Below are 71,574 nucleotides of genomic sequence, written 5' to 3'. Positions count from 1 at the left end.
CCAACTCTCTGGTCGTCAGTTGAGACATCAGGGATTTTAGTTCCCTCAAATCCGCCTTAAGGCCAGCCACCTCATCTGCCAGGTTCTCCTCCCTTGGCGCCCTCAGCATGGCCTCTCCCACGGCTTGGTCCCAAGCCGTTACTCTGCCTGCTCTGCGGCATTTCTTCTCGTCCTCTGGGAGTGGGAACCACAGATCCTCCGGCATCCCGACTCCCTCGCCCCTTTGTTTGGGCTTGGCTCCCCACTGCTCACCGGCCTCTGGAGATTTCTCTCAATCTGAGATCTCTCCTGAAGCAGCTGGCATCCTTTCCAGTGGCGGGGATTCCTTGGACGTCATGAAGATGGGAGTTTCGACAAACTGTGAGACTTCGGAAATACTCTGACCCAAAAATCCACAACAACCTTCAGATAGTACAGCAAAGTTTATTGGATGACTTGGGATTAAGTATTCTAGCCACGTCTTTGTCGAAACTGAGGGTCCCCAATAGAGTCAGAACTTTAAAATCCCCCAAACCCTCCCCTTTGAGTCGATACCCTACTCTCCTGCCTTTGATGTAGAATTCCTCCCTTTGATCTGTAGGAAGGAGGGAGGGGGGGGGGGGGTTTGAGCATTTGGTTCTTGTCTCTTCTACCAAGTAGAGATCTAAAGCTGTATACCGATTGGGTTTCAGATTCTCAACAACCCCTCATAAACTGCCCGACTGCCAGGCCCTATGTGAGCATGCCCTACGTGACCATGCGGCTTAGTCCCCATGGCGGCATCCCCCCTTATTCTTCACGTTACTATCTATCTATCAATCTATCTATATCCATCTATCCATCCCTCTATCTGTCTGTCTGCCTGTCTGTCTATCTGTCTGTCTGTTTACCTATCTATCGCTATCTATCTATCTATCTATCTATCTATCTGGCAGCATACACCCTGAATGCTATCTATCTATCTATCTGGCAGCATACACCCTGAATGCTATCTATCTATCTATCTATCTATCTATCTATCTATCTATCATCTATCATCTATCTATCCATCTATCTATCTATCTATCTATCTATCTGACAGAATACACCCTGAAGGCTATCTATCTATCTATCTATCTATCCATCTATCTCTCTCTCTATCTATCTGACAGAATACACCCTGAAGGCTTGACTGAAGGTGGATTCTGACACAGGGCTCAATCTATCAAATGTGGTGGACTTTGGGAAAGACATACAACTTTGGAAGTTGATTTAATTTGAAATTAAGAAAGTTGTAAATATATCTTTTAAATTCTCACCTGAAACTTTTTGCTTAATATAATAGTATAATCCATAGGAAAAAAACATGGTTTATTATTATTTTATATGTTGTCATCTGCAAGAATAGTGTTTGCTCAGAGACGGGAAACTAAAGAAATACCTTCAAAAGAAGATTGGATATTTAAGCTTCTGGACATGATGGAAATGGACAAACTCTCAAGAGGAATTAGAAAGGAGCCGTCAAATTTATATAAAGGAGACTGGAATAATATATTTGAATATCTCCAGAAGCATGTTTTACTGTTTTACAATTTAAATGAGGACTGCAAGAGAAAATAAATGATTTGGAAGGATAAGTATAAGTAGAACAATATATATTTACTTTTTACTTATTAACAGATAATTCAAAAATGAATGTGAGAGCTCTGGTGCCACAACGAACTACAAATCCCAGGATTCCACAGGATGGAGCCAGGAGAGTTAAAGCGGTTTCGAACTGGATTATTTCTGCAGTGCAGATACAGCCTGAGTCGGTTGTAAAAGGGCAGAAGCACCCAAGTCTTGTTTTTACCTTCCTAATAATGGGTTTCCTTTAAAAGAAATAAGGTTTGCTTTTCTGTCTAATCCTTATTTTTGTTGTTCTTGTTTGTTTCTATGGTAATAATATGAGATGGTCTGGACTGCCTCCTTCCTTCTTCCCTGAAAATCTCTCTCTTTCCTGTCTGTCTCCTTCTCCCTCTAAAACTCTGATCCTCTCTTCTCACTCACTCTTCAGCGCACAGAGCTAAATAGAGAAGTAGAAGCTCCGCCTCTTCTTGAGGCTGGCCAATGGGGCAGAGCAGCTAGAAGACCCCGCCCCCTGCCCAAGATTCACATTTTGTGTTCCAGCGTCCATTTTGTGCTGCTTGCGACTGTTGGGAACAATGTTCCAGAACCTTCTCTGAGCCTCAGTTGAACAGAGGCTTCTCTCTCTCTCCTGAGGCTCCAGAGTCAGAAGGAGGCCAGGTTCCTTGGGCCAAAAGGGAGGAAGTGTGTCTCTTTTGTGTCTCTTTTCTGAGAGGGTTTTCTTATTACAAAGCTCTGCTCCTTCTGGGGAACATGGGTTTTAAAAGGATCAGAAATGGGAGGATAGTTTTAATACAAACCTTCTTCCTTCTTCTTCTTCTTCACAAACATTGGGCTTTGGCTTCTAAGAGGAGGCTTGTCCCCCCCAAAAAGCCAAAAGTAGCTCCTTTGGGAGGTTTTCAAAGTCTCCCCAGTTTCCTTATTAATAGATTTTTATGCATGAAGGAAGTTGACAAACCAGACCATCTCATATGACCAAGAATAAAACAAACAAATATGGAAACAAACAAACAACAACAAAAATAAGGATTAGAGAGAAAAACAAAGTGCTTAGTTTTTGAAAGTAAAACCATTATAAGGGGGGGAAAACCAGACTTTGGTGCTTCGACCCTTTTACATCCAGCTCAGGCTGTATCTGCACTGCAGAAATATTCCAGTTTGAAACAGCTTTAACTCTCCTGGCTCCATCCTGTGGAATCCTGGGATTTGTAGTTTGTTGCGGCACCAGAGATCCAGAGCCACTCCAAGGCAAGGCTCTCCAGGGCTCTCTTGGCCCTCCTTTGCTTGCAAATACAGTGGGCCCCTGGTATACGCGGGGGATACTTTCCAGACCCCCCCGCATATACTAAAATCTGCGTATGCTCAAGTCCACGCGTGCCGACATTGGGAACAAAAGTCCCTCTCCTGGGAAAAGACAAGGCCACAATCTTTTTTCCTGGTCATCTAGATTTCTTGTGTGATGGGATTATTTGTTTAGCAATGAAAGCTCTTCCCTGGAGGTCTTCCCAATCTGCTTTACTACACTGACAGAAGTCTATGGCAGCGTCACCCAATAATCAGATCTATTTATTTATTTATTTATTTGATTTTTAGTATTTCTGGAGGTCAAGTTCTTTTTGGAGGCAGAGAACACTCCAGGGCCCTCTTCCCTTCCCTGGCAATAGAAATAGGAAGACCACATATTCAGCCATTAGGAATGGCTTCCTTTCATGGTGGCTCCAAACCAGGAGCCTCACTGCATCAAAATGGAGGACCAACCCTGTCTCAAAGCCATGGGTTCAATGCTCTTTTAGGAACAGAAGAAGTCCTCCTGAGGACACTCTGAGGGCTGCCATTGGCTGGAGTCCCAGTCCCTCCCACCATCCCTGGCTCTGATTGGCTGGAAGCCCAGTCCCTCCCACCATCCCTGGCTCTGATTGGCTGGAAGCCCAGTCCCTCCCACCATCCCTGGCTCTGATTGGCTGGAAGCCCAGTCCCTCCCACCATCCCTGGCTCTGATTGGCTGGAAGCCCAGTCCCTCCCACCATCCCTGGCTCTGATTGGCTGGAAGCCCAGTCCCTCCCACATCCCACAGAGAATGACATCACTGCTACGGAAGGCTCTCTTGACCAATCAGAGAGAAAGATAAAGGTTCTTCTGGAAGCTTCCGTGAGAAGGAGATATAAGGCCTGAGAGACCAAGAGACAGTTGGGGGAATTGTGTCGGTTGGAGATCGAGAGAGAGAGTTAAAGAGTGGATCTTGGAAGTTAGTCTCAGAATTGGACATTAGGTCTATTTCTTTAATAGCTTGTATGAACTGAACATTATATACTTACAAATATTGTAACTGCAAGGTTCTTAATATCTTGTAGGACTTATATTTTAGTTATATTTTGTTATTTATAATGAATACCTCCTTGGAGTATCTACTACTCAACGCTCCTTTTACACGTGTTTTGGCTCGGTTGATGCTTGGGAAGATCAGTAAAGAAGGAGAAATAAGGTTCCTTAACTGGTCCCAGTGTAGGTTAAGGGAAACCCTTTTATACAGTGCTACCTCGGGTTACAAATTTAATTCGTTCCGCGGCGCCGTTCGTAACCCGATACATTTCGCAACCCGAAAAGGCGCTGGAAAGCCACTGGAAAGCCGCTAGCCGCGCTTCCGATTTGAATTTCGCGCCGAAACGCGCCGAAATGATTTTCGTAACCCGAAAAATCTTTCGTTACCCGGAACAGTTTTTTTAAATCTAACTTTTTCGTACCCCGGAAATTTCTTAACGCGGTCAATTCGTATCCCGGGGTACCACTGTAATTCACTGGATGATGGCAGCGGGAATTAAGGATTTTAAGGGTCTGCTGGGCTAAGAGCCATAATGTCTAAATGTCTAATTAACAATTTGTAAGCCACTCTGATAGCCTTTTGGCTCAAGAGAGGGGTATATTATTATTATTATTATTATTATTATTATTACAGGGCTGCAGTTTGGCTGCTTGGACCACCGGAGATCATCATAGAGAGTCAGCTGGAAAAGTCCATCTCACTTCAGAAAATAAAGGTACTTGAGGAGTTTGCACTCTACGTCTTTCTGTAATAATAGCTACAAAACTGATGATAGCATTTGGGACATTTAGTCTTTTAAAAGCAAATAATATAGATTTAAATGGGGCTTTAAAACCGCTTTCCATCTGCCAGCTTTGCGCTGTTTGGGGGGAAAAGAGAAAGTGTTGGGAGGGAGGGACTGCCAACAGAATTAGGAGATGCATTGCAGGATATGGACAATTTCAGGCCAAGTAAGGTCCCAGACACACAGCAGCAATAGTCCAGTTTGAGAGTGCTTTAACTGCCCTGGCCCAGTGCTAGGGAATCCTGGGAATTGGAGTTTATTATGGCACCAGAGGTCTCTGAAAGAGAAGGCTCAATGTTTCACAAAACTACATCTCCCACAATACTGAGCCAGGGCAGTTAAGTCGGTCTCAGATTGGATTATTGCTGCAGTGTGTATTGGACTTAGGTGAGCCTTGGCAAGTCACACTCTCTCAGCCTCAGAGGATGGCAATGGCAACCCCTTTCTGAAGAAACCAGCCAAGGAAACCCCATGACAAGCTTGCCATAAATTGGAAATGACTTGAAGACACAAATGAAGAACAGAGAAAAGTCTGCAATTATTTCCCAGGTTGTACATGAGAATGGGAGACAGTGTGGTGCAGTGGTTTGAGCAGGGGTAGGCAATCTACGGCCTGCAGGCCAGATGCGGCCCGACAAGGCCTTGGGACCGGCCCCAGCCTGGTCCTGCCGCCGATTGCCGCTGGGGCCTTTGGGGGGCAATTGTCGATAGAAACATGCATTTATATTAACATTTTTTGAAAAACCAGCAAATTTTTTGCGTGTTCTCCATTTTTATAAAAAGTGTCCTCCATTTGAACATTTTGTCCTACATTTGGTGTGGTTTATTTATATATTTATTTTTTAAAATTTTAAAATTATTTATTTTTTGGCTTCAGTCCCCCCCCCCCCCCCCGGTTGTCTGAGGGACAGAAACCTGGCCCCCGGCTCAAAAAGGTTGCCTGCCCCTGGGTTTTAGTGTTGGGTTATAACTCTGGAGGCCAGGGTCCAGTGCCCCACTCCACCATGAAACCAGCTGGATGCCCTTGGGCAAGAAGTCACACTCTCTCTGCCTCAGAGAAGGCAATGGCAAACCTCCTCTGAACAACTCTTGCCAAGGAAACCCCAGGAGAGGCTCCCCAGAAGTCGACAATGACTTGGTGCCACACCATAAAAAACTACAAAGCCTCAAGAAAGAGCCAGGGTGGTTTAGTGGCTGGAGCATTGGACTATGACCCTGGAGATCAGGGTTCGAATGCCCTCTTGGCCACGGAAACCCACTGAGTGACCCTAGGCAAGTAGTCACACTCTCTCAGCCTCAGAGGGAGGCATTGCAAAACCACTTCTGAACAATTCTTGCCAAGAAAAGCCTGAGAAGGACTTCCCTTAGGGTTGCCATAATGTCTAAATGTCTAATTTACAATTTGTAAGACACTCTGAAAGCCTTTTAGCTGAATAGAGGGGTATAAAACATTATTATTATTATTATTATTATTATTAAAAGCATGCAAAAGACTTCTCTTAGGTTTGCCATAAATGAGAAACAACTTGGAGGCACACAACGACAACAAGAGGAGTAACACCACTAACAGGGCTTAATCACCCTCACAAGCCAGCTAGGGAGAAAGAAAGAAAGAAAGAAAGAAAGAAAGAAAGAGAGAGAGAGAGAAAGAAAGAAAGAAAGAAAGAAAGAAAGAAAGAAAGATGGATGTTGCCAATGTTTCTGGTCAAGAAGACTTGGGAGTTGTAGTCCTCAGTTTAGGGTTGCCATTTCACGGTGGTGGGCGGGACTTTCCCGCCCCCTGGGGGGCGTGCCCGGTCCCGCCCCGCCCCCATTCCCGGGTGGCTGCCCAACTCTGGGCTCCCAGGGCTGCTGCCTGCCTTCTATAGAGTGCTGCCTATGCAGTTTGTCTGGAGCAGCAGCAGCAGGAGGACTGAAACCAGCAGGGGCGGGGTCTGCTGCACTGCCCTGCCTCTATTGGCCAGCCCTCTGCTTCCTTATTTGGGCAACATCCAAGCAGGGAGGAATTTGCATTCAGGCAAGCTGCTTCCCCTCTTTCTCTTTCTCTTTCCCCTCCTTCTCTTCTTCTTGTTATTCCATTTTTTTCTCCTCCTCCTCTTCCTCCTCTCCTTTTTCTTCCTTTCTTCCCCCTCCTCATTTTCTTTTTCTCTTTCTTCCTCTCTCTAAGCCCCCCTCCTCTTCTTCTCAGGAGTCCAGGGCTTCTCAAGGCTTTGCCCCCATTAGAAAAGAAAAAAGGCTTTGGATCTGTCCCATAAATCCCTCCTAAGTTGAGACATACCTGGGAAAAAGAGGGGGCAAGGGGTTTGGGGGGATTGGAGGGGGCAAGGAACAGGAGTAAGGGGGGAATTCCTAAGAAGGCTTGGGAGTGGGAAATGTAGTTTGCAGTGGCACAAGGGACTGCCTGTGATCTTGCAAATGCTATGCTTGATTGGGAGTGGGAAATGTAGTTTGCAGTGGCACAAGGGACTGCCTGTGATCTTGCAAATGCTATGCCTGCTTGGGAGTGGGAAATGTAGTTTTCAGTGGCACAAGGGACTGCCTGTGATCTTGCAAATGCTATGGCTGCTTGGGAGTGGGAAATGTAGTTTACAGTGGCACAAGGGACTGCCTGTGATCTTGCAAATGCTATGGCTGCTTGGGAGTGGGAAATGTAGTTTGCAGTGGCACAAGGGACTGCCTGTGATCTTGCAAATGCTATGGCTGCTTTGGAGTGGGAAATGTAGTTTTCAGTGGCACAAGGGACTGCCTGTGATCTTGCAAATGCTATGGCTGCTTGGGAGTGGGAAATGTAGTTTTCAGTGGCACAAGGGACTGCCTGTGATCTTGCAAATGCTATGGCTGCTTGGGAGTGGGAAATGTAGTTTGCAGTGGCACAAGGGACTGCCTGTGATCTTGCAAATGCTATGGCTGCTTGGGAGTGGGAAATGTAGTTTGCAGTGGCACAAGGGACTGCCTGTGATCTTGCAAATGCTATGGCTGCTTGGGAGTGGGAAATGTAGTTTGCAGTGGCACAAGGGACTGCCTGTGATCTTGCAAATGCTATGGCTGCTTGGGAGTGGGAAATGTAGTTTACAGTGGCACAAGGGACTGCCTGTGATCTTGCAAATGCTATGGCTGCTTGGGAGTGGGAAATGTAGTTTTCAGTGGCACAAGGGACTGCCTGTGATCTTGCAAATGCTATGGCTGCTTGGGAGTGGGAAATGTAGTTTACAGTGGCACAAGGGACTGCCTGTGATCTTGCAAATGCTATGCCTGCTTTGGAGTGGGAAATGTAGTTTTCAGTGGCACAAGGGACTGCCTGTGATCTTGCAAATGCTATGGCTGCTTGGGAGTGGGAAATGTAGTTTTCAGTGGCACAAGGAACTGCCTGTGATCTTGCAAATGCTATGGCTGCTTGGGAGTGGGAAATGTAGTTTGCAGTGGCACAAGGGACTGCCTGTGATCTTGCAAATGCTATGCCTGCTTGGGAGTGGGAAATGTAGTTTTCAGTGGCACAAGGGACTGCCTGTGATCTTGCAAATGCTATGCCTGCTTGGAAGTGGGAAATGTAGTTTGCAGTGGCACAAGGGACTGCCTGTGATCTTGCAAATGCTATGGCTGCTTGGGAGTGGGAAATGTAGTTTTCAGTGGCACAAGGGACTGCCTGTGATCTTGCAAATGCTATGGCTGCTTGGGAGTGGGAAATGTAGTTTGCAGTGGCACAAGGGACTGCCTGTGATCTTGCAAATGCTATGCCTGCTTTGGAGTGGGAAATGTAGTTTTCAGTGGCACAAGGGACTGCCTGTGATCTTGCAAATGCTATGGCTGCTTGGGAGTGGGAAATGTAGTTTTCAGTGGCACAAGGAACTGCCTGTGATCTTGCAAATGCTATGGCTGCTTGGGAGTGGGAAATGTAGTTTGCAGTGGCACAAGGGACTGCCTGTGATCTTGCAAATGCTATGCCTGCTTGGGAGTGGGAAATGTAGTTTTCAGTGGCACAAGGGACTGCCTGTGATCTTGCAAATGCTATGCCTGCTTGGAAGTGGGAAATGTAGTTTGCAGTGGCACAAGGGACTGCCTGTGATCTTGCAAATGCTATGGCTGCTTGGGAGTGGGAAATGTAGTTTTCAGTGGCACAAGGGACTGCCTGTGATCTTGCAAATGCTATGGCTGCTTGGGAGTGGGAAATGTAGTTTGCAGTGGCACAAGGGACTGCCTGTGATCTTGCAAATGCTATGCCTGCTTGGGAGTGGGAAATGTAGTTTTCAGTGGCACAAGGGACTGCCTGTGATCTTGCAAATGCTATGCCTGCTTGGGAGTGGGAAATGTAGTTTGCAGTGGCACAAGGGACTGCCTGTGATCTTGCAAATGCTATGCCTGCTTGGGAGTGGGAAATGTAGTTTTCAGTGGCACAAGGGACTGCCTGTGATCTTGCAAATGCTATGGCTGCTTGGGAGTGGGAAATGTAGTTTGCAGTGGCACAAGGGACTGCCTGTGATCTTGCAAATGCTATGCCTGCTTGGGAGTGGGAAATGTAGTTTTCAGTGGCACAAGGGACTGCCTGTGATCTTGCAAATGCTATGCCTGCTTGGAAGTGGGAAATGTAGTTTGCAGTGGCACAAGGGACTGCCTGTGATCTTGCAAATGCTATGGCTGCTTGGGAGTGGGAAATGTAGTTTTCAGTGGCACAAGGGACTGCCTGTGATCTTGCAAATGCTATGGCTGCTTGGGAGTGGGAAATGTAGTTTGCAGTGGCACAAGGGACTGCCTGTGATCTTGCAAATGCTATGCCTGCTTGGGAGTGGGAAATGTAGTTTTCAGTGGCACAAGGGACTGCCTGTGATCTTGCAAATGCTATGCCTGCTTGGAAGTGGGAAATGTTCTTGTAGAATTTGGGGGGGGGGGGTTGTTTGGCCAGAAAGAGAAGTACATTTCAACCTTCTGTCTAGGAATAATGCCAAAATGTCCTCCATTTTGAGCATGCTTAAGAAACATGCATTTATATTCACATTTAAAAAAATATATCAATTTTTTTCATGTGTCCTCCATTTTTTAAAAAACATGTCCTACATTTGAAAATGTGGCCCTACATTTGTCCTACATTTGTCCCGGTTTGGAGGTCCTGCCTTATGGCAACCCTACCTCAGTTCAGAGAGATTGGAGGGGCCTTACTGCAGGGCAGGACCCCTCATCTTTCTGGCCATGTGGATGCTGGGAGATCCAGTCCAGGAAATACACATTAAATCACATTGGCAAGAAAAAAGGCCACTACTGCCTTTCAGATCCAGTTTGCCTCAAATCTTTTATGAGGCCAAAAAACCCTTTGTTAGGAAGCGAACCCCAAATATCTCAGGAAGGCTCTCTATTTCCCAAGACCCCCTCCCTCCAGGGCCTCCTTCCTCTCTTCCCCTCAGTCTCTTTCTCTCCCCTGAAGGCCTCAAACTGACAACTGCCAAGCTCTAAGGAAGAGGCAGCCATTTTGTGTTCTGGCAACCATTTTGTGTTCCAGTGGCCATTTTGTGTTCTGGTGGCCATTTTGTGCTGCTTGTGACTGTGGGGAATAATGTTCCAGTTCCAGAACCTTCTCTGAGGCCTCAATTGAACAGAGGTATCTGTTTCTCTCCTGAGGATCCAGAGTGAGAAGGAGGCCAGGCTCCTTGGGCCAAAAGGAAGGAAGTGTGTCGCTTTGTGCCTCTGGCCCTCCATTTTGGGGTGAAGGAAGGAAGGAAGGAAAGAAAGAAGGAAAGAAGGAAGGGGTCTGAGGGGGCCCTTTCATCCTCCATTTTGGGTTCCCTGAAGGCGTCAAACTATCAACTGCCAAGCGCTGAGGCAGAGGCGGCCATTTTGTGTCCTGGCAACCATTTTGTGTTCCGGTGGCCATTTTGTGCTGCTTGTGACTGTGGGAAATAATGTTCTGGAACCTTCTCTGAGGCCTCAGTTGAACAGAGGTATCTCTTTCTCTCTTGAGGCTCCAGCGAGAGAAGGAAGCCAGGCTAAGTGTGTCCATTTGTGCCTCTTGCCTTCCATTTTGGGCCGAAGGGAGGGAGGGAGGGAGGGAGGGGACTGTGGGGGTTTGAGGAAGTGGAGGCAGGGACTCAGGGCCAGTGGGGAGGCTGGGCTTTGGGGGCTGGGAGAGAGAGGTGGGGAAAGAGACCCTCCCTTTGGGCCCTAGATGGAGAGGGTCCACCAGTGCTTGCCTCCCTCTTTGGGAAAGGAGACCCCCCCCCTCAGCCCCCTGGACTCACTCCTGCCACTCATTCCTAGAATGGCTGGGACTCATAGGAGTTTCCTAGGCATTGTCACCTTCTGCCCTCCATGGCCATTGGCACTGACCTTTCCCCATTGCCTTCCCTCCCTCAGCCCTGTGGACCTTCTCCTCCTTCGCACTCAGAGCAACCCTTCTCTACGGCTGAGGAGACGGCCTCTGACCCAGGGAAGCTCCGGCCATAAAGGACTGCAGAAGAGGCATTTCTGGGGCTGCAGGAATCGGGGTCTTTGTACTGAAGGTAGGCCTTTATTCCTGGAGCTGAAAGAGGACCTTTGTTCAAATGCTTCAGTCCAGGATTGTATGGAAGGGCTGCAGCTGAGAGACTGAGCCCAGGCTTTGCAGGCACTGAGTCCCAAATTCAGTCTCTGGCAGCACTGTCTTCCCAGAAGGTGGAAGTGAGATTTCCAGACCCAGACACACAGTGCACCAGTGAGTCCTTTGTATGGGGACTGTGTGTGTACATGTTGTTTACTAGAGCTTTGTGAGGTGTTTGTTTCACTGGGTTTATAAAATGAATTTACATAGGTCTTCATTTCCCCAAAATGAGCATAATCCAGGATGCAATCTTCACTCCTAAACCTATACATTTATAGATTTTTGTTGTATAAGTGCAACATATTCAGCAGTGTGCTTCTTTTTAAAAAATATACAAGGAAAAGTGAAGAAATTGTGATTTTGACAATAGATCTATTCAGAAACAATGCATAGAAATGTACATGCCTCAATTTCTGCGTGGCTTTAGCAAGCAGAGGGAGGAGGTGCATACTTCATGCAACTGCTATGACTGACACACACAAACACACAAATTTTGTAATTGTCAATTTTTAAACCGCTTTGATCTTTTTGGAAAGGTGGTATATACATAAATTTATTATTATTATTATTATTATTATTATTAACACAGCAGTTAAGCTCAGAGATTTTTCTCATTTGTAAAAATGAAATGATTATTTTCACCAGTGTCTCAATGAAAAGGGGGACGTAATGAGGGGAGGCCGTGGATCAGATCCATAAAGTAATACAGGTAATATAGTAATACAGGGGCTGGAATTTCTCCACCTGGGATATAAATCATAGAATCTTAGAGGGCGACTAAAATGGTGAAGGGTCTGGAAACCATGCCTTATGAGGAATGACTTAGAGAGGTGAGGATGTTTAGCCTGGAGAAGAGAAGGTTAAGAGGTGATATGATAGATCTGTTTAAATTTTTGAAGGGATGTCATATAGAGGAGGGAGCAAGCTTGTTTTCTGCTGCTCCAGAGACTAGAACCCGGAACAATGGATGCAAGCTCCAGGGAAAGAGATTCCACCTGAACATTAGGAGAAACTTCCTGACAGTAAGGGCTGTTCGACAATGGAACAGACTCCTTTTTCAGAGTGCAGTTGAGTCTCCTTCCTTGGTCTTCAAGCAGAGGCTGGATGGCCATCTGTCGGGGATGCTTTGATTGAGAGTTCCTGCATGGCAGAATGGGGTTTCACTGGATGGCCCTTGGGGTCTCTTCAAACTCTACGATTCTATGATTCTATGTGGCTAGAACAGGACATTCCCAAGCCAACATGGCCAGTCAATAGTGTGGAAAATAGGCAGTCTCCACGTGGGCAAAGGCACTCTCAGGATTGTGACTTCTCTGCATGCAGAAGGCTGCCATGGGAATTGGGGAGGAGGGCTGGAAGGGGGGTAAATAGAGAAGAGAGAGCTCCTTTCCTGCCCTGTCTGACCGGGGCCTCCCTGGGGGATGGACGGCAACTGGTTTGGCCACTGGGAGAATGAGGGGCCATCAGGCCAGACAGCCTGACCCAGCAGAACCCTCCATGCTCCAGTGTTGCTCCAGATGGAATCAGGCTACAACTGGCCATTCACTGACCCAGGTATTACCATAGAGTTGTGGAAGCCATAACGCATGACCATTCCATGCCTGGTGAGAGTGTTTGGTGGGAGGTATTGGAGATGAATCCAGCTGTGTTTCTGTAGCCAGAAGCAAAACGAAGACATTTTCCTCTGAGGGCCACTGAGGAACTCTGCAGGTTTCAGCAGATGATAAACTCATTTCACATCTAGCTATGGGGACATAACCAGGGCCCTTTCCAATTTCCCATCCCCTGATCCCCAGCTAATCTAACAAGGTATGGAGTAACTGTTGTGTAGGGGAGCTGCTGTGAGTCTGTGCTAGGACCAAGGGGCTTTGTTTGGTGCAGAGGGAGGAAGGGATGCCCACCTCTCAATTGGCCCAAAGGAGGCATATGTCACCTGCGTATGTCACCAGCAGGATGCCGATCTTTGTGACTTTGAGTGCTGAAGGGTTTCTTTCCAAACCAAGCCTAACCCTGGTCTCTTTTCTCAGGAACTTCATCTTGCCCCCCTTGTACACTGCTTTGCGGTATCTTTTGCTGGAAGTGACCAAAGCGCAGGCCCACCAGGAACCCCCTGCCTACCTGATGGCTGACAGAGAGGCCAAGCGGAGGGAGTTGAGCTCCAAGAAGAAGAGGCTGCCGAGGTGCAACAACTCTTTGGTAAATTGCCATCCTGACTATTAGTTTCATCTGGGTCACTGCTGGCCTGGCTCATGAAAGCAAGCGGAGAACAACTGTCCCAGTTTGGCAGAGGGAGTCCTGCTTAATCCTCTGTCACCTCATTTTTTCAGGGGCTTTGAAAATGACCCATTTCTCTCTCCTGCTCCCACTTTCCCTCTTCTCCTCAGTTCACTTCAGTTGCTGCAAAATGTGTTCCAAGTTCAAAAGACGTGTGCAGCTCATCAACTCAAAAGAGGGAGAGGGGAGGAGAGAAAGGGGCAGGGTCTTGCCAGGAGTCGGAAGCAAAAGCAAACTGCTGTGCCCTTCCTTGCTTGTGCGATCTTCATCATTAACAACTCTGGCCATCTTCAACCCCTTCTGGTGTTGCTTGTCCACATATGTCTTGCTTTCCCCATCTGTGAAATGCTGAGGGATATGGAAGAATTTCTCTGAACCTAAATTGGGGATGGGCCCAGTGTCCCTCAAGCCCAGAGTACTCCCCAGAACTGTTTTTGAAATTAGGAGATATATGGCTAAATTCACTACAATTGCTTGGTGACTAAATGTACTTTACATGTTGGGCTAATCAGTATCCCAGTCAATCAATAATATCTCAGAAATGGTCTAAATTATATTGTTTATTATATTTTATATTATATTGAAAGAATTCGAGACCAACTGGATCTCAAAGACTGTAGCTTTTTCTTGCTTGCAGAATTTAAAGTTTATTTCCTGGACTGAATTCTGAAGTGTTGAAATAATATTTTCAATGCACCATGTGCTTTCCTCCCCTTTTGCTTACTTACTCTCTGGATAAGGCTATTTTCTATTGCAGGTGACCTTTGCGGATGTAGCAGTATATTTCACCGAGGAGGAATGGAAACTGTTGACAAAGAAGCAGAAACTTATGTACAGTTCTGTGATGATGGAGAATTATGAGAATGTGGCCTTTGTGGGTAAGGAACCTGAATCCATTGCCCTTCCTGTGAAGACTGAGGGCCCTTTCATCATTCACTGTCAGAGTGCTTTGTTTCCACTTTAGAATTATAGAATCAAATCAACTTCCTGACAGTAAGGGCTGTTTGATAGTGGAACACAATCCTTCCTCGGAGTGTAGAGGACTCTCCCTTCTTGGAGGTCTTTAAACAGAGACTGGATCACCATCTTTCGGGGATGCTTTGATTGAGAGTTCCTGAATGGCAAGGGGTTGGACTGAATGACCCTTGTGGCCTCTTCCAACTCTGCGATTCTATGATTCTATGATCAGTTATGAGTAATATCTATGAAGGGAAGAAAGGGAGACACAAAACCTGCTTTTTCTCTAATGTTTCTTTTCCATCCTGAGCTTGCTTAGCTCCATGGTTGATTCCAGAGGCCCTTTGTTACCCAAAATGCTGGAGTCTGGGGAGGACACCCGCAAGTGCTATGCTTTTAGGGGAATTTGGTACATAGCTCAATAGATCGAGATAGTTTTACTGGGGCAACAGTGACCTCTGGATCCCGCCCAGCTCTAGCAGGTCCTGAATCAAACAGTACGTCAGAGGCATTTGAAATAGGTTTTTGTGTTTTATTTAGGGGATACACAAAGAAGTATTAAAGCTCTATGTTCTTTCTATTATAATAAGGGAGGCCAATACATTCCAGCAGCTCTCCAAGTCTTTGTTATTAATATCTTAGCACAACTATTATACGGTTCTGAGATTTGTACTTTCAGTAGCTTTACAACCTTCGAGGCAGTTCAAGCAAAAATTTTAAGAACAATTTTACGTGCCCCAAATTGTGTTTCGAATCCCATTCTCCGTCTAGAAACAGGGATGCTATCTGTTGAGGCGCGTGTATGGATATGCAAATTAAATATATGGCTCAAAATGTTTTTTGTTCCGATCGGTTTAGTGCCATTAATTCTAACAGACTCCTTTTTGTTTCCCTGGAAGGAGACGCTGACCTTGAAACTCTTATCTCTTGGACTCTCACTATCTGAAATAACTGTACTAGGCTATGATAAAGCAAAATCTGTTATTTCTCAACACATCAAGGATATTGATTTCCAGACTCATATAAGCCAACTAACTTTACATCCTGTTAGGGAATCCAGTAGACCTGGCAAATATGCGAAATATTTTGAGAGTTTGAATGTCCCGAAATTCAGAAGAGCTTTCATGTCAGCAAGGTTTAACATCTTACCATCAGCAGTCCTGGAGGGCAGATTTAAAAAGATCCCTTACGAACACAGATACTGTCCTTGTGGCTCGGAGGAAATCGAAAATATTAATCATGTTCTCTTTGGCTGTTCTTTGTATACGGAAATACGTGCTTTATATATAACACCAATTGTGTTGCAGTTTCCAGGCAGACAAGAGAAATTTTATACTAATTTTCTACTTGCAGATCAGAAGGAAGTTATAACGCAAGCAGTTGCACAATTCTTTGCAGCTGCCATTGCAAATCGTTAACAGTTTGTTAAACAGATGTAATATGTTATAATCTCAAAATCTGTATAGATGGCTTGATTTAACGGTAAGATTTGTAAAGGAGGAGGTATGGCCGTATTTTACCATACCATCAAACTAACCTAGTTGGGGACTAAAGTCTAATGAAGTTACCCCAATCAGTTGCATCTGAATAATGGCACTTTGTAGTTTAGCTCTTGCTTGGACAGGGGATATGACTGTGGTTTTGAACTAATATGTCTTGAATGTGGTACTCTATTACACAATATGATAGAGATGTTTGTGAGGTGATGGCAGCCTACTCGTTGTCTGTTTACCTGATCGTGCAGCCCTATCCTTACTTTTTAGCCTTACTGTTTATAAACTATCATTTGGTTATACTCTCCAATCTGCCTGTACATGAACCTATGTTGTGTTTTAAATTGGAATTTTGTAATTGTGCTGGCCAAATGGCTGTAATAAAGTTATATTATTTATTTAGGGGGAAAGCAAAATACACAGACACACATACTATATATATATAAGTGTTCATGCGCACACACAAGATCTAGGTAGCAAAGGTGGGAGTAGTGAATAGATGTAAGGCTTTGTTAAAGGTATTTATTACCTATCCAGAGCTTTATTCCAATTGTTGGAATGGGGAGAGGTCAGTAGTTCCTGCGACAATTGGGGTTGGTGAGTGCATTGAGGTGCTTAGCCAAGAAAACAAACAGAGTGTCTGTAACTGGATTGACACTGAAGCACAGCAAGTTGGGCCTGATATTTATACTGAAATTGGTGCTTAGGGCAGAAACTGAGGGTTCGGAAAGGTTTATAGCTCTTTAGAATATTTCCTGTGAGGGGAAAGCATGGCATGAACACGAATTGAATGCAGTGTGTGTTTGATGCAAATACCTCAGACAAAGACCACACTGCCTCTCAGGTCCTTGTTGGCTCTGAATTTCGATTGCGTTCACAATCCAATGTACACTACAATCTGAGGGTGACGCTCCCAGATGCAGCTCAACAATAACATGGCAGAGTATGGAAGCAAATATCTAGATATAGGTATTGGCAATACACAGACCACTTTCCACACTTAAAAATAAGTCACAGACACAGTAGATTTCATTCAAGTCCTTGGAGGTTCTTTGTCTTGAGTTACAAAATAATACAAATGAATAAATGAATAATTTATTACGGCACATGGCCAACTTAAAAAAAAAAGAAGAAGTAAAAACAAGTATTACAAAGAATCACAATAAGTAAACTGCATCCTAGCAATAAGGGTAAAATCAGTTCATAAAATGAAATCCTAAACCTTGCAAGTAAAAATTGTCCCAAATAACTTTAAGAAATATAGACTTAAAACAGTAGACTGACTCTATGTCATAATTATTTCAAGATAGAATTATAGAATAATAAAGTTGAAAGAGACCGCAAGAGTCTAACCCCCTGCCATGCAGGAAATCCAAATCAAAGCATGCCCAGCAGATGGCCATCCAGCCTCTGCTTGAACACCTCCAAGGAGGGAGACTCCCCTACACTCCAGGGGAGTTTGTTCCACTGTCGAACAGCCCTTACTCTCAGGAAGTTCTTCCTAATGGTGAGTTGGAATCTCTTTTCCTGTAGCTTGCATCCATTGTTCCGGGTCCCTGTCTCTGGAGCAGCAGAAAACAAGCTTGCTCCCTCCTCAACATGACATCCCTTCAAATATTTAAACAGGGCTATCATTTCACCACTTAACCTTCTCTTCTCTAGGCTAAACATCCCCAGCTCCCTAAGTCATTCCTCGTAGGGCATGGCTTCCAGAACCTTCACCATTTTAGTCGCTGTCCTTTGGACATGCTCTAGTTTCTCCACATCCTTTTTAAACTGTGGTGCCCAGAACTGGACACAATAGTCCAGGTCGGTCCTGACCGAAGCAGAATAGAGTGTCACTATTACTTCCCTTGATCTAGACACTATACTTTTATTGATGCAGCCTAAAATTGCATTGGCCTTTTTAGCTGCTGCGTCACACTGTTGACTCATTTTCAACTTGTGGTCTATTTGGATTCCTAGATCTCTTTCACTCATAATTTCATTCAGCCAGGTGTCTCCCATCCTATATCTGTGCATTTCATTTTTCTGCCCTAAGTGCAATACCTTACATTTCTCCATGTTGAATTTCATTTTATTAGCTTTGGCCCAGCTTTCTAGTCTATTCAGGTCATCTTGAATTTTCATCTTCTCCTCTGAAGTATTAGCTACTCCTCCTAATTTGGAGTCATCTGCAAATTTGATAAGTATGCTCCCAATTTTGTCATCCAAGTCCTTGATAAAGATGTTGAATAGTGCTGGGCCCTGGACAGAACCCCACTGGACACCCCACTAGTCACTTCTCTCCAGGATGAAAAGGAGCCATTGTTGAGCACCCTTTGGGTTCGGCCGGTCAACCAATTACAAATCCATGTAACAGTTGCCTTGTCTAGCCCACATTTTACAAGCTTGTTTGCAAGAATGTCATGGGAAACCTTGTCAAAGGTCTTACTGAAATCTAGATATACTATATCCACAGCATTCCCTTCATCTACCAAGCTGGTAATTTTATCAAAAAAAGAGATCAGGTTTGTCTGGCATGACTTCTTTCTCTGAAACCTGTGTTGACTTTTTGTGGTTATGGCATTGCTTTCTAGATGTTCACAGACTCTCTGTTTAATGATCTGCTCTAGAATCTTTCCTGGTATTGATGTCAGACTAACTGGACGGTATTTCATGGTTGTTTCTGCATCAGTTTCAAAAAATTTCTGTGAAAAATAATCACAGCTGCACAATATCTGGCAACTTCAACAGTTACCTGCTCCTAATAATGCAAATATTTGCAAGCTCTCCTCTCCAACTTCCATCAACTTCACCATCTCTTGTTCACACACCAATCCAATCCACACCGATTCGCATGTGAGCTGTATACTGTATTGGCTGTGAGTCATCTCCTGGAACCAAACAGCATGAAGTGACCTCTGCAGTTGGTTTGCATCATGCCTTGGGCTCCAACTCTGTACTTTATGGCAGTCTCACAGGATATGATGCCACCTGTCAATCAAAGTATTTTTGCACATTTTTAATGGAACATTTTTTCACCAGTCCTTTCACTATCTGCTTCCACTGATTCCCTCAAGGCAGTCCCCATCCAGTCTCTTCTTTGCTAGCTGCTATAAGTAAGGATACAATCGTTCCATGGATTTAGGTTATCTGCAACAGGATCATGCTCGGGTCACTCACACCAACTTTATTAATTTACTGTCAAATAGGGAAGGGTAAATGGGGGCTAAATCTGGGGGTAACACCCTCCTCTCTTAACTCTGATTTTCATTTATCTGTCATTGTCCTTCTTTACAGAAAAACTTGTGAGTCAAGAGAGAGTCCACACAGCAGAGAAGCCATTCAAATGCCAGCATTGTGGGAAAAGTTTTTCTACGAAGTCACACTTAGTGACACATCTGAGAGTCCACACAGGAGAGAAGCCATTCAAATGTCAGCATTGTAGGAAAGGTTTTTATTTGAAGTCAATCCTAGTGACACATCAGAGAGTCCACACAGGAGAGAAGCCATACAAATGCCAGCATTGTGGGAAATGTTATTCTCAGAGGTCAAACCTAGTGAGACACAAGAGCATCCACACAGGAGAGAAGCCATACAAATGCCAGCATTGTGGGAAAGGTTTTTCTTGGAAGTCACATCTTTTGGAACATCACAGGATCCACACAGGAGAGAAGGCATACAAATGCCAGTATTGTGGGAAATGTTTTTCTGGGAATTCAGACCTACTGAAACATCAGAGAGTCCACACAGGAGAGAAGCCACACAAATCCCAGTAGTGAATTAACATTATTTTTCTCAATAATGAATACAAAAAATATATTTTCAACCCAGTGGTGCTAAGAAAAGGCCCTTGTGATTTTGTTTGTAAGCTTTGTGTGTCGATATGTCTGTTTGTGTTCTAAAGTTGTATTTTGTTATTTTAAGGTTTTAATTGCTAATAGTATAGATAATTACTTTGGGATGTAAATTTGGCTGGAGATTGTGGGTCATGGTATAGGTTAGTTAGTTCGGGGGCTGGGATTTGTTATAGATGTGTAGAATAGTTATGGGAATGATAAACTTTTGCAATGTGTGGGATGTTGGCTGAAGAAAGTTGGGGGCAGGTATTGACAGAAAGGGCTAGTTTGTGGGAATGGCAATGGTGGCCTTATTATCTGTGGGGCAGAGACTGTGGGAATTGGAGGTGGGGGCTACGTTTTGAAGAGGGTGGTGTTTTAGGTTTTGACGTTTTAATGTATTGTTTGGATTGGAGTGGGCAGTTCTGGCTTAAACACTGGATTTCTGTGTGTTCTCAATAAAGTTCTTTGCTGTTTCAACACACTGGACTCTTTGATGCAAAGAAGTTCTGAATCTGCCCAAAACTGACCCTTTCTTCTCTCCTCAGTCCTCAGCTCCATTCCCAGCCATAAGAACAGCAGAGGCAAACACACACAGTCACACACACACATACAGGATACACAGAGAGAGCCTTCCTTTCCTGCCTTTCCCTCCTGAGTCCAGCTCTGCACCTTGGGCTCCATTGTGGTTTCCTCAAAGGAAGGTAGGAAGGGGAGGCCGCTGAACCCCCAGAGCATACCTTCCTTTCCCGCAAAGGCTCCCAGCGGAATAAGCAGCAGCAGCATCTAGGCCCTGGCAATCCCTGCGCATGCTGAGAAGTGGCATCGAGGGTGATGTTGAGGTCTGCCAGGACTAAAAGCCTAGGCGAATCCAGCAGCAGCTCAAAGACCAGTTGTGTCAGATCCGCTAGGGAGTCTGTTAAGGAACAGGGCGGACAGTAAACCCACAGAATCCCCAGACTTTCCCTAGTCTTTAAGCTGAGGTACGTACATTTGATGTGGTCCATCATACGGATAGGTATCCTGGGAAAAGCAAGATTGTCTTTATGGACCAAAGGCACTCCCCTTACCTGCTCACTGAGGGAGAACCCAGCTGGTAAGGCCTGATCCCAGGTGGCTGAGCTATCATCATCCAGCCAGGTCTCCGTGAAACAAGACAGGTCAGCCTCTTGGTCCAGTAGGAGATCACGGACTATGTGTGTTTTATTTTTGACTGACCTGGCATTACACAAGAGCAGGGAAAGGTTCTGTGGCTGGTTTGGTATGCTCTCCAGCCCTTTGGGGAAAGCAGGGTGAATGGAAGGGGAGAGAGATATCCTAATTGCAGCCCATCTTGCAACACAAAAGGCAGTACTTTGGAAAAGGAATAGCTTTTATTGAAGAAGAAGATACATGTAATAGAAGTCACTTTTTTGTCAGGAATTAAAGAAGATATAAACATATCCCTTTTACAACCATATGAATCCACCCCATTCCATTTACCAATCAAGCTAATTAATTGGATATCCCTTTCCCGCACAGTGTTCTCCCGCCCTTTTCTGCGCAGGGTCCTCCCATCCGGGATTCTGGCAGCTTTCCTAAAAGCAATTAAGCTCTCATGTGCCTTTTCTCAACCACTGCACCTGTGGCCTTGGACCACAGAACTCAGCCACACAACGGTTTAATTAATATTATGGCTTAACTATATATATATAGTTAATATATATATCCCCATCAATCCCAATCTAGTATGATACCATGTGAAAAGATAATAAGCATAAACCTGTAACAACATAATGCAATATAAAATACCAATAACTCTCTAGGTTCCCCCTCCTTTTACAGAGACAGTCTTTTAAACGCAAGCCTCTGTTAGAAGGATGATTCCCATACATTCCAATCCTAGCAAAGAAGCACATTCTTTAGCCATGATCTCCCTACCTCTTTCTAGCATCTTCTATTAAAGCACATATTAAAACATATTATTTTAACCCACCATAAATCCCATCTATCTTAACTCTAATCTAAACCTAAACCTATAACCTTTATGGCATGAATCCCAAATGAATAAATGCATGAATAAAGGTATTCGTGACATATTGTGATTTCAGGCTGGTGCTCCTTACCTGAATGAGACTTGCCCATTGCAACCTGAGGCTGATGCTTCTTGCCTGAAACATTGAGACTGGCCCATTGTGACTTCAGTCTGATGCTCCTTGGATGAAGGACTGAGACAGTACTATTGTGACTTCAGGGTGGTGCTATTTACCTGAAGGATTGGGACTGGCCCATTATGTGTCAGAAACAGTGTATAAGGGTTCTGTCATAAAGAGTAAAATATTAGGGTTTGGTTATTAAAGTAGGAGTTATAGTTGTAGTTCATAGTAGGTAGTGTAGAGTGATGTGTTGTAAAAAGCATGTAGTGGGAAATGTTAGGAAGACAGAGTGGCTTTTACATGGCCTCAGAGGGAGCGATCAGGCAGACCCAGCAACATCAGGGACTGCCTGAAGGACGAGACTTCTCCCTCCTTTAATTGTCACCTTGCATCTGTATTGTATTCAATTTTTACTGTACACCGCTATGATCATTGCGGAATAGCGGTCTATAAATAAAACCTATTATTATTATTAAGGAGGGCATTTGGAGAGGGGCTGGGGTTACAGCTGGAGGCTGGTTAACAAGGAGGAGTCAAGCTGGCTTCGGAACAATGCTCTTCAAGGTGAGGCTGTCTGGGAGAAGGGAAGGGAAGTATACACAACCTTGGCTTGGGGAGGGGTTGAACAAGGTCCTTTGGATTTCAGACTTTGCAAAAACATGTTAATGGATGTTTCTGCCTGGATTCATCAATAAAGCTGCTCTTGTTTCAAATGGGTTTTATTTTTTGAGCACAGGACTAACTCCAGATCTCGCAGTTAGCAAAGTCTCACTTTTTTACCTCCAATGGAGACCCAGGAACAAGAAGAGTTCTTGGGGAACCCGGTGGTTCTGGAGATCCCGGTGGTGGAGGAGCAGGTGCCTTCTTCAGAGGAACTAGGGCCAAGCCCAAGGCTGGGAAACCTCCTGAAGCTCACACCACCCCACCCAGGCCACCACTGGAGGATTTGGGTTTCCGGCCCCAGACTGGGGAAAGGAAGGCCGTCGGGGGGCAGAGTTATAGCCTGGGACCTGGCAGTGGGGGAGTCGCTTGATAGCTGCCCCAGGAGAGAAGAACCCCAGGTAGAAGTTTATTGAATGGAGGAAGACAGAAAGGAAATAAAGGACTGTATGAAGGGGATGGTGTCCAAGTTAAAGATGTGAGACAAATGTGTGAATTCTGACTTAAACCCAAAACTGAAGAACCAAAGAACCAAGGAATGGTGTTTTAAGACAAGCTAAAGAACTAAACAAGATGGTTCCACGGAGAGCATTGATGTGAAGGAGGGATTTGGCATCTGAGACGAGGAAAGGCTGAGGAATTTGGAAGCTGAAGCGGGGAGATGTTCAGGTGTGTCGAACTATGACCGGAAAGGTTCTTTTTCTCCTGAGTCGCAATAAAGAGGAACTGACAGGACAATAGACTAATTTGAACAGAACGACCTGCCTTTGAACAGCGTGGACTGTTTGAACAGCTGTCTCCTCCCGAAAAGAAGAAGTTGAGTAATGGGCTGCAATATTGCAAGAATTTAGCAGCCAAAAGCCAGAGAGAAGAAAAGTATAAGGATCCTTGGCTTTCACCCTAATTTTGTTGGCACAAACCGCACGACGACAATGTCATCCCCAGCCTTTGAGAACAACTGATCAATGTCTGGCGGAAGGAAAGTGTGTGTGAGTATTGTATGAATGTGTGAGTGAATGAAAGAGCTCTTGATAATCAATGTTTGTATTATTTTTTGTGATTTAATAAATTTTTGCATGTAAAGTGTTTAAACCCAAATTTGGTGTCTCACTATCTGTGTTAGCCCTGCTCTGAATAAGTCAACAGAAAGAGAAATTTTCATTACACGCTCTCAGGTTAAACAGGTTGCCCTTACAAACTTGGGCATAACAAAGATGTGGAGGAGGAAGATGTCAGAGATGAACTGAGGGCAGCTGATGCTCCTTGCCTGAAGCATTGAGACTGTCCCATTGTGACTTCAGTCTGATGCTTCTTGCTTGAAGCACTGAGACTGTCCCGTTGTGACTTCAGTCTGATGCTCTTTGCCTGAAGCTTTGAGACTGTCCCATTGCGGTTTCCAAATCCTTCACCATTTTAGTCGCCCTCCTTTGGACTGGACACAATATTCCAGGTGGGGCCTGACCAGACCAGAATAGAGTGGCACTATTACTTCCCTTGATCTAGACACTATACCTCTATTGATGCAGCCTTTAATCGCATTGGCCTTTTTAGCTGCTGCATCACACTGTTGAGTCATGTTCAACTTGTGTCTACTTGATTCTTATATCCCTTTCACACGTAGTTTCATTCATCCAGGTGTCCCCCATCCTATATCTGTGCATTTCATTTTTCCGCCCTTAATGCAGTACCTTACATTTCTCTGTGTTGAATTTCATTTTGTTAGCTTTGGACCAGCTTTCTAGTCTATTCAGGTCATTTTGAATTTTGATCCTGTCCTCTGGGGTATTAGCTACTCATCTTAATTTGGTGTCATCTGCAAATTTGATAAGTATGGCCCCAATTCTGTCCTCCAAGTCATTGATAAAGATGTTGAATAGCACTGGGCCCCGGACAGAGCGCCACTGGACACCCCACTGGTCACTTCAGGATGAAAAGGAGTCATTCTTGAGCACCCTTTCAGTTTGGCCGGTCAACCAATTATAAATCCATGTAACAGTTACCTTGTCTAGCTTGTTTCATGTTTTTGTTTTATATTCTTTTTTTTAATTTTATTTTTATTTGGTTTTTCTTTTCTTTACATCCTTATTTTCAGTAATCATCAATAAAAGATCATACATATCGTCTGTACCTTCCCTTATCCCTTTCCCTTCCCTCCCTTTTCCCCCTTAAACCCCCCCACCCTCTTACCCTTCCCCTCCTTCCCCTCCCCCCTGTACACATCCTAGTACATTCCAACCTATATAGTCCTTTATAGATTACATATTACTCTTTCAATTTTCCTTTACAATCATCATCCTTCCTTTACATATATCTATATACAAGTCATTTCTTTCGCTCTTTACCTCTTTACTTCCTAATCTTCCTTTTCTTTTCTTTTCCTCTCCTTTATTTTCCTTTTACTAGTTTTCTTTTCTTCTTTCCACATAATGTATTACTATGTTCCATTCATCTTTATCCTTATCCTCTTCCTCTTTCCTTTTAACCTTTTAGACAATCTGTCTGAATCTCTCATATCTAACAATTTATTCGTCCATTCTTTTAATGTAGGGGTCTGTGTAGATCTCCATTTTTGGGCGTATAACAACCTTGCTGCTGTCACCATGTATAACACAATTTTCCAATATGTTCTTTCAGTCTCTCTTCCTATCACGCCTGTCATATTTAACAAAAATAACTCCAGGTTTTTTGGGAAATTCCTTTCCCACATTTCTTTCATTGCTTCATATATTTCCCCCCAAAACTGCTTTGCTTTGTTACAGACCCACCACATGTGGTAAAACATTCCTTCTGTTTTTCCACACTTCCAACACATTTTGTTTACCTTTTTGTACATTTTGGATAGCTTAACCGGTGTCAAATACCAAAAATAAAACATTTTAAAGAAATTTTCTTTCAGGTGCTGTGCCATGGTGAACTTATAGGTTTTCCTCCATGACAACTCCCAGTTTTCTAAGAATATATTTTGTTGTATTATTTGACTCCACTTTGTCATGTTTTCTTTAATCACTTCCTGTTCCAAATCTCTTTTTAGTAGTTCCCTATAATATTTTGTTATCTTTTTCTTTTTCTGTTTTTCTAATATTATTATGTCCAATTCATTGTTTTTTTCTCTATTCCTTCTTGCTTCATGTCTTTCTTAAATCTTTCTTCTAATTGTTTATATGCAAACCATTCTATTTCTATATTTTCTTGTTCTAATTTTTCTCTAGATTTAAGTTTTAATACCGCTTTTTCCCCTTCTTCCACAATATGCTCATATGTTATCCATTTTTCTTGTACTTTTCTAAATTGTTTTATATTCTGTTTAATTTGGTTAATTGCTATTAGTGAATTTCCAAGAGTGGCCACCAGATGGCGCACCAGGATAGAAGTTGGTGAGAAGCCAAAGGAGGCTGCAGTGCCCTGAGGATCCACAAGAGGGCGGTGTTGTATTAGGAATGTTCTTTTGTTTAAATACATTTTTATTAAATTAAAAAACATATATACATACATGCATATTCACTGCATACAAAGTCAAACATAAAACATTCTTAATTACTTACTTAACATTGACATTCTTACCTACCAACTTACAATTACACACACTTAGAAAATTAGTTCTATAATTCTTTCTTCTTCTTTCTCCGCTCTCCTCGCATCCAAATCTAATTTCTGAGACATCCCAATCATTCTTCTACCTATCATTCTGACATTCACACGACTTCCATTTCCTCCTTCTGCTGTTTGTACAAATAATAACAAATAGTGACTTTCTTTCCTTTATAATCCTGTTGTAACTACACTCGATTTCATAATATTAAAACAAAAACAAAAACAGGTAAAGCTAATGAGGTCATCCAAACTTAATCTGTTATTATTGCGGCTTCACGGATTAAACACTTTCTCTCAGCAATCTTTTACTCTCTACAATGTTTCTACTAATTATTACATTCCCTTCGATATACTATATTTACTACCTTCTCCTTAAAAGCTAATTTGCACAATGTTCCATCCCATCATTAATTGTCATTAAATGTCCAGATCTTCTTTAGATACGCCGTTACAGGTGCCCAAGTATCATCTACTGAGTTTGTCGTTTTCCCTCTTAAAATTTGAGTAAGCTTATCCATCTCTATTGCTTCATAGAGGTTACTTAACCAATCTTCTTTGTCAGGAATCTCCTCATTCTTCCATTTCTGTGCCAGCGAGATCCTAGCTGTGGTAACTGCATAAAACAGAGTTTTACCAAAAACTTTTTCCAGGGTTTCATCAATCACATTTAGTAGATACATTTCAGGTTTCCTCTGCAATGGTGTTCCTAATATTTCCAATAATGTATCATTGACGATATCCCAATATTTCCCCACCTTCATACAGGACCACCAAGAATGGAAGAAAGTGCCAGGATCCCTTTTACGCTTCCAACATAAATTACAACTTTTAAAATACGTTTTTGAGATTTTTTCTGGTATTCAGATACCAGCGGTAATAAAGTTTGTAACAGTTTTCTCTGATTCGCTGAGATACTGTCTGCTTTTTAACATTCTGCCATACTTTTTCCCAGTTTACTAAATCTAGATTGTGTCCGATGTTTTGTGCCCATTTTACGATCACTTCTTTAATGGTTTCAGTCTCCATACTTTCTCTCAGTAAGATGTTATAAAGTTTCCCAATCAATCCTTTTTTCCCTGCGATAATAATCTTAAATATTTCAAGTCCTTCGTTTTTCCCCACAAAGCCCATACTCTTTTTATCCCATTGAAATCTCTCAAAAATCTGCCTGTAGGGGAACCAGCCAATCCTAAATCCTTCCAACTCTAACTCTTCTCGGGTTTTTAACTTCACTCCTCCAGCGTGAGATTTTAATAATATCTTATATGTGAGCCAATTTTCATTCTGGATGGTCTCCCTCCTCTGTAACGATTCCCTGGGAGAAACCCAGTCGGGCAGTTTTTGAACCCAGCGCTTTTTATATCTTTTCCGGACATCCAGTAGAGACCTTCTAATACAGTGATTATTAACATCGGGGTTAACTTTCTCTTTATCATATATAAGGTAAGCGTGCCATCCGAATTGGAGGCTCGCCCCCTCAATCACCAAAAGGTTGGCATTCTCCAATGTAATCCACTCCCTCAACCATGACAAACAACATGAATCGTAATATAATTCTAAATTTGGTATCGCTAATCCACTTCTTAGTTTAGTGTCCTGTAAAATTTTTAGTCTAGATCTAGGTTTTTTCTCTTGCCAAATAAAAGATGAAATTTCTTTATGCCAATTTTTAAATGTTTTTTCCTTTATCGAGATTGGAATCATTTGAAAATAAAATATCAACCTTGGTAATATTGAGAGTTTTATTGCCTCCATCCTGCCAAAAAATGATAACTTGGTTCTACTCCATCTTCTCATATCTTTCTTAATTGTTTCCCATATTATCTTGTAATTTTTATCAAATAAGTTTATGTTGCTATTGGTCAAATTTATTCCCAGGTATTTAGCTGTTTTTTGAATCTGTATGCCCGTCTGGGGATATGTCTGTTTAAGTTTTAAAGTTATATTTTGTTAAGTGTTGGTTTTAATTGCTATTAGTATATTTCTTTGCTTTAGTTTATAAATTTGGCTGGGGATTATGGGCTGTGGAATAGGTTAGCTAGATAGAGGGGTGGGATTTGTTGCAGCTGGCTAGAATAGTTAAGGGAATGATAGCTTTTGGAATTCGTGGGATGTTGGATGAAGAAAGTTGGCAGTGAGTATTAACATAAAGAGGGCTAGTTTCTGGGCATGGCAAAGGGGGCTTTTTTACCTATGAGGCGTAGACTGTGGGAATTGGAGGTGGGGGCTAGGTTTGGAAGAGGTTGGAGTTTTTGGTTTTAGGGATCTTTGGCTTTGGGAGGGCAGCTCTGATTTAAAAGCTGAATTTCTCACTATGTGTTCTTAATAAAGTTCTTTGCTGTTTCAACACACTGGACTCATTGATGGACAGAAGTTGTGAATTTGCACAAAATTGACACTTTCTTTTCTCCTCAGTCCTCAGCTCCATTCCCAGCCATAAGAACAGAGGCAAACAGACAAACACACACACAAACACACACTCACACTCAGAGAAACAGAACTATATGTACAAAGCAGAGCCTTCCCAGCCTTTCTCTCCTGAGTCCAGCTCCGCTGGTTGGGCTCCATTCTGGAAGGAAGGAAAGAAGGACAGAAGGAAGGAAGGAAGGAAAGAAGGGCGTACTCCTTCCCTTCTTCCAAAGGCTGAGAGTGGAATAAGCAGCAGCAGCAAGGGCCTTGCGATCCCTGCGCATACTCAGGAGGGGCCTTTGGTTGCTAATGTGCATGCAGAGTTTCAGCCTCTGAAGCCATTGCTGCCTTCACAGCCTGCTCTGAGGGAGGGAAGTGGAGGAGAGCCCTTGCTCTTTTGAAGGATTGGCTGGAGGGTCTTCTGGGGGGGGGGGTGGAGGGTTGTAAGAAGGAATGAAACCCCGATTTCCCCCCAAAGAAAGGCAGGGGACCTGCCAGTCCGCCTCTCCCTCTTTCCTTCCCTGCTCCCTCCTTCGGAAGGTCCTTGGGGCCCAGGTACTTGGGAGGTTATTATGAGAAAAGAGGGCAGGGGGGACCCTTGGAGAGAGGCATGGCCATGGAGGGGAGGGGGATCTGAAGGTAAAAAGGGGTTTGAGGAGCCCCCTTCCTCCTGGAAAGTGGGGCAGAGGAGAGACCCTCCCTTCTGATGCCTCATTTGGGGGAGATTTTTGTGCCAAATAAAGAACATCACACAGCATAGGCTTCAATAGCATTAGATCAATCAATCATTTTTTTTAATTAATGCTTAAGCCAAAGGCCATTCACATGATTAAAATGTAAAATTGGTTACAGAAATTCAGAATTATAAAATGCTCCATCAAATAGCTAACATCCAAATTTTATACATTAAATATAATAAAATTCCAGACATTTAAATAAAACAACATTAAAAAGAACTTCAATGTTTAGATAAGATCATCTTCATGACAATTAACTGCTATGTCCACTATTATCCTTGCCCGAATTTGGATTGCTGCTGAGGCAAACAGTGAAACCTTATAAGTTACCTGAGAATCACTATCAGACAGGAGAAAAAAAATCTTTTAAGAAGTGCTATTAGACTGTAAATTGGACAGAATAGATCCCATAAATTTAGTTCTTGGATCAGTATATAGTGAGCAAAAAAGCAGATAATGTGGCAAGTCCTCGATTTCTGGGGCTCCACAAATACATAAACGGGGATCCGTAGGTCTGTGTGAATATCTACCATGAATCATGGCTGAAGGCATTGTTTGGAAACAAAGAGCTGTAAAAGCCTGCCTAAGCTTTGGGAATGTAAGCTTCCTTAGGTAAACAGCCATCTGATGGTCCAATTTATATAATCTAAACCATTTGGAAAATTTTGAATTGTTAATAGCCAGTCTATCCAGATACACATCATGGTTAAAAATGTATTCATGAAGCTTCTCTCTTGAATTCCAGGTAGAAGGATTTTCAGTTATGATTCAAGCAACCTATTGTATCTTAAACTCCAGACTTTGCAGCTTGGTAAATGTTGGAAACACAATTTAGGAAAAACCTTAACCAGAGAACCTATTACAGATCTTCAGTAGTTAAATAAAGCAAATTGAATATGAGTTCTGATGGAAGGGAGGAAGATCTCAGCCCAAACCAAAGCTGCAGGTGTTTCAGGTGAAAGTAGAAGCAATTTCTTGAAAGATGTATTCTGGATGGCCTCCAGTTTCACCAATTGGGAATCATCCCATCCCCACACAAGCGCCATATAGGATCTGAGCTATAACTTTAGAGCTGGTGCGACCAGATGACCCCCTGCCTGGTTGTAGGATCTAAGGATTGCTCCAATAGATCTCAAAGCCATTGCTCTACTAGCTTCTATGTGGGACCATTTTAATAGGTCCTCTGCCCCCAACGGAGGGAATAGTGACCTTCAGCCCAACCTTGACCAGGAAACGATCCATGGTCCATGGCAATGCGGAGATATGGACTACCTCCACCCACGGATGTGCCTGTTCCGTACAGAAGACCACAGCGAGAGTATGACCTGCACAATGCGTGGGATCAGAGATTGTGATGATCTCCTGGGGTCCAAGCAGCCAAACCACAGCCCTGTTATGGCTCTTAGCCCAGCAGACCCTTAAATTCCTTAAATCACGCTGCCTCCACCCAGTGAATTATAAAAGGATTTCCCTTAAACTACACTGGAACCGGTTAAGGAACCTTATTTCTACTTCTTTACTTATCTTCCCAAGCATCAACCGAGCCAAGACACGTGTAAAAGGAGAGTCGAGCAGTAGATACTCCAAGGAGATATGTATTATAAATAATAAATATAAGTAAATTATAAGTCATGCAAGATATTTCATACAAGGGATTAAAACAAATAAATAAACCCAAGCATCCAATTCTGAAACTAACTTCCAAGATCCACTTTTTAACTCTCTCTCTCTCGATCTCCAACTGACACAATTCCCCCAACTGTCTCTTGGTCTCTCAGGCCTTATATCTCCTTCTGACGGAAGCTTCCAGAAGAACCTTTATCTTGCTCTCTGATTGGTCAAGTGAGCCTTCCGTAGCAGTGATGTCATTCTGCATTTGCATAAACCTCCCTTTACTGCCTGAAGAAGATCTCAATTGACTGGAGCCTTGTTATTACAACAACAACAACAACAACAACAACAACAACAACCTCTCTTTTCATTGGAAGAGATTCACAACTATACCTTGTTTCCTGGTTGGGAAGAACAGGAGGATTCCAGAGGTTTCCATTTCTATTAAGATTAGGAGCTCCCAAATTTCCATGGAAGAGGTTTCCTAAGGCATGTGCCAGGACAGAGCGGGGAACGGGGGGCTCCTAATGGGCGAATGGCCCTTTGTCAGCTGAACCTGGAGCTCAGGGTCCCTAAAAAGAGGAGGTGCTCAGGCCCCCAGAATCCCCTCTGAGCCTCCAGGAGAGCAAGACTCACGGAAGGGACAGTCTGCGAGGGGCTAAGAGCCGCTTGGACCAAACCTTGAGGGCCCTTTCCCAAAAGCTGGCCAGGATTGGTTTCAGGGGCTGGCATTTTCCTCTCAGAGGACCATCAGGATCTCAGAGACCACTCCCCATTTTGGATTTTGTTTTTTTACTCTGCTGCCCTCAGTGGAAACTTGCTTGCTCCTAAGGTGCCATGGAGGTGAGCATGGAACGTACAGGGAAGATAGCGTTTGCAGTCTTTTCCACCATTAAGCTTACCTTGTGTTGTCTTCAAGCCTGTCAAAAGAGAGCAGGAAAGTAATCGGGAGGAGAAAGCAAAGCCCCACATTTGCTCCCATAAGCTCCCCTGAAGCTTTTCCCAGCATGCCCTGGTCCTCAGTCTCCCTCCCAGGCTCCTCTGTTTCCTAGAGAGATGGAAACATTCAAGGGAGAGTCTTTGGGAGTCAAGGCAAGCTCTCCTCTGCTTCCCCAAGGCCTCCTTCTCCATCCACTGCTGGTCTTTGGAAGGGAGACCTAGACTGCTCTTGGGAAAGTTACTTTTGGAGGGACAGGGACTCCCAAAACCTCCCAGTCTGGCTCTAACCTTAAGGACTTCAAATCTCTGCAATGAACTGGGCCAGGTCTTATGCCAGGAGTGGGAATCCTGTGGCCCTCGCTCCGTATCCCCATTAAGAAAAAGACTGAATCTCCATGACTGGTGCTATGTTTCATACTATTGGGATGGGCAGCCAGGAAAACAGAATGCTTCAAAGAATTCAAAGGTTTATTGGATGGAGATAGAAGTGTAAGATGCCTTAAAATCATATGTTCTGGATCAAAGACAGCATCAAAGGGGGCTCTGATAGTTTTACAGGACAGAATCTGGATAGACACTTCCTCCAAACAAAAAGTATTTCGCACTTCCACTCTCTCATTTTTGGAAATGCTGATGCCTCAAGGGCTGGATCCTAAGCAAAATAGAGAGAAGGTTTGAACTGCAATTCAGAGGTCAAGGTTTGTATGTGGTTTTTGATGCAATTTACTATTTTCAAGGTCCAACTGTATAAATGATTTAATTTTTTTTAAATGCCTTTGCATTGTTTTGAATTTGTACTGTATTAAATGTATTGTCAGCCACCCTGAGTCCCTATATTGGGAGAAAGGATGGATGTATATAAATAAAATATATAAACTGGAGATCCCTTGAAGATCCATGGGTTTCTTGGTGTAAATAGCCCTCCACCAATAGAGACAGAGACTGAAGAAGTCTGTCCAGAATTGCTAGGGGTCATTTTTGGAACCTGGGTTGTATCTCCATTGCCCAAACCTAGCACTTTCACACCATGAAATTTGATACCCAGAATCCTGGGATTTCCTCTTTCAGGTACTTAGAACTATATAGCAACTCATGAAGGACTGCACTGGGGTTCTCTACCAAGCATCCAGTTCTAAGCACCCCATTCCCAGGTTTCTCTAGGGTGGATCCACAGCTGGTAACATGGCACCAAACTAGTACAATTGGATAATATGTATAGGACTTTGGTTGCCTACTTTCTGGTGTCCCTCCATCTCTCTTATAGGGCTGTGAATTCAGGTCCTGAGGTTTGTGAGCTAAAACCTAGGACCTGGGGAAGGGCCTCTAGCGATCTCATTCAGCCTAATGCATAAATTACTAACCACAGTCGCTCACAGTTTGTCATTCAAATCTACTCAATATACTTTCCTGTGTAGAAATGAAGAGAGAAATTTCTGTTCTCAGATCAAGGGGAAATGAGAGCATTATTCTTTCTCATTTGCTTGGAGAGACAGGATAAAAAGCGTGAAGTCGAAGGCTTTCATGGCTGGCTTCCATAGCTTTTTGTGGGTTTTTCAGGCTATGTGGCCATGTTGTAGAAGAGTTTCTTCTGACGTTCATCTTCAGAGATGCCAGCCACAGATGCTGATGAAACATCAGGAAGAAACTCTTCTAAAATATGGCCACATAGCCCCAAAAATCCACAAAAAACTAAGGATAAATGCATTTAATTTGGCCTCCTTCTTTCTAGCCAGATGGCGAATGCAGAGTATAGTAGTGAGCCCTTGTACCACCACAACTGAGAGAAAGCAAGAAACTAAACCAATCCATAGACCCCTGCAATTTTTCTAGTAGAAGAAACCAATGACCTAAGCCTCGCAAATTATAATAAGCTACTGCTCTCACATCCGATCTGGATGTTTGCACAGAGCCCTTTCCTCTTTCCTGGAATTGGGCTCCCTCCAAAATGGAGAAGAGGCAGCCTCATCTCCTGTCTGAAGATCATGCATGAAAACTGGAAGCTCAATGCCAGGCCCTGATGTATCGTATCTTTACTGCCACGTGTAAAAAGGGCAAGGAAAAACACCTGTTACAGGAGAAGAAAGCAAATAAAGACTGAAAGGTCCTGAGGAGGAGGAGGAGGAGGAGGAGGAGGAGGAGGAGGAGGAGGAGGAAGGCTTAGAGGAAGGTCCTGAGGAGGAGGAGCAGAGAGTCCTCTGGAGGATTCTCCAGAGGACGAATAAGGAGAAGAAGAAGGGGCTCCTGAGCATACGCAGAGGCCTCTGGGGGAGAAGCCACAAAGAGAAAGCTCCTGGTTGTAACTTATTATTACTATTATTAGTAGTAGTAGCATTAGTATTATTAAATTTTATTTATTTATAAAGACATGGAAAGACGTATTTATAAAGAGTATCTCAGTGAGTCTCTATATTAAAGCATCAGGAAAGATTTTAGCTGTTGTTAAGGTTTGAAAATGCTGTTTGGGGTCCCTTCTGACTTTGGGGCCCTTTCATCCTCCATTTTGGGTTCCCTGAAGGCCTGAAACTGCCAAGCGCTCAGGCAGAGGCAGCCATTTTGTGTCCCAGCGGCCATTTTGTGTTCTGGAGGCCATTTTATTGTCTGCTTGTGACTGTTGGGAATAATGTTCCAGAACCTTCTCTGAGGCTTCAGTTGAACAGAGGCCTCTCTCTCTCTCCTGAGGCTCCAGAGTCAGAAGGAGGCCAGGCTCCTTGGGCCAAAAGGAAGGAAGTGTGTCGCTTTGTGTCGCTTTTGTGTGTCTTTTCTGAGAGGGTTTTTTTATTACACAGCTGTGCTCCTTCTGGGGAACATGGGTTTTAAAAGGGATCAGAAATAGGAAGATAGTCTTAATACAAGCCTTATTCTTATTCTTCACAAACATTGGGCTTTGGCTTCTAAGAGGAGGCTAGTCCCCCAAAAGAGGTCAAAAGTAGCTCCTTTGGGAGGTTTTAAAAGCCTCCCCAGTTTCCTTATTAATAGATTTTCAGGGAAGAAGGAAGGAGACAGATCAGAATAACTCATATTACCAAGAATGAAACAAACAAACATAGAAGCAAACAAGAACAACAAAAATAAGGATTAGACAGAAAAGCAAACTGCTTTTATTTAAAAAAGCAAAACCATTTTTACCAGGATAAAAGTACGAATTGGGTTCTTCTATCCTTTATAACCGACTGAGGCTGTATCTGCACTTCAGAAATAATCTGGTTGGAAACCACTTTTTTTCTTTTGTAATTTGTTTATAAACAATCCTTTACAAACAAAAATGAAAAAACAACATACCAAGACATTTGCATAACAAATACAACTACAACACCAAAAAAGTACAAATACCTATAACATAGACATACAACATGCAATAAATAACATCCTGATATACAAAACTGTCAGAAATGTACTATTAAGTTACTTCCCAGTTAAGCTAAGATGACCCTTTTATTTAATTTACTTAAATTCCTACAAGGTATCGATATGTGTTAAACCTCTAATGTTCATGTAGACTTTCCATATGATATCTGGGATTGTAAATTAATAATTAGTATTACAAAATAAATCAAAGCATGACCAGTTCTCTTTAGTTTTCTCAACTGGTTTATCCCTCATGATTGCGGTTAAAATGTCCAATCCCTTTGCTTCTCTTAGTTTAATTATCCACTCCTCTATTTTAGGAATTTGGATGTTTTTCCAATACTGTGAGTGACCATCTACAAAATTAGTCTGGAAAATCTTTTAGCTACTTCCTTTTCCAGTTTACATGTCATATTGAGCAAAACGATCAAAGGGTTTAAAGGTATTTCTTCCTGTAAATGCCATCAAAGAAAATGCCATCAAAGAAAACCATTATCCTGAAACATGGAAACAAGCTAATATAACTTTGCTGTTAAAACAAGATAGAGATGCAACTGAGGTAAAGAGCTTTAGGCTAATTTCCTTATTAAATGTGGATTATAATTTATTTCCTATGACTTTGGCCCATAGACTCAAAAAAGTTCTTAAACACTGGATTCATAAGGACAAGTCAGTGGTAATATACAAAACGTCTGAAATATAATTGAATATTTTCAAAGGGACAACGAAAAAAAACACTTATCTTCTTAGAAAAGGCCTTCAAAAATATAGGATGGGATATGTTATTTGTGACACTTGAAAAATGGAAATAGGAGCTTCTTATTATAGATGGATAAAGGCAATGTATAAAGATCAAAGACTAATTGTTAACTATAAAAACCAAAAGAGTTTAAGATTTCTAAAGGTAAATGGCAAGCTTTCCCACTATCACCCTTTTTCTTCATTCTGATCCTAGAAGCACTGAATAATAGGATAGGATTAGACAATAAGATCAATGGGATAAAAATTAAAAACAACTGAGTTTAAAATGAGAGTCTTCTCAGACGACATTTGTATTCCCTGGAGAACCCAGAAAAGAGCACAAGACAATTGATGGATGTAATAGTGGAATTGGAATATGTTTCAGGACTAAAAGTAAAGAGAGACAAAGCAATATTAATAACAAAAAATATGGGGAAAAGGAAGAATAAATCCTGGAAGAAATCAGTGGATTTAAAGTGGGAAAGAAAGTTAAATATCTAGGAATAAATTTAACAAATAAAAACTCATATCGATTTCCCAATAACTATGAGACACATGGAAGGAAATCAGAAAAGACCTAGAAAAATGGGGGAAATTACACTTATTGCTATTAGGAACAATATCACTGATCCAAATGAGTTTCCTTCCTGAAATACTGTTTCTGTTCCAAGCGATACCCATCATCCAGAATGAAAAACCATTGAATCTATGGCAAAAGGAAATCTCAAAATTAATTTGGAATTAAAAAAGAGCCAGGATAAAAACGAAAATACCTTGTGATGACAAAAGTAGAGGAGGGCTGGGTTTACCAAACTGAAAACTTTATTATGCTGCTTGTTGTTTAGTTTGGATTAGAGAATGGGTTTTGTTAGAGAATGAACAGTTGTTATGTCTGGAGGGTGAACATTGAAGATTTGGGTGGAATGGATACCTAATTTACGGTAAAGAGAAAGTTCATAAAGAAAGCACAAATCATTTAGTAAGAAAAGCTCTACTGAAGATCTGGGGAAAAACAAGTGTAGAATATGTCCAAAAATCCCTTTATGGTGTTTGCCGCATGAGGCTCTTTTTGGAAGGAAGGGTATCCAGAAAACTAAATGGTTGAGATACAAGGATGTCCTGAAAGAATCGCAAGGAAAACTAGAGATCAAAACACAAGAAGAACCTAAAGAATCTGTCCTAGATTGTCACTGGTATCTTTATCATCAAATGAGGGAGAGGTTTAAAATAGATGTGAAATTAGAAGGAATACAAAATGCAAAATGGTAATTGTGGAAGCCATGCTCCATGTTCATTCCATGCCTAATGAGAGTGTTGGGTGCGAGGCATTGGAGAAGCCTCCAGCTGTGTTTCTCTAGCCAGAAGCCAAAGGAAGGCATTCTCCTCTGAGGGCCACTGGGGAGGTCAGGAGGTTTCAGCAGATGATGCGCTCATTTCACATCTAGCTACAGGGACATAGCCAGGGTCCTCCCCAATTCCCCATCCCCTGACCCCCCTCCACTCTCACAAGGCATGGAGTGTCAGGACCATGGTGAACAGGTCTGAGGAAATGACATGCATGTGGCCACTAGATGGAGCTGTTGTGGAAGTCATTGACAGCTCTAGTGGCAGTTAGATGTGTCAGCATTTAAACAGTGCATCATTGGAATGTTGATGCAACTGTCAACTGTCATTCTCAACTGTCACTGAGGAAGAGTCAGACAGTGTGTGCCTGAGAGTGGGTTGTTTCTGGTGTGGATGGTGGAGGGTGTCGATGTATATAGTGTTGTACACAGTGGAACTTCTTATATGAATAAAAGCGTCATCTGAGAGAAGATTACAGTGTCTCTTTGCTCACTGAGAAAGCGACAGGTGTTTCTTCAGCTCACAAGATACTGACTACAGTCAAGGTGGAGAATCTGGCACCATACGTTAACATGTTGCCTCACGTGCTGCACAATATAGCAACATCAAAAGCATTTTAACATGGAGTATCTGTTGTGTAAGGGAGTTGCAGTGAATCTATGCTAGCTCCATGGGGCTTTGTTTCGTGCAAACAAACAAAGAGGGAGGAAAGAGATACCCACCTCTGCATTGGCCCAAAGGAGGCATATGTCACCTGCGTATCTCACTAGCACCATACTGTTCTCTGTGTCTATGAGTGATGCAGGATTTCTTGACAAATCAAGCCTAACCCTAGTCTCTTTTCTCAGGAACTTCATCTTGTCCTCCTTGTACACAGTTTTGGGCTATATTTTGCTGGAAGTGACCCAAGTGCAAGACCACCAGGACCCCTTTCCACCTAATGGCCAACACAGAGGCCAAGCAGAGAAAGTTGGGTTCCAAGAGAAAGAGGCTGTCCAAGTACAACTCTTTGGTGAGTCGCCATCCTGACTATTAGTTTCATTTGTGTCACTGCTGGGGCAGCTCATGAAAGCAAGTGGAGAACATCTTGTCCCACTTTGGCAGAGAAAGTCCTGGTTAATCCTCTGTCACCCCACTTTTTCAGTGGCTTTCAAAAATGTCCCGGTTTCTCTCTCCTCCTCCCACTTTCCCCCTTCTCCTCATCTCTTTTGGGTTGCTGCAAAGTGACTTCCAAGGGGTTTGCACCCCATCAACTCAAAAAGGGGGAGAGGAGAGAAGTTGCCAGGGTCTTCCCTTGCCAGGAGGCTGAGGCAAAACCAAACTGCTGTGCCCTTCCTAGCTAGTGTGATCTTCCTCCTTCTGGTGTTGCTTGTCCACATGTGCCTTGCTTTTCCATCTGTGAAATGTAGAGGATATGGGAGACCACCTCTGGATCTAAATTGGGGGTGGGCCCAGTGTCCCTCAAGTCCAGAGTGCTCCCCCAGAAGTGTATCCCAGTCATGGCCTAAATTATATTTTTATTATATTGTTTACTATATTGAAAGGATTTGATACAAAATGGATCTGAAAGGCAGTAGCTTTTTCCTTGCTGACAGAATTTAAAGTTTATTTCCTGGACTGAATTCTGAATTGATGAAATAATATTTGGGATGCACCATGTGCTTTCCTCCCCTTTTGCTTAGTCACTCTCTGGATGAGGGCTATTTTCTATTTCAGGTGACCTTTGCAGATGTGGCAGTATATTTCTCCGAGGATGAATGGAAATTGTTGACAAAGAAACAGAAACTTTTGTACAATTATGTAATGATGGACAATTATGACAATGTGGCTTCTGTCGGTAAGGAACCTGAATCCATTGCTCTTTCTACAAAGACTGAGGTCCCTTTCATACTATATTATCATGTCACTATGGTTCCACTAGAATTATAGAATCATAGAGTTGGAATAGACCACAAGGGCCATCTAATTCAACCCGTACTGCCATGCAGGAATACACATTCAAATCACCCACAAGAGATGGCCACCCAGCCTCTCTTTAAAGACCTCCACCAAACTCTAAGGGAGAATATTCCACTGTCAAAGAGCTCTCACTGTCATGAAGTTCCTCGTAATGTTTAGGTGGAACCTCTCTCCCTGTGGCTTGCATCCATTGTAGTGTCTCCTTTTCTCTGTAGCAACAAAAAGCAAGGCTGCTCCTTGTACAACATGACAACCTTTCAAATATTTAAACATGGATATCATATCCACTCTTTATCTTCTTTTCTCCAGGCTAAACATAACCACCTCTCTAAACTGCTCCTCATAGAGCTTGATGGTTTCTATACTCTTTACCACTTTGGTTGCCCTCCTTTGACATGCTCCAATTTGTCAACATCCTTTTTGAATTGTGGGGCCCAGAACTGGACCCAGGATTATTCCAAGTGAGGCCTGACCAAAGCAGAATAGAGTGGCACTATTACTTCCCTTGTTCTAGAAACTATTCTTGCATAGATGCAGCCTAGAATCACATGGGCCTTTGTAGCTGCCGCATCACACTGTTGGCCCATGTTCAACTTGCAGTCTACTAGGAGTCCTAGATCCCTTTCAAGCCTAGTTTAATTGTGATAGCAACATTCTGTAGAATATTTGAATCTGTAGTTCAGTGAAGCACTATTGCTCTCCAGTTTCTAAGGATTGTAAATACCCCATCTTAAACTGCCAATTCTAGGATTTTATGGGAAGTAGCCATGGAGATTAATGCATTTCACACCCAAATGGTACTCAGCACATTCCTGAGCAGGTTTCCTACCTTTTTTGGCCCCTCTTCAATCCTTTTAAGGGGGAAAGACCTCCCTTGGCCCTGCAATGGCACAGAGAGGGCCCAACAGTGGCAAAATGGCCTCCACTTCCCCAAAGGGATGCTGTTGGATGTTGGGGGCAAAATATTATTTCATTTCTCCCCCCCCTTTCCAGGCAATACAATGGGGGGTTGCCCCTGAGATCTCCTCCAAACCCCATCAGTACTCCATGCCTGTCTTATAGATGTTTTGAGGTTGCTCCCTGGCACTTGACCCTCATCAAAATTGGAGTCCAGGTCCTAGCCCCATTATTCTGCCTTTGGCAATGAGTTATTGGGATCTGACTCCAACTTAATTTAATATCAAATAGGGGGGAGTAAACATAGGGCTAAATCTTGGGCTAACACTTTTCTCTCTTTGATATTCAGTACTATCTGTCATTATCCTTCTTTACAGAAGAACTTGTCAGTCATGAGAGAGTCCACACAGGAGAGAAGCCATATAAATGCCAGCATTGTGGGAAATGTTTTTCTCGGCAGTCAAGCCTAATGACACACCAGAGAATCCACACAGGAGAGAAGCCATACAAATGCCAGCATTGTGGGAAAGGTTTTTCTTGGAAGTCAGACCTATTGAAACATCAGAGAATCCACACAGGAGAGAAGCCATACAAATGCCAGCATTGTGGGAAAGGTTTTTCTTGGAAGTCAGACCTATTGAAACACCAGAAAATCCACACAGGAGAGAAGCCATACAAATGCCAGCATTGTGGGAAATGTTTTTCTCGGCAGTCAAACCTAGTGACACACCAGAGCGTCCACACAGGAGAGAAGCCATACAAATGCCAGCATTGTGGGAAAGGTTTTTCTTGGAAGTCAGACCTATTGAAACACCAGAGAATCCACACAGGAGAGAAGCCATACAAATGCCAGCATTGTGAGAAATGTTTTTCTTGGAAGTTAAGCCTAGTGACACACCAGAGAATCCACACAGGAGAGAAGCCATACAAATGCCAGCATTGTGGGAAATGTTTTTCTCAGCAGTCAAGCCTAATGACACACCAGAGAATCCACACAGGAGAGAAGCCATACAAATGCCAGCATTGTGGGAAATGTTTTTCTCGGCAGTCAAACCTAGTGACACACCAGAGAATCCACACAGGAGAGAAGCCATACAAATGCCAGCATTGTGGGAAATGTTTTTCGTGGAGGTCAGGCCTATTCAGTCACCAGAGAGTCTACACAGGAGAGGAGCCACACACATCCAAGCAGTGAAGGAACATTATTTTTGTTTTTTAATAATCTTTATTAAATTTTACAATAAAAAGTACAGAAATCAAGAAGATTGACAAAATTTCAAATAAAGTTTTAAAGTTATGGTTTGTTAAGTTTAGGTTTTAATTGCTACTAGTACTGGTTTAAGTTAGTTAGAGGGGGGCTGGGATTTGTTGCAGCTATCTAGAATAGCAATGATAGCATTTGGAATTTGTGGGATTTAAGCCAAAGATAGTTGGGGACCGGTACTAACAGAAAGGGAGCTAGTTTCTTCAAATGTCTGGGGCAGGGAGAGATTGTGTGTGTGAGAAGGATGGCAAAGTGGGGCTCATAGTGAGGGATAGATGATGGGAATTGTAGGTGGGGGCTTGGTTTGGTAGAAGGTGGAGTTTTAGGTTTTGAGGTTTCAATATATTCTGGCAGTTCTGGCTTAAACATATTTCTGATATGTGTTTTCAATAAAGGTCTTTGCTGTTTCAACACACTGGATTCTTTGATGCACAGAATTTGTGAATATGCACAAAACTGACACTTTCTTCTCTCCTCAATCCTCAGCTCCATTCCCAGCTGTAAGAACAGCAGAGAGAAACACACATCTATCTATCTATCTATCTATCTATCTATCTATCTATCTATCTATCTATAGTATACACAGAGAGACTATTTCCAAAGCAAAGCCTTCCTTTCCTGCCTTTCCTGGGCTCCATTGCAGCCTCTTCAAAATCTCCTCAAAAGAAGGAACGAAGGGAGGGAGGGAGGGAGGGAGGGGAGGCTGCTGGACCCCAGTACACTCCTTCCTGTCGCGGCAAGGAGACGCAGAGACAGGAATGGGGGTGCACAAGACTCCTCACAAGCTTGCCTCTCAGCTAGGCTTCTGGCTGGGCCTTCTATTGTCATCTTGCTTACTTCCGTCCATTGTCTTCCTTACAATCAGAGGTGTCTCCAAAAGAGAGTGAGACATTTTTCTTTCCGTTTGGGCAAGGGGGGCTTGCTTTCCTGAGATTTACAGAGCAACTAGTAATATAGGGGCACTTGGAATGGAGTCCCTTGGGGGTCTCTGGCAATTTCTGCTTGCTATGGTGAGGCAGGCCTTCGGGTGTTTCCATCTCTCTTTGGGGAATGAGAGAAGGCTGAGTAGGGCTTTTAGATGGATCTAAAAAGCGTTTTTTAAGGGAATTTTCCCTAGCTTTCTTCTTTAGGGCTAGGGACTTTTCTTGTCTCTGTGCTATCATCAGATGAAACTTTGAAGAGAGCTGCCTTAGGTGTTGGGAAAAGGTTTCCCAACCCGCAAATAGCTCTGACTCTTTGATTTGGCGTCCCAGAGACTCCTTGCTCTTGGGATGAAGTCCTCTATATATTTCACCCATGAACTCTTTATTCATAGCTTTGGAGGGGAGAGCTATTCTTGCAAGCAACATTTTTCTAGCCATGTATGTTTCTGGATCCTCATTTGTTTTTTGCTCTTGTGCATAGTATAAATCCTCGGCCAGTTGTCCTGGCCACAATAGGCTCAAGATATGTCCCATCCAGGAGTACATATCTTGGGACAAAAGGTTTCGACACATCACTGCTGCTTCCAGGTTGTCTCTGTCCACAGAGGACATGCACAGCCTAGCCAACTGTGTCAGATGAAATCCTGCAGCATATGGATAACTATTTGCAGCCCGAATCATCCATTTTATGCTCGTTTCCTGACTTAAGGGACCTAACAAATCTGCCATTATACATGCTTCTGCGATGGAGAAATGGGTTTGTTCTTGATTTGATGTTACTTCCCATTTTTGAACCTTGGCTGCCAAAATGGAATTTTCCTCCCTGAGGAGGTTGACTTGGGCTACCAATTCTTTAATCTCTTTCTTCATTTTATTGGGGAAAGCCCTAGCAATTTTGGGAGCTTATCTGAGTCTTATCCTCCAGTGGGAGGATGAAGGGCAGAAAAGCTGAGAAAACGTACTGTTCCTTTCCTTGGAAGAATGTCCTCCAAGTCTGTCGTGAAGCTGTAAAGCCTCTTAGACGTGACTGGCTTAGGGTTTAGACCCAATTTTTAGCCGAAGCTGGTGGATACCTTAAAAGGTTTGTCCAGTGAAGAGTCTGGGTTAAAACCACTTGCTCCAAATCAAAATTGGCCAAGACTTTTAGGGATTTATTGGCATTCCCTCCACCTTTCAACTCAGGTAGAGTTTAAAGCCAGGCCACTTCTAGTGTTCTGACTTTAGGATTTTTCTTTGCTTCAGCTATTCCTGCCTCTGCCGCTCCCAGCCGGGGCCTTACAGGCGATAAGGGAAGAGCAACCACTGGAACGGGGTAACCAGGTGGATCTCCCGGAGGAGCTAACGAGGCTGGAGGAGCGGGGGGCTGTGGGCAGGATTTGGGGGGCCGTGGATTGGCTTACCCGTCCCACGGCCGAGTTTACCACCTGCCAGGCAATCAAGTGGGGTGCCGCGGCACGAGGCTCAGCCTTAAGATGATTGCCTATCTTCTCCCATTCCTCCGCAGAGAGTCTTCCCCTCTCTGGGTACCAGGGACACTGGCATGAGATCTCTGCGACTAAATTTTTTATGTCTCTCCGGGTGATTTGTTTATCCCCTGACAACCGCTTAACTATAACTCCCTAGCGTGAGACCTTTGCTTGGCGGTCAACGTTCCTCCCATACTCACGGGATCCTTTGAGGATGTGCGCGCAGACTATTCCAGTCGAGTGAGCTGGGCCATAGCCGCCTTTCCCGTATCACGTCAGGGTCACCAGCTGTCGCGGCAATGAGACGCAGAGACAGGAATGGGGGTGCAAAGCTTCTTAGCTGGCCAGGTCTTGGCCAGCCCCTTTCATTCACATCAGGGTTACATTAGGTTTACATTATCTCATAGTACATCAGAAGGCAATTTGCGGAATTAGGGACCAATGTGTGTTCAGGAGAATTCTAATTAGCAAAGGGAACAGGATGTGTACACTGTCTCAGCCGAATCAACATGGGCTTATCCAATTATGGATAAAGCATTGTCAACCAGAAGGTGAGTCATGACCTCGTGGTTTGCCAGCGAGGCTATCACATCCTATTCTTGGTAGACATTGCTATCCTGGGAGGGGGCGCACCCCCTGGGTCTCCCAGGGAATGCCACAGGGTTTGGATGCCCACCTTGGCCAAGACACACTTTCTCAGCCTCAAAGGGAGGCTCTGCCCACCCCCCAACAAGCCTTGCATGCCAGGAGAGTCCTCCAAAGTAACAACACACAACAACAGCCATGTTTCCAAGAGGTCATGCGGAAAAGGAGCCCAGGGTTTGGAAGCTCACCTTGGCCAAGAGACACTCTCTCAGCCTCAACGGGAGGCACTGCCCCCCCCCCCCCAACAAGCCTTGCATGCCAGGAGAGTCCTCCAAAGTCACAACACACGACAACAGCCATGTTTCCAAGAGGTCATGGGGAAAGGGAGGTCAGGGTTTCTATGCCCACCTTGGCCAAGACACACTCTCTCAGCCTCGAAGGGAGGCACTGCCCACCCCCCAACAAGCCTTGCAAGCCAGGAGAGTCCTCCAAAGTCATAACACCCGACAACAGCCATGTTTCCAAGAAGTCATGGGGAAAGGGAGCCCAGGGTTTGGATGCCCACCTTGGCCAAGAAACATTCTCTCAGCCTCGAAAGGAGGCACAGGCCACCCCACAACAAGCCTTGCATGCCAGGAGAGTCCTCCAAAGTCACAACACACAACAACAGCCATCTTTCCAAGAGGTCACGGGGAAAGGGAGCCCGGGGTTTGGATGCCCACCTTGGCCAAGACACACTCTCTCAGCCTCGAAGGGAGGCACTGGCCACCGCCCAACAAGCCTCGCATGCCAGGAGAGTCCTCCAAAGTCAAAACACACGACAACAGCCATGTTTCCAAGAGGTCATGGGGAAAGGGAGCCCAGGGTTTGGATGCCCACCTTGGCCAAGACACACTCTGTCAGCCTCGAAGGGAGGCACTAGCCACCCACCAAAGAGCCTTGTATGCCATGAGAGTCCTCCAAAGTCACAACACACGACAACAGCCATGTTTCCAAGAGGCCATGGGGAAAGGGAGCCCAAGCTTTGGATGCCCACCTTGGCCAAGACACACTCTCTCAGCCTCGAAGGGAGGCACTGCCCACCCCCCAACAAGCCTTGCATGCCAGGAGAGTCCTCCAAAGTCAAAACACACGACAACAGCCATGTTTCCAAGAAGTCATGGGGAAAGGGAGCCCAGGGTTTGGATGCCCACCTTGGCCAAGACACACTCTCTCAGCCTCGAAGGGAGGCACTGGCCACCCACCAAAGAGCCTTGCATGCCACGAGAGCCCTCCAAAGTCACAACACACGACAACAGCCATGTTTCCAATAGGTCATGGGGAAAGGGAGCTCAGGGTTTGGATGCCCACCTTGGCCAAGACACACTCTCTCAGCCTAATACTGCAGAGGACAGGATCAAGATTCAAAATGACCTGAATAGACTAGAAAGCTGGGCCACAGCTAACAAAATGAACTTCAACAGGGAGAAATGTAAGGTACTGCACTTAGGGCGAAAAATGAAATGCACAGATATAGGATGGGTGACACCTGCCTTAAGGAGACAACGTGTGAAAGGGATCTAGGAGTCCAAGCAGACCACAAGTTGAACATGAGTCAACAGTGCGATGCGGCAGCTAACAAGGCCAATGCGATTTTAGTGTGCATCAATAGAATTATAGTGTCTAGAACAAGGGAAGTAATAGTGCCACTATATTCTGCTCTGGTCAGGCCCCACCTTGAATATTGTGTCCAGTTCTGGGCGCCACAATTCAAAAAGGATGTTGAAAAACTGGAGCGTGTCCAAAGGAGGGCGACTAAAATGGTGAAGGGTCTGGAAACCAAGCCCTATGAGGAACGCCTTAGGGAGCTGGGTATGTTTAGCCTGGAGAAAACAAGGTTAAGAGGTGATATGATAGCCCTGTTTAAATGTTTGAAGGGATGTCATATTGAGGAGGGAGCAAGCTTGTTTTCTCCTGCTCCAGAGACTAGGACCCGAAGCAATGGATGCAAACTGCAGGAAAGGAGATTCCACTTCAACATTAGGAGGAATTTCCTGACAGTAAGGGCTGTTCGACAGTGGAACACACTTCCTAGGAGTGTAGTGGAGTCTCCCTCCTTGGAGGTCTTCAAACGGAGGTTGGATGGCCATCTGTCGGGGATGCTTTGATCTGGATTTCCTGCATGGCAGGGGGTTGGATTGGATGGCCCTTGCGGTCTCTTCCAACTCTATGATTCTATGGAAGTCAAAATCTATCCCAGAAAAGGAGGTTGCCTGAAGGACTGAGACTGGTCCATTGTGACCTCCGACTGATACTCCTTGCCTAAAGGATCCAGACTGCCCCATTGGGATCTCAGGCTGATGCTCCTTACCTGAAGCATTGAGACTGGCCTATTGGGACTTTAGGCTGTGGCTTCTTTCCTGAAGTCTATAGTCTGGCCCATTGTAACTTCTGGCTCATGCTCCTCACCTGAAGGATTGGGACGGGACTATTGTGAGTTAAGGCCTATGTTTCTTGCCTGAAGGATTGACACTGGCCCATTGCAACCTCAGGTTGATTCTCCTTGCCTGAAGGATTGAGATGGGACTATTGTGAGTTAAGGCCTATGCTTCTTGCCTGAAGGATTGACATTGGCCTCTTGCAACCTCATGCTGATTCTCCTTGCCTGAAGGATTGAGGTAAGTATGCCCCTATTTCTGTCATCCAAGTCATTGATAAAGATGTTGAATAGCACTGTACCCCAGGCAGAACCCCTTTGAAACCCAATGGTCACTTCTCTCCAGGATGAAAAGGAGCCATTGTTCAATATCCTTTGGATTCGGCTGGTCAACCAGTTACAAATCCATGTAATAGTTTCCTTGTCCAGCTTGTTTCATGCTTTTGTTTTATATACTGTTTAATTTGGTTAACTGATATTAAAAGATATAGCTATGAGATTCTATGATATGGGGTGCACTATAAACCTTTTAATAAATGAACAGGGATTGCAATCCTATCTATACATATTATCAGACATAACTCCAGAGAATGTTAGCCTTTTGGATGCCACAAGGTTCCTCTCATTCTTCAATGGAAAAAGCAACACCTCAACTTCCTTCTAGAAGAAAAAGCAGAAAGGCTTCCAAAAGAACTGAAGCCTTGGGAAAGTCACACTGTCTCAGCATCAGAGGATGGCCATGGAAACCCACTCTGAAGAAACCTGCCAAGAAAACCCCTTCAGAGACTCCCATAAGGTCACCATAAGACCTGGAAACAACTGGAAGGCAGACCCCAAGAACAACATTGGGAAATAGGGGCAAGCCTTGCTTTGGGAAAGTGTAATGACTGGGCTCCAGTCAATGGAGGTCTTCTTCAGGCAGAAAAGGGAGGTTTATGCAAATGCAGAGTGACATCACTGCTACGGAAGGCTCTCTTGACCAATCAGAGAGCAAGATGAAGGTTCTTCTGGAAGCTTCCGTGAGAAGGAGATATAAGGCCTGAGAGACCAAGAGACAGTTGGGGGAATTGTGTCGGTTGGAGATTGAGAGAGAGAGAGTTAAAGAGCGGATCTTGGAAGTTAGTCTCAGAATTGGACGCTTGGGTTTATTTATTTCTTTAATAGCTTGTATGAATTGAACATTATATACTTACAAATATTGTAACTGCAAGATTCTTAATATCTTGTATGACTTATATTTCAGTTATGTTTTGTTATTTATAATAAATACCTCCTTGGAGTATCTAAATCCTGTTTGGGTTCCTTTCCAACTTTTGAGCCCTTTCATCCTCCATTTTGGGTTCCCTGAAGGCCTCAGACTGCCAAGTGCTGAGACAGAGGCATCCATTTTATGTTCTGGCAGCCATTTTATTGTGTGCTTGTGACTGTTGGGAATAATGTTCCAGAACCTTCTCTGAGTCTCAGTTGAACAGAGGCTTCTCTTTCTCTCCTGAGGCTCCAGAGTCAGAAGGAGGCCAGGCTCCTTGGGCCAAAAGGAAGGAAGTGTGTCTCTTTGTGTGTCTTTTGTGTCTCTTTTCTGAGAGGGTTTTCTTATTACAAAGCTCTGCTCCTTCTGGGGAACATGGGTTTTAAAAGGGATCACAAATGGGGAGGATAGTCTTAATCCAAGCCTTCTTCTTCTTCTTCACAAACATTGGGCTTTGGCTTCTAAGAGGAGGCTTGTCCCCCAAAAAAGGCCAAACGTGGCTCCTTTGGGAGGTTTTAAAAGTCTCCCCAGTTTCCTTGTTATCTCGAGGGGGAGAGAGGCAGGCCAGCAACAACAAAGAGCCCTCCTTCCGACCACCATCTTGAGGGGGAGAGAGGCCTATGTGAGAGAGCAGATGAGCTGGACTTTCCTCCTTCCCTACTGTCATTCCCTTCTTCTTTTGACCATCCATTAAGAACCCAAGCCCTTCCTCCATCCCATCTGCCTTGGTCCAGGCCTTGGAGGTAGACAAGAACTACTGGACCTGATCCCCTTCTCCACCACCTCTCCCTTCTCCTTTTGTGTCGTGTCTTTTTAGATTGTAAGCCTGCGGGCAGGGAACCGTCTCACTAAAGAGTTGTATGTACAGCGCTGTGTAAATTTACAGCGCTTCATAAATAAAGGTTAATAATAATAATAATAATAATAATAATAATAGATTTTCAGGCAAGAAGGAAGGAGACGGACCAGAATAACTCATATTACCAAGAATGAAACAAACCAACATAGAATTAAACAAGAACAAGAAGAAAAAGGATTAGAGACTAAAACAAAACTACTTATTTTTTAAAGGAAAACCACTATTAGGAGGCTAAAAACAAGACATGGGCGCTTCTACCCTTTTAAAACCGACTCAGGCTGTATCTGCACTGGAGAAATAATCCAGTTCTAAAGTGTGTTAACTCTTCTGTTTCCATCCTATGGAATCCTGGGATTTGTAGTTCGTTGTGGCGTGAGAGCTCTCTGGCAGAGAAGGCTAAGTGCCCAAAGGTAAAATCCCAGGATTCCACAGCACTGAGCGGTTAAAGAAGTGTCAAAGTGCTTTATTTCTATAGTGTGGATGCAGCCTTCTTGGGAAAGGGGCTGATGCTGGGGAAAAGCACTGGTGAACTCTGGAGGTTTCAGCAGATGATTTATTTATTTATTTATGATGTACTCCTTTCACATCCCCTAATCCCTGCCACTCTAATAAGGCATGGAGTATCTGTTGTGTAGGGGAGCTGCATTGAATCTAGGCTAGGTCCAGGGGGCTTTGTTTGGTGCAGAGGGAGGAAGGGGATGCCCTCCTCTGCATCGGCCCAAAGTAGGCATGTGTCACCTGCTTATGTCACCAGCAGGATGCTGTTCTCTGTGTCTTTGAGTGCTGCAGGGTTTCTTGCCAAGCCAATCCTAACCCTGCTCCCTTTTCTCAGGAACCTCATCACGGCCTCCTTGGACACGGCTTTGGGGCCTCTCTTGCTAAAAGTGACCCAAGTGCAGGGCCACTAGGACCCCTGCCCACCTGATGGCTGACACAGAGGCCAATCGGAGGGAGTTGGGCTCCAACAGAAAGAGGCTATCGAGGTACAACAGCTCTTTGGTGAGTCACTATCCTATTAGCTTCATCTGTGTCACTGCTGGGTCAATTTATGAAAGGAAGCAAATAAAATACTGTCCCGATTTGGCAGAGACAGTCCTGATTAATCCTCGCATTTTCAGGGGCTTTTAAAAATGCCCCAGTTGCTCTCTTCTCCTCCCAATTTCCCCCTTCTCAGCTCTCCTCAGTTCCTGAGTGCAACTGAGTTTGCAGCCCATCAACTCAAAAATGGGGAGAGGAGAGGAAAGAAGGAGACAGGATATGGCCCTTCCCAGGAGGCTGAACCAGAAGGAAACTGCTGTGCCCTTCCTAGCTTGTGTGATCTTCCTCATAAACAACTTTGGCCATCTTTACTGCCTTCTGGGTTGCTTGTCCACATGTGTCTTGTTTTCCCCATCTATGAAATGTTGGGGGCTATGGGAGAACATCTCTGGATCTAAATATGGGGTGGGCCCAGTGGCCCTCAAGCCCAGAGTGCTCCCCAGAACTGTGATTAAAAATGACATTTGCCTCTCAAATGTGGCAAGAAATGTCTAAATGCACCATAATCCTTTGGTAGCTAAATGTACTGTATGTGTTGGGATAGTGAGTATCCTAATCAATCATCAATATCCCAGCCACGGCCTAAATTATATTGTTTATTATATTGTATATTATATTGAAAAGATTCAAGACAAACTGGATCTCAAAGGCAGTAACTTTTTTCTTGCAAACAGAATTTAAAGTTTATATCCTGGACTGAATTCTGAAGTGATGAAATAATATTTGGGATGAACCATGTGCTTTCCTCCCCTTTTGCTTAGTCTCTCTCTGGATGAGGGCTATTTTCTGTTGCAGGTGACCTTTGGAGATGTGGCAATATACTTCACCGAGGACGAATGGAAACTGTTGTCAAAGAAGCAGCGACTTATGTACAATCATATAATGATGGAGAATTATGGGAATGTGACCTCTGTCGGTAAGGAACCGGAATCCACTAGCATTATAGAATAACAGAGTTGGAATAGACTACAAGGGCCATCCAGTTCAACCCTCTTCTGCCATGCAGGAATACACATTCCAAGCACCCTCCAGCCTCTGTTTAAAGACCTCCAAAGAAGTGGACTACACCAAACTCTAAGGGAGTATATTCCACTGTCGAAATAAAAAAGATATATAAATAAAACTTTATTTATATACCACCTTTCCTGTAGATCAAAGCGATTCACAACATAGTAAGCATGTGACTGACGCTGAAGAACAGCCAGTTGGGGCTGATATTTATACTGAAATTGTTGCTTGGGGGCAGAAGCAGAGCATTCAAAATTGCTTTAGGATGTTTTAATTGCTTTAGAATGTTTCCTGGGTGGGGAAAGAACAGGATTGTCACACTGGCTCTTAGTTCCTTCTTAGCTCTGAATTCTGATCCCATTCACAAGCCAATGTATAGCACAGTCTGAAGGCGACACTCCCAGAACTCAACAATAACACAGCAGAGTACAGAAGCAAATCTCCAGATATAGGCATTGGCGATGCACTAAACACTTTCGACACTTAAAAATAATTCACAGTCCTTGGTGGTTCTTTATCCTGAGTTGCAATATAAAACAAATATTTACTATCTCTCCTCTCTAGCTTCCATCCACTTCACAATCTCTTGTACACACAACTCCAACCCACATCAATCCACATGTGAGCTGTATCCTGTATTGGTTGTGAGTCATCTCCTGGTGCCACACAGCATGAAGCATCCTCTGCAGTTAGCTTGCATCATGCCATGTGCTCTGACTCTGAACTCTATGGCAGTCTCACAGGAAATGATGCCACTTTTCCATTAAAATAGTTTTACATATATTTAATGGAATATTTTTCAACGGCCTGACTATCTGCTTCTACTGATTTCCTCATGGCAGTTCCCCTTCAATCTCTTCTTTGGTAGCTCCTATGAGTAAGGATACAATCATTATATGGATTTGGGGGCATCCAGAACATGGTCATGCTCAGGTCACTCATACCAATTTTATTAATTTGATCTCAAATAGGGAAGGGTGAAAATGGGGCTAAATCTTGGGGTAACACTTTCCTCTCTTAACACTGAGATTCAGTCTTGTCTGTCATTGTCCTCCTTTACAGAAGAATTTGTCAGGCATGAGAGAGTCCACACAAGAAAGAAGTCACATAGATGCCAGCATTGTGGAAAATGTTTTTCTTCAAATGCACACCTAGTGAGACATCAGAGAGTCCACACAGGAGAGAAGCCACACAAATGCCAGCGTTGTGGGAAACGTTTTTCTTCAAAGTCAGACCTAGTGAGACATCAGAGAGTCCACACAGGAGAGAAGCCATACAAATGCCAGCATTGTGGGAGATGTTTTTCTTTGAAGGGAGACTTAGTGAGACATCAGAGAGTCCACACAGGAGAGAAGCCATACAAATGCCAGCATTGTGGGAGATGTTTTTCTCAGAAGCCAAACCTAGTAAAACATCAGAGAGTCCACACAGGAAAGAAGCCATACAAATGCCAGCGTTGTGGGAGATGTTTTTCTTCAAAGTCATGCCTAGTGATACATCAGAGAGTCCACACAGGAGAGAAGCCATACAAATGCCAGCGTTGTGGGAGATGTTTTTCTCGGAAGTCAATCCTAGAGACGCATCAGAGAGTCCACACAGGAGAGAAGCCATACAAATGCCAGCGTTGTGGGAGATGTTTTTCTTCAAAGTCATGCCTAGTGATACATCAGAGAGTCCACACAGGAGAGAAGCCATACAAATGCCAGCGTTGTGGGAGATGTTTTTCTTCAAAGTCATGCCTAGTAAAACATCAGAGAATCCACACAGGAGAGAAGCCATACAAATGCCAGCATTGTGGGAGATGTTTTTCTCGGAAGTCAATCCTAGAGACGCATCAGAGAGTCCACACAGGAGAAAAGCCATACAAATGCCAGCGTTGTGGGAAATGTTTTTCTTCAAAGTCAAACCTAGTGATACATCAGAGAGTCCACACGGGAAAGAAGCCATACAAATGCCAGCGTTGTGGGAAATGTTTTTCTTCGAAGTCATACCAAGTGATACATCAGAGAGTCCACACAGGAGAGAAGCCATACAAATGCCAGCGTTGTGGGAGATGTTTTTCTCGGAAGTCAATCCTAGAGACGCATCAGAGAGTCCACACAGGAGAGAAGCCATACAAATGCCAGCATTGTGGGCAATGTTTTTCTTTGAACGCAGTCTTAGTGACACATCAGAGAGTCCACACAGGAGAGAAGCCATACAAATGCCAGCATTGTGGGCAATGTTTTTCTTTGAACGCAGTCTTAGTGACACATCAGAGAGTCCACACAGGAGAGAAGCCATATAAATGCCAGCGTTGTGGGAGATGTTTTTCTCAGAAGTCAATCCTAGAGACGCATCAGAGAGTCCACACAGGAGAGAAGCCATACAAATGCCAGCGTTGTGGGAGATGTTTTTCTCAGAAGTCAATCCTAGAGACGCATCAGAGAGTCCACACAGGAGAAAAGCCTTACAAATGCCAGCATTGTGGGAAATGTTTCTCTCAGAAGTCAAACCAAGTGACACATCAGAGAGTACACAAAGAAGAGAAGCCACTTTATTTTTGTCAATAACGAATATATATAAAATTTAATTCAGTGTTGCCAAGAAAAGGCCCTTGTGATTGTGTTTGTAAGGTTTATCTGTCCATATGTCTGTTGTAATTTGTTAAGTTTAGATTTTAATTGTTAATAGTATAGATAGTTGCTTTGGGTTGTGAATTTGGCTGGGGGTTGTGAGTTGTGGTATAGGTTATCTAGATGTGGAACTGGGATTTGTTGCAGCTGTCTAGAATAGTTATGGGAATGATAGCTTTTGCAATGTGTGGGATGTTGGCTGAAGAAAGTTGGAGGCTTGTATTAACAGAAAGGGCTAGTTTCTGGGGGTGGCAAAGGGGACCTTGTTTCCTGTGGGGCATAGACTGTGGGAACTGGAGGTGGGGGCTAGGATTGGAAGAGGTTTTGGGGCTTGCAGTGGGCAGTTCTGACTCTGTGTTCTCAGTAAAGTTCTTTGCTATTTCAACACACTGGATTCTTTAATGCACAGAAGTTCTGCATTTGCACAAAACTGAACCTTTCTTTTCTCCTCAGTCCTCACCTCCATTCCCAGCCATAAGAACAGCAGAGGCAAACACACATACACACAAATACACAGGATACACAAAGAGAGCTTGATTTCCAAAGCAGAGCCTTCCTTTCTTGCCTTTCCCTCCTGAGTCCAGCTCTGCATCTTGGGCTCAATTGCAGTCTCCTCAAAGGAAGAATGGAGGGAAGGAAGGGGAGACCACTGAACCCCCGGCGCATACCTTCCTTTCCCACAAAGGCCTTAGTGGAATAAGCAGCAGCATCTGGGCCCTGGCAATCCCTGCGCATGCTGAGAAGGGGCTTTGAGAGGGATGTTGTGGTCGGCCAGGACCAAAAGCCTAGGCGACTCCAGCAGCAGCTCATAGACCCGTTGTGTCAGCTTGGCTGGGGAGTCTGTTAAGGAACGGGGCGGAAGTAGGCCAAGAGAATCACCAGTCTTTCCCTAGTCTTTAAACTGAGGTAAATACATTCGATGTGGTCCATCATATGGATAGGTATCCTGCTCAAAGCAAGATTGTCTTCATGGACCAAAGGCAATCCCCTTACCTGCTCACTGCTCAGGTCTCCGTGAAACAAGCCAGGTCAGCCTCTTGGTCCAGTAGGAGATCATGGACTATGTGTGTTTTATTTTTGACTGACCTGGCATTACACAAGAGCAGGGAAAGGTTCTGTGGTTGGTTTGGTATGCTCTCCAGGTCTTTTGGGATAGCAGGGTGAATGGAAGGGGAGAGAGATATCTGTCAAGGTCTTCAGTGCAGCCTCTCTTGCAACACAAAAGACAGTACTTTGAAAAAGAATAGCTTTTATTGAAGAAGAAGATACATGTCATAGAAGTGACTTTTTTGTCAAGAATGAAAGAAAGTATAAGCATATCCCTTTTATAACCATATGAATCCACCCCACTCTATTTACCAATGAAGCTAATTAATTGGATAGCCCTTTCCCACACAGCGTTCTCCCGCCCTTTTCTGCGCAGTGTCCTCCCATCCGGGATTCTGGCAGCTCTCCTAAAACCAATTAAGCTCTCATGTGCCTTTTCTCAACCACTGCACCTGTGGCCTTGGACCACAGAACTCAGCCACACAACAGTTTTCATTAACATTATGGCTTAACAATGTATATATATATCCCCATCAATCCCAATCTAATATGATACCATGTGAAAATATAATAAGCATAAACCCATAATACAGTATAAAAATACCAATAACTCTCTAGGTTCCCCCTCCTTTTACAGAGACCAGTCTTTTAAACTCAAGCCTCTGTTAGAAGTATGATTCCCACACATTCCAATCCTAGCAAACAAGCATATTCTCTATTATTATTATTTACGTTATTTATACCCCGCCCTTCAGCCCTAATGGCTCTCAGAGCTGCTTACAATCATTATTTTTAATAAGACGGTTCCCTGCCCTCAGGCTTACAATCTAAAAGACAGGACACAAAAGGAGAAGGGAATGGTGAGGAGGGGAGGGGATCAGGTCCAGCAGTTCTTCTCTCCCTCTGAGGCCTGGACCAAGGCAGATGGACTAGAGGGAGGGCTCTTCTTCTTCAGGGTAGCCCTGGTGGAGTCGGGCCAGCCTATTCCCTCCCTCCCCGGCCAAAGGATGACAGTTATGAAGGGAGGAGCCTCTATCTTCAGGCTAGCCCTGGTGGAGCTGGACCAACCTATTCACTCCCTCCCCGGCCAAAGGATGACAGTTATGGAGGGAGGAGCCTCTATCTTCAGGCTAGCCCTGGTGGAGCTGGACCAACCTATTCACTCCCTCCCCGGCCAAAGGATGACAGTTATGGAGGGAGGAGCCTCTATCTTCAGGCTAGCCCTGGTGGAGCTGGACCAACCTATTCACTCCCTCCCCGGCCAAAGGATGACAGTTATGGAGGGAGGAGCCTCTATCTTCAGGCTAGCCCTGGTGGAGCTGGACCAACCTATTCACTCCCTCCCAGGCCGAAGGATGACAGTTATGGAGGGAGGAGAATCTATCTTCAGGCTAGCCCTAGTGGAGCTGGACCAACCTATTCACTCCCTCCCAGGCCGAAGGATGACAGTTATGGACGGAGGAGCCTCTATCTTCTGGCTAGCCCTAGTGGAGCTGGGCCAGCCTATTCTCTCCCTCTCAAGCCGAAGGATAACAGTTATGGACTCCATTGCCGCCTTCTTCACTATCGGCTCTCCAACAACAGAGGCGGCACAGAAGCAGTCAGGCCTGGGCGAGGCTCTTTTCTGCTCTTCCTTCCACTTGCCTAGTCTCAAGACCATTGAACTCTGTCCCCAGTTTTTGTCATTACTTAAAAAGTCACAATAGATCAACTGCAGACTATTTAGGGGACTACGAGACACTGGTTAGATGGAGGGTCTTGATGTCAACCAAGATATATATCCATCAATGTATGTTTCAGGGGAGGGATTAGATGTCTTCAACGGAGCATCAATTCAAGTTGTGCAGGGCAATGGAAGATATGGCATTAGCAGGGCAAAAGGTCATTACAGAAGAAGACGTGATAGATGTCTGATATCTATTCCGCCTTCCATTCGCCCTACTACCCCAAAAGATCTAGAGAGCATGCCTAACCATTCGCCAAACCTTTCCCTGCTCTTATGCAATGCCAGGTCAGTGAAGAATAAGTCCCGTATCATCTATGACTTACTGATAGATCACAACGCTGACCTGGCATGTATCACAGAGACCTGGCTAGGAGCAGATAGCTCTGTAACCTGGGCTCAGGCCCTTCCGGCCGGGTACTCTGTCAATGAGTAGATAAGGGGAAGCGGGCAGGGGGGAGGCGTAGCCATAATCCATAAAAACAATCTCACTTTAACCAGAATACCTATCCGTGCATTAAACCACATTGAATGCATTTACCTTCGCTTGAAGACCAGAGAGAGTTTGGGGATTCTGTTGGTCTATCGCCCACCCCGTAACGTAACAGACTCCCTAGCTGAGCTGACACAACTAGTCTCAGAGCTGATGTTGGAATCGCCTAGGCTGTTAGTCCTGGGTGACCTCAACATCCCTCTCAAGGGTGATTTGACTAATCTTACTGGTGCGGCTCGGGAGTTCATAGGTTTCATGACAAACATGGGCCTCTCCCAGATAGTCTCTGAGCCCACGCATTCTGCAGGTCATACTCTTGATGTGGTCTTCTGTACCGAACAGGCATATCCGTGGGCAGAAATAACTAGTATCTGCGCATTATCATGGACGGATCATTTCCTGGTTAAGGTTGGTCTGGAGACTACTATTCCCCCCTCTAGGGGTGGAGGACCAATTAGAATGGTCCGCCCTCGAAGGCTGATGGAACCCATTAAGTTCCAAGAAGCCCTAGGGGGTTCTATGGTTGGCAGTGCCAGTGACTCTGTTGAAGTTCTGGTTAATTTATGGAATAACAACATCACCAGAGCTATAGACATGATCGCTCCCAAGCGTCCTTTCCAACCCACTAAAAACCGTAACCCTTGGTACACTGAAGAGCTTAAACAAATGAAGCGGGTTGGACAACGACTAGAGAAGCGTTGGCTGAAATATCAACTCATATCTGATAAGATACTTCATAGGACTTTTCTTAGGTCCTATCAAGTGGCGATAGTTGCAGCCAAAAAATCTTTCTACTCTGCATCTATTGCGTCTGTGAAATCTCGCCCAGCTGAGCTGTTCAGGGTGGTAAGGAGTTTAACACAACTGCCTCCCACCCAGAACCCTCTATTAGAGTCAACCATAGCTTACTGTAATGCTTTTAATGATTATTTCACAGATAAAATCTCTCGGATAAGAGCTGATTTGGATGCCAACTTTAAGTCAGAAGCAATGAGAGAGGCATCCAGCGCCTCCGCCATTACTGTTAGACTGGATCAATTTGAATCGGTAAGTACTGAGGACGTGGACAAGCTCCTTAGTAGTCTGAAAAAAACGACTTGCCCTCTTGACCCTTGCCCATCCTGGCTGGCTGTCCAGGGGGGTGATATAGTCAAGCTGATGCTGAAAAATATAATCAATGCATCCTTCAGGGAGGGTACCCTGCCTTCTTGTCTTAAGGAGGCAGTGGTCAGACCACTCTTAAAAAAGCCCTCCCTGGACCCTCTGGATAGAAATAACTATAGGCCAGTCTCGTTGTTGCCATTCTTGAGCAAGGTGATCGAGAGGGCGGTCGCCAATCAACTACAGGCAGTCTTGGATGAAGCTGATTATCTGGACCCATTTCAACCCGGATTCAGGGCAGGATACGGAGTTGAGACGGCCTTGGTCGCCTTAGTTGATGATCTCCGTCTAGGCATCGACAGGGGAAGTGTGACCCTGCTGGTGCTCTTAGACCTCTCAGCGGCCTTCAATACCATCGACCATGGTATCCTTCTGGAACGCCTGAGAGAGTTAGGTATTGGAGGCACTGTTCTACAGTGGTTCCGGTCCTACCTTTCAGGCAGATTCCAGATGGTGGCGGTAGGAGACAGTTGCTCTTCTAAAAGAGAGATAAAATGTGGTGTCCCCCAGAGTGCCATATTGTCTCCCATGCTGTTTAACATTTACATGAAGCCGCTGGAAGAAATCATCCAGAGACATGGGGCAGGATGTTATCAGTACGCTGATGACACCCAAATATATTTCTCTATGTCTCAGGCTGATGCAGTGACTAAGGATGGCATCTCTCCTCTGAATGCCTGTCTTGGGGCGGTAATGGACTGGATGAGGGAAAACCGACTCAAGCTGAATCCAGGTAAGACGGAGGTACTTGTTATAGGAAACCCAAGCCCAGGTATGGAATTATGTCAGCCAGTTCTGGATGGAGTCACACTTCCCCTGAAAGACTCTGTCCGCAGCTTAGGGGTGCTCCTTGACTCGTCGCTTCACCTGACAGCTCAGGTAGATGCGACAGTCAGGAGCACTTGTTATCAGCTTCGGCTGATACGCCAGCTGCGCCCCTTCCTGGAGCAGGGAGACCTTGAAACAGTTGTACATGCGCTGGTCACCTCTTGATTGGACTTCTGTAATGCGCTGTACATGGGGCTACCCTTGTGCCAAGTTCAGAAACTTCAACTTGTACAAAATATGGCAGCCAAGTTAATTACAGGTACTCATCATAACAATCACATAACACCGGTTTTGAAATCCCTTCACTGGCTGCCAATTAGTTTCCGGGCAAGGTACAAGGTGTTGATGTTTACCTTCAAAGCCTTACATGGCTTGGGTCCAGAATACTTAAGAGACCGCCTACTTCCATACTGTCCGTCCCGCACTCTAAGGTCCTCGGGGAAGAATCTACTTCAGCCAATAAAATCTAGGCTAACTTCAGTCACCCAGAGGGCTTTTTCCATCGCAGCTCTGAAGCTACGGAATGACCTGCCGAAGGAGATCCGTGACATTTCTACTCTTACAGCCTTTAAGAAGGCTCTTAAGACGGATCTCTTCCGGCAGGCCTTCCCTACCTAGTTCTACTCCCCATTTACTGTGACTTATGTTACTCTGTCCACCAATTCTTGTCTTAAATTTAATGAGAAGAATTAAATTAAAATTAATTAAAATAAAATCCTTGCCTCAAGAAGAAGAGCCCTCCCTCCATGACATCATCATCAGACCTGGGAGGAAATTAAAAAGAGAGGCCCAACTTCCATCAGGCCTAACTGTGAATGTTCTCACTTCGCTCTCTTTAATTTTATTGTATTTTATTTATTTATTGTATTTTATTTTATTATCTTTATTTTTACTGTTGTAACCCGCCTGGATTCCTTGTGATTGGGTGGGCTATAAATAAATTATTATTATTATTATTATTAAGAAAAGGGAGGAGATTTTTCAAACCTCCCAAAGGAGCTACTTTTGGCCTTGTTTGGGGGACTAGCCTCCTCTTAGAAGCCAAAGCCCAAAGTTTGTGAAGAATAACAAGGCTTCTATTAAAACCATCCTCCCCATTTCTGTATAAGAATCTGCTCTCTGGAAAGAGACACAAAAGACACACCAAGAAACACACTGACTCCCTTTTGGTCCAAGGAGCCTGGCCTCCTTCTCTCTCTGGAGCCTCAGGAGAGAAAGAGGAGCCTCTGTTCAACTGAGGCTTCAGAGAAGGTTCTGGAATATTAATCCCCACAGTCAGAAGCAGCACAAAATGGCCATAAGAACACAAAATGGCTGCCTCGGGCTCAGCACTTGGCAGGTGGAGGCTTTTAGGGAATCCCTAATGCAAGATGAAAGGGACACAAAGTCAGAAGGGACCCCAAAGAGGGTGGCCAGAGGCCTGGACTGCAAAGGACCTCCCTTATTAACCGCTTCTGAGCCTAGAATAAGATGGAGGCTTTTAAGTTCTGCAGAGTTCTTTTGGTCTAGAGAGGCTGAAGTGGGGAAAGCGAGGGCCGAAAGTCCCAAATGGGGTTAGGACACACTGCTTTAATTAGTGCCAACTGAGTTTGAAGCAAAGTCATTTGCCCTCCATAAAATGGGAAGAGAAGAAAATCTGAGAGCCCTAGAATTGGAAATGATCCCCCAAGGGCCATCCAGTCCAGCCCCCTTCTGCCATGCAGGAATACACAGACTCCTAGACCCCCAAGGGCCATCCAGTCCAGCCCCCTTCTGCCATGCAGGAATGCCCAAAATCCTAGACTACGAAGGGCCATCCAGTCCAGCTTCCTTCTGCCATGCAGGAATACCCAAAATCCTAGACTCCCAAGGGCCATCCAGTCCAGCCTCCTTCTGCCATGCAGGAATACCCAAAATCCTAGACTACGAAGGGCCATCCAGTCCAGCTTCCTTCTGCCATGCAGGAATACCCAAAATCCTAGACTCCCAAGGGCCATCCAGTCCAGCCTCCTTCTGCCATGCAGGAATACACAGACTCCTAGACTCCCAAGGGCCATCCAGTCCAGCCTCCTTCTGCCATGCAGGAATACACAGACTCCTAGACTCCCAAGGGCCATCCAGTCCAGCCTCCTTCTGCCATGCAGGAATACACAGAATCCTAGACCACGAAGGGCCATCCAGTCCAGCCTCCTTCTGCCGTGCAGGAATACACAGACTCCTAGACCCCCTAGGGCCATCCAGTCCAGCCTCCTTCTGCCATGCAGGAATACACAGACTCCTAGACCACGAAGGGCCATCCAGTCCAGCCTCCTTCTGCCGTGCAGGAATACACAGACTCCTAGACTCCCAAGGGCCATCCAGTCCAGCCTCCTTCTGCCGTGCAGGAATACACAGACTCCTAGACCCCCAAGGGCCATCCAGTCCAGCCTCTTTCTGCCATGCATAGGGTTGCCATCCCTGGGGACCTCCAAACCGGGAAAAATGTAGGACAAGGTTTAAAAATGTAGGACTTTTTAAAAAATTTCCTGGCCAGGAAATAAAAAAAAAAAAAAGTCCTACATTTTTAAACCTTATCCAAGACCTGGCATGGGCCTGGGTGACAGCGTCCTCAAAGCCCATGCCAGGCCTGGGAGGACTCCGCGATCGCGGAGCCCCATCCAGGGCCTGGCATGGACCTGGGAGGCAGCGTCCCCCAAGCCCATGCCAGGCCTGGGAGGACTCCGCGATCGCGGAGCCCCATCCAGGGCCTGGCATGGGCCTGGGATGCAGCGTCCCCCAAGCCCCGCCTCCCCGCGCGCCTGCGCTACCTTCCCCCACCTCCTCTCCCCCTCCCCGCACGGAGGAGGTGCTGCCTCCGTCCACCTTCGCCTCCTCTGCGCGGCCTGGGGGTGAGGGGGCGGAGGAGGAGGGTGGCGCGGGCGCGTGGGGAGGCGCCACCACCAGCTTCACCTCCTGCGCCCCAGGCAGGCCTCGCTGCCCTCCTCTTCCTCCCCGCCTCCTCGAGGAAGAGGAGGAGGGCAGCAAGGCCTGCCTGGGGCGCAGCGAGCCAGGCTGCAACCGGGGGGCTCCCGGTTTTGGGGCTGCACCCGTGCCGGAAGGGGCCCAGGGCCCCCAAAATCGGGAAATTCCCAGTTGCAGCCGGGTTATGGCAAGCCTAGCCATGCAGGAATACCCAAAATCCTAGACCACGAAGGGCCATCCAGTCCAGCTTCCTTCTGCCATGCAGGAATACACAGAATCCCAGACCCCCAAGGGCCATCCAGTCCAGCCCCCTTGTGCTATGCAGGAATACCCAAAATCCTAGACCACAAAGGGTCATCCAGTCCAGCTTCCTTCTGCCATGCAAGAATGCACAGAATCCTAGAGTTGGGGGGAGATCCTGGCAGGGAGGGCAGTGAAAAGAGATCCTTAGAAGGAGGGAGGATTGGGAGATATAGTTCTGGAAAGCACGTTGTTAAAGATTCCTTGGTTTTTTGCCTTTGCCACCCTCTGAAGCTGAGCAAACGAGATCCGAACTCTGGTCTCCAGAGTCCTAGTCCAGCACCAAAAGGCTTCCTCTGAGCACTGTATTTCCAGGAAACCAAATCATGTCCTGGATGACTCTGGAGCCCAGGGTTTGAGTACAGGCTTGGCTGTATAAACCCACTGGATGAACTGGGGCAATAAGCCACACTCTCTCAGCCGTCAGTGGATGGATATCACTCTTAAGAAATCTTGCCAAGGCACACTGCAATAACAGCAACAACAATAACAACATGCTTGTCCTGACCTCAGTGAGACTTGCTTGTGAATAGACAGAAGCAGTCTTGTTCTGAACATGTGCCTATGTGGATCCGCTGGTACTATTGGATCCTTATATCCACAGATTTATAGCAGGATCAAACCTATCTCCTCACCAAGGACTCTGACTGAGATCAGTGTTTAGGTTTGAGCCTGGTGGCCTTAAAATGGATCCTAGATCCGAAATAGTCCCTCCAGAAAAGGGTCAGATGTCTCCTGCCCATCCTGTCCTTGGATTGATTCTTAAATTTCAAGATTTAGTCTGGGGAGGAGGTCTGTCCCTGCCCTCCTCTGAGGCTGAGAGAGTGTGACTTCTCCAGGGAAGAAACGAATCCTAACCTTCCCGTCAGCTTCGGGGCTTAATGGCTGGGATCAAGGGAGCCGCCATGGACTTGAGCCTCTGCCCAACCATTGCCTTAGCCAAGAAGGCAGTGGCCAGTGGCCGGAGCACTGTTGACCTTTCGACCATCAAGTGCTCCATGGCTGCTGCAGTGTGAAAGACTGGGGGCACCCTTGGCTGAGCAATTCCTGTCACTACTGTGCTCTGAGGCTGAGAGAGTGTGACTTGCCCAGGGCAAGACTTGCACCTATTTCCCAATATTGTGACTGGTGTGTGTGTGCCTTCCAGTTGTTTCCAGGTCTTATGGTGACCTTATGGGAGTATCTGAAGGGGTTTTCTTGGCAGGTTTCTTCAGGGTGGGTTTCCCATGGCCATCCTCTGAGGCTGAGAGAGTGTGACTTGTCCAAGGCTTCAGTCCTTTTGGAAGCCTTTTTGCTTTATCTTCTAGAAGGCAGCTGAGGTGTTGCTTCTTGCTCTGAAGAAAGAGAGGAACCTTCTGGCATCCAAAAGGCTAACACTCTCTGGAGTTATGTCTGATAATATGAATATATAGCATTGAAATCTGAAAAGAGACACAAAAGACACACAAAGAAACACACTTCCTTCCTTTTGGCCCAAGGAGCTGGGCCTCCTTATCGCTCTAAAGCCTCAGGGAGAGAAAGAAAAGCCAATGGTCAGTTCAACTGAGGCCTCAGAGAAGGTTCTGGAACATTCCCCACAGTCACAAGCAGCACACAAAATGGCTGCCAGAACGCAAAATGGCTGCCAGAACCCAAAATGGCTGCCAGAAAAGAAAATGGCCACCAGAACACAAAATGGCTCCAGGAAAAAGATGTGAGTCTGCGGCAGTGGGTGGGGTCTTCCAGCTGCTCTACCCCCATTGGCCAGCCTCAAGAAGAGGAGGAGCTTCTGCTTCTCTATTTAGCTCTGCGCGTGGAAGAGTGAGTGAGGAGAGAGGAGTAGAGTGTCAGAGGGAGAAAGAGACAGAGAGTGAGGAAGGAGAGAGGTGAGTGGAGGGACAGCAGAGGGACAAGGCCTGGTCACTAGGCTTCACTGCTGCACTGAGGTCTGGCTGGGCATGGCTTGGGTCTACGGCTGCTGCTTTCCTTTGGCCACTGCCATGAAGGAGGGGAGGAAGGAGGCCCAGCAGTCCTTCTAGGCAAGGCCCACTCTCTCTGAAGGTGGGAGATTATGACTCCCCAAAGGGGATTTCAATGCTTTTAATGGTGGCTCTCACGCTGTAGCAAAGAAGAAGAAGAAGAAGAAGATGATGATGATGATGATGATGATGATGATGATGATGATATTTATCAGCCCTGTGGGGGAGAGGATGGAGCTGCCGCCAGACCTTAATAATCATTAATCCCACCCCCCACCCCGCCAGTCATTCTGAGGCAGAGGCATCCAGTTTGTGTTCTGGCGGCCATTTTGTCTTCAAGCAGCCATTTTGTGTTCTGGAGGCCATTTATTTTTCCAGCAGCCATTTTGTATTCTGGGCTATTTTGTCTTCCAGCAGCCATTTTGTGTTCTGGCGGCCATTTTGTATTCTGGTGGCCATTTTGTGCTCTGCTGGCCCATTTTTTTCTTCCGGCAGCCATTTTGTGCTGCTTCTGACTGTGGGGAATAATGTTCCAGAACCTTCTCTGAGGCCTCCTCCTTCTCTCCCTGAGACTTCAGAGCCAGAAGGAGGCCAGGCTCCTTGGGCCAAAAGGGAGTCAGTGTGTTTCTTTCCTGAGAGGGTTTTCTTATTACACAGCTCTGCTCCTTCTGGGGAACAAGGGTTTTAAGAGGGATCAGAAATGGGAGGATAGTCTTAATACAAGCCTTTTTATTATTCTTCACAAACATTGGGCTTTGGCTTCTAAGAGGAGGCTTGCCCCCAAAACTAGCCCAAAAGGAGCTCCTTTGGGATGTTTTAAAAGTCTCCCCAGTTTCCTTATTAAGAGATTTTGAGGCAAGAAGGAAGGAGGCAGACCAAACCATCTCATATTATTACCAAATAAACATAGAAACATACAAGAACAACAAAAATAAGGATTAGACAGAAAAGCAGACTGCTTATTTCTTTTAAAGGAGAGCCATTATTAGGAAGGTAAAAGCAAGACTTGGGTGCTTCTGCCCTTTTACAACCAACTCAGGCTGTATCTGCACTACAGAAATAATCCAGTTAGAAACCACTTTAACTCTCCTGGCTCCATCCTGTGGAATCCTGGGATTTGTAGTTCATTGTGGCACCAGAGCTCTCTGGCAGAGAAGGCTAAGTGTCCAAAGGCAAAATCCCAGGATTCCATAGCACTGAGCGTTAAAGACAAACCTATTACATTTACCATCCACTGCTTCCAAACTACCAGACTAACTTTTATTTCTATCTCATTCGTTTTTAATTATCTGTTAATAAGTAAAAAGCAAATATATATTGTTTTACTTATACTTATCCTTACGAATCCTTTATTTTCCCTCGCAGTCCTCATTTAAATTGTAAAACAGTTGATACAAAATCGCTCTCATTAGATTAAACTAAACATCATTCGGCTTTTAACCTCCCAAGATACTTCTGTTTTACAGCTGTTATATTTCTTTGAATAAATTAAAACACTTCAACTTAAATTAGTTCTGTCTCTAAAGTATCATTTTCCCTCCATGCTTCTGGAGATAGTCAATTATAATATTCCAGTCTCCTTTATATAAATTTCACGGTTCATTTCTAATTCCTCTTGAGAGTTTGTCCATTTACATCATGTCCAGAAGCTTAAATATCCAATCTTCTTTTGAAGGTATTTCTTTAGTTTTCCTTCTCTGTGCAGACACTATTCTTGCAGATGGCAACATATAAAATAATATTTTACAATGTGTTTTGTCCTATGGATTGTTTTATTACATTAAGCAAAGAATTTCAGGTGAGGATTTAAAAGATATATTTACAATTTTCTTAATTTCAAATTAAATCAACTTCCAAAATTGTATTTCTTTCCTACAAGTCCAAAACATTTGATAGATTGAGCCCTGCTCCTTTTTACATTTCAAACATGAATTACTGCAATTCTTATACATCTTGCTTATTCTCTCTGGTGTTAAATACCATCAAAAATGTTTTATAATAACTCTCTGTTTGATGTTTTGGCTGCAAATATAGTTCAATCTGGTTTTCCAAGTGTATTCCCACTGGTCTAATTCAATTACAAAACCAAAGTTTTGAGACCATCTGATCACATTTTCTTTAATAAATTCCTCTTATGTACAGATTTTAAGAATATGATTATAAAGTCTTGCTAATAAGGCATCTTTAATCAACATTATTTCCTGTTCTAGATCAGAGTCTAATTTATCAATACCATATTGTTTTTTATCCATTAGGAAGAGCTCTCTAATTGTCTGTGAAAGAACCATGAAAGATCATAACCCTGATCATTAGGATCTTCTCGTGTCTTTATTCTATAACCAGTTCTATCTATTTGCATTTATTATTTATAGGAGATCCAATTTGCGTCCTTTTATGAATATCTGGTCTCTTTTCTCAGGGACTTCATCTCGGCCCCTTGGACACAGCTTTGGGGCACCTTTTGCTGGAAGTGACCCAAGTGCAAGACCACCAGGACCCCTGCCCACCTGATGGCCGACACAGAGGCCAAGCGGAGGGAGTTGGGCTCCAAAAGAAAGAGGATGCAGAGGTACAAGAACTCTTTGGTGAGTCGAGGTTCTTGACTATTAGTTTCATCTGTGTCACTGCTGGGCCAGTTCATGAAAGCAAGCGGAGAACATACGCTCCCAATTTATCAGAGACAGTCCTCTTAATCCTCTGTCACCCCACTTTTTAGGGGCTTTTAAAAATGTCCCAGTTGCTCTCTCCTCCTCCCATTTCCCCCCTTCTCAGCTCACTTCAATTCCTGAGTGCCATTCAGTTTGCACCCCATCAACTCAAAAGTGGGGAGAGGAGAGGAAAGAAGGAGGCAGGATATTGCCCTTCCCAGGAGGCTGAAGCAAAAGCAAACTGTTGTGCACTTCCTAGCTTGTGTGATCTTCCTCATAAACAACTTTGGCCATCTTGACCACCTTTTGGTGTTGCTTGTCCACATGTGTCTTCCTTTTCCCATCTGTGAAATGTTGGGGGATATGGGAGAACATCTCTGGGTCTAAATATGGGGTGGGCCCATTGGCCCTCAAGCCCACAGTGCTCCCCAGAACAGTTTTTCAAAATTAACTTTTGCCTCCAAAATGTGGCAAGAAATGTCTAAATGCACTATAATTCTTTGGTGGCTAAATGTACTGTATGTGTTGGGATAGTGAGTATCCTAATCCATCCTCTGTATCCCAGGAATGGCCTAAATTATATTGTTTATTATATTGTATATTATATTGAAAGGATTCGAGACAAACTGGATCTCAAAGGCAGTAGTTTTTTTCTTTCTTAGTCACAGAATTTAAAGTTTATTTCCTGGACTGAATTCTGGAGTGATGAAATAATATTTGGGATGAACCATGTGCTTTCCTCCCCTTTTGCTTAGTCACTTTCTGGATGAGGGCTATTTTCTGTTGCAGGTGACCTTTGCGGATGTGGCGGTCTATTTCACTGAGGAGGAATGGAAACTGTTGACGAAGAAACAGAGACTGATGTACAGTTATGTGATGATGGAGAATTATCAGAATGTGGCCTCTGTGGGTAAGGAACCGGAATCCATTGTCCTTTCTATGAAGACTGAGGTCCCTTTTATGCTAAATTATCATGGTGCTATGATTCCACTAGAATTATAGAATCATAGAGTTGGAATAGACCACAAGGGCCATCCAGTTCAACCCTCTTCTGCCATGCAGGAATACACATTCCAAGCACCATCCAGCCTCTGTGTAAAGACCTCCAAAGAAGAGGACTCCACCAAACTCTAAGGGAGTATATTCCACTGTCAAAGAGCTCTTACTGTTATGAAGTTCCTCCTATTGTTCAGGTGGAACCTCTTTCTCTGTGACTTGCATCCATTGTGGTGTCTCCGTTTCTCTGTAGCAGCAGAAAGCAAGCTTGCTCCATCATCAATACGACCCTTTCCAATATTTAAACATGAATATCATATCCACTCTTAACTTTCTTTTCTCCAGGCTAAACGTACCCAGCTCTCTAAGCCATTCTTCATAGGGCTTGATGGTTTCCAGATCCTTCACCACTTTGGTTGCCCTCCTTTGGGCATTTTCAAACATCCTTTTGAATTGTGGGGCTCAGAACTGGACACAGGATTATTCCAAGGGAGGCCTGACCAAAGCAGAAGAGAGTGGCACTATTGCTTCCCTTGATCAAGAAACTATACTCATATTGATGCAGCCTAGAATGACATTGGCCTTTTTAGCTGCAGCATCACACTGTTGGCCCATGTTCAACTTGTGGTCTACTGGGAGTCCTAGATCCCTTTCAAGTGTAGTTTAATTGAGATAGCAACATCCTGTAGAATATTCGAATTTGTGGTTTAGTGAGGCACTATTGCTCTCCACTTTATGAGGATAATAAATACCCCATCGTAAACTGCCAATTGTCAGAACCAGCTTCTGTGCTTCATCTAGAATGGTATTGCGGTTTAGGGGGGAATTGTTAGTAGTTTAAATGTTAGTAGTTTTAATTCGTTGGTAAGTGTAATGGGGCCTAGAATGGCTTGTGGGAAGGGAATCAGTTGTGGAGGCTATTAACTGACTGGTTTGTGAGATTTGGGTGGCAGGCATGCCCCAGGGGGAGAGGCATATGAGAACGGTGGAAGAAGAAGGCAAGAGGTACCTTGGCAGATGGGTTGGTCAGGGGCTGAAGGGGGAGGAAAGGGAGGAGTGTGGAGATAGTAAACGATGGAGGGAAAAGATTTTGACTCTTCAGAGACTGCTTAGATGTGTTAATGGATGGTTCTGCTGGAGGTTCTCAATAAACCTTTTGGTTCAAGCAAAGGACTTTTTAATTCTGAAACTTAGGATTTTGTGGGAAGGAAGCATGGAGATTAATGCTTTTCTCACCCAATTAGTACTTAGCACATCGCTCAACAAGTTTCCTACCCTTTTTGGTCCCTCTTCCATCCTTTTGAGGCTCTGGAGAGGGTTCTTGGGGAAAATATTTCCCTTGGCCATGCAATGGATCAGAGAGGGCTCAACAGTGGTAAAATGGACTCCCCCAAAGGGATGCAATGTCATGCCCAGCCTGGAGGATGGCTTGGAGGACTCAGAGGATGAGCTAGAGCCCCTGGGACCTGAACCTGTAATGGAGGAGCGAGAGCCCCTGGGGCTTGAACCTGTAACGGAGGAGCCAGAGGCTGGCCCTAGTTCTGCTGGAGCAGAGTCTATGGCCCCTCCAGAGATTCAGCAGTCAAGTTTGCCTGGTGCCGAGGCTGTGGACACGGAGGAGGATCTGGGCAGTGTGCCTACCTTCAATGAGCGTCGAGCAGAAAGAGAGGGCCTTCGAAGATCTCGGAGGCTTTATCAGAAGCGTCTTCGTAATCAGACACAGCTGAAGGCCGGCTCCTTGCCTTCTTAAGCACCTAGAGCATGTGTGGTTCTTTGCCAGTGGATATCTGACTCTTTTAGAGGAAAGACTCTGTCTCTGGCTCTTTTGGCTTCTTGTCTTGACTACCCGGAAACTTTGACCTTGGACTGCTTTATCGACCTGCCTATCTGTTGCCCTGAACCTCGGACCGTCTGACAATTCTCTTGGTAATCCCTTTTGTAGAACTACTGTGAATCTCCAGGACTGTGTAGCTTACACTGACTTTGCTGTGCTGGGAGGGGGTTTGTTTGTTTGAGAACTAGCTGCCTTATCAGCCCTTTGGCTGCTTTCCCGGACATGCAATGGGATACTGAGGGGCAAAACATTATTCCATATTTTTAGGCAATACAATGTGGAGGTGCCCCTGAGAGCCAATATGACCCCCCCATGTGACAGTAGTCCATCCCTGTCTTAGAGATGTCTTTAGGCTGTTTTAAGGCTGGTCTCTGGTGCTTGATCCTCACCAAAATTCGTGTCCAGTTCCCAGCCCCCTTACTCTGCCTTTCCCAATGAATCATTTGTATATTGATTATCCATCCATTCTCAACAAATGGGCCTCAAAGTGTCCCTTTTATGGATCACACTCTGTGGGTGTGTGTCTGTGATAGAGAGAAGGAGGGAATGTGAAAAACAGAAAGGCAGGGAACAGATGGTGAAGGTGAAATGCTGAAGCAGTGCAGATGGGCAAGAGGGAAAGTTGGAGAGCGGATGGGAAAAAGAGAAGGGGATCAGGCCTCTGGGAGCCAGGAGGGGAAGGCAGGAGCAAAGCCAGGGTTGCCTAGCTCTGTGCGGAGAGGAAGGGACCTCTGGGAAGGGCCAGGAGAGGGACCTTGGGGATTGGGAGGCAGCCACCAACCTCACCGATTTTATGAACTGAACTGGTGAGAACCGGCTCAGACCCTTGTTTTGAGACATATTTAGGGGTTCCATTTAGCAGTTATGAGCAATGTATATGAAGAGAGGCAATGGCAACACCTAAATTCCTTTTTCTCTAATGTTTCTTTTCCAACCTGGGCTTGCTTAGCTCCATGGTTGATTCCAGAGGCTCTTTGTCACTCAAAATTCTGGAGTCTGGGGAGGACACTCACAAGTGCTATGACAGTGATGGTGAACCTATACCATGCGTGCCAGAAGTGGCACTTTGCCCAGCCCCCTTCCTCCCCACTTATCCTTCCTGCCCTCCAAGTATCCCAAATGGGGCACTTGGAGGGCAGGGAAAGGTCTGTGGGGAGGAAGAGAGGGGTAACAAACTAGGTAAAAAAGGTGGGAGTAGTGAATAGTGTGAGGCTTTGCTAATGGTAATACATTACTTAGATGAGTGATGGTGATCCTTTTAGAGGCCGAGTGCCCAACCTGCAACTCAAAAGCCACTTATTTATTGCAAATTGCCGTGTCCCTCTGCCTTTCTAGTAGCAAACTCTGACAAAATCTGTGTTGGGGTGACGGCACATGTGCCCGCAGAGAGGGCTCTGAGTGCCACCTCTAGCACATGTGCCATAGTTTCGCCATCACTGACCTAGATGGATCTCGAATCCAATTGCTGTGGGTCCAGAATGGGGCAAGAAGACAGTAACTTCAATGGCAAGTGGGGCTGGTGAGTGTAGAGAGGTGTTTAGCAATGTAAATCAACAGAGGGTCTATCTGCAACTGGACTGACGCTGAAGAACAGCCAGTTGGGACTGATATTTATACTGAAATTGTTGCTTAGGGGCAGAAACCAAGCATTCAAAAAGGTTTAAATTGCTTTAGAAAGTTTTTTGTGTGGGGAAAGAATTGTCTGAAACTGAATTAAATGCAATGGGTGCTTGGTGGAAATACTTCATCCAAAAAGGATTATCACACCGGCTCTTAGGTCCTTCTTGGCTCTGAATTCTGGTCCCATTCAAAGGCAATGTATAACACAGTCTGAAGGTGACACTCCCAGAGCTCAATAATAACAAAGCAAGAACAGAAGCAAATCTCCAGATGTAGGTATTGGCAATGCACTAACCACTCTCCACACTTAAAAATAACTCACAGAGGCAGTTGATTTCCTCCAAGTCCTTGGAAGATTTTTAGCCTGAGTTGCAATAGAAAACAAATATGTACCAGCTCTCCTCTCTGACTTTCATGAACTTCACGATCTCTTGTACACACAA

The 71,574-nt window shown here is 44.6% G+C and overlaps 2 protein-coding genes across 2 annotated transcripts; both read left to right on the top strand.

Moving 5' to 3' along the window:
* The first annotated feature begins 39,113 nt into the window (after positions 1-39,113).
* On the top strand, positions 39,114-41,570 carry LOC149301668 (uncharacterized). The gene is made up of 2 exons (XM_089484346.1): positions 39,114-39,144; positions 40,541-41,570. The coding sequence occupies exons 1-2, from the start codon at positions 39,114-39,116 to the stop codon at positions 41,356-41,358; spliced, it is 849 nt and encodes a 282-aa protein (XP_089340472.1). The 3' UTR covers positions 41,359-41,570.
* Positions 41,571-43,095: 1,525 nt separating this feature from the next.
* LOC149301667 (uncharacterized) lies at positions 43,096-63,091 on the top strand. Its single transcript, XM_089484345.1, has 5 exons — positions 43,096-43,107; positions 43,593-43,781; positions 50,756-50,876; positions 52,031-53,434; positions 63,015-63,091. The coding sequence occupies exons 1-5, from the start codon at positions 43,096-43,098 to the stop codon at positions 63,089-63,091; spliced, it is 1,803 nt and encodes a 600-aa protein (XP_089340471.1).
* The last annotated feature ends 8,483 nt before the right edge of the window (positions 63,092-71,574 follow it).

Source organism: Sceloporus occidentalis, unplaced genomic scaffold (assembly GCF_023333645.1).
Source record: "Sceloporus occidentalis isolate IW3139 unplaced genomic scaffold, rSceOcc1.0.p SCAF_21, whole genome shotgun sequence".
NCBI classification, from domain to species: Eukaryota; Metazoa; Chordata; class Lepidosauria; order Squamata; family Phrynosomatidae; genus Sceloporus; species Sceloporus occidentalis.
This window is presented reverse-complemented; position numbering and strand designations above follow the sequence as displayed.

What these genes read in the sequence shown, in the direction of transcription:
- LOC149301668 (XM_089484346.1), top strand. Translation starts at nt 39,114, where the DNA reads ATGGACAATTATGACAATGTGGCTTCTGTCG. An exon ending in TGACAATGTGGCTTCTGTCG is followed by an intron (nt 39,145 to 40,540) that starts GTAAGGAACCTG and finishes CCTTCTTTACAG; the next exon opens with AAGAACTTGTCAGTCATGAG.
- LOC149301667 (XM_089484345.1), top strand. An exon ending in TGGGAATGTGACCTCTGTCG is followed by an intron (nt 50,877 to 52,030) that starts GTAAGGAACCGG and finishes CCTCCTTTACAG; the next exon opens with AAGAATTTGTCAGGCATGAG. An exon ending in GCCTTACAAATGCCAGCATT is followed by an intron (nt 53,435 to 63,014) that starts GTGGGAAATGTT and finishes CCATTGCCTTAG; the next exon opens with CCAAGAAGGCAGTGGCCAGT.